This window comes from Euphorbia lathyris, chromosome 8 (genome assembly GCF_963576675.1).
Source record: "Euphorbia lathyris chromosome 8, ddEupLath1.1, whole genome shotgun sequence".
In the NCBI taxonomy this organism is placed as follows: domain Eukaryota; kingdom Viridiplantae; phylum Streptophyta; class Magnoliopsida; order Malpighiales; family Euphorbiaceae; genus Euphorbia; species Euphorbia lathyris.
In genome coordinates this window covers 6,383,969-6,456,057 of record NC_088917.1, presented here as the reverse complement: position 1 = coordinate 6,456,057, position 72,089 = coordinate 6,383,969, and the positions used below count along the sequence as shown (strand labels likewise).

Genomic DNA, 72,089 nt, shown 5'->3' with positions numbered 1-72,089 from the left:
TTTTGAAGTTCACAAACCATAATGAAAAAAAGTGCAAAGTTCAGGAGCCATAGGTGTAATTTACCAGATGAAATTCATATATGATCCATGTTTTTAAATCTCATTTCCAAAATTTCCATATACGTTTTTAACTGGCATAAAATGCTGTATTGAGATTATGTTTATGTAATGCAGGGAAGAAATTGGAAAGAAAGAAGAAAGTGAAAACTAAATTAAAAGCAAAAGCTAGCTCCTCTGTTGATGAACTTCCTAATTGTGTAATTAAGCTCTCACCTGACAGCATCAAGAAATCTAGATTGGTAACTATTCACTACTTATATATCTGCATTACAGAATATTGTTTTCAAAGCACCTAATCTTTGTGTTGAATCAATCAGTATATTCCCCGGAACTTTGCAAGAAAACTCGGTCTACACTGTCAATCTTGTTCGATGATTCTTAAGGATGAAGAGGAAAAAAGTTGGCCTGCAACACTATTATACAGAACTTTAGATAGACACTTTTTTGTTGGAGGTGGTTGGGGTGATTTCCGTGGTGCTCATAAGCTTAAGCTAGGAGATTCATTGTTTATTCAGCTTATTCAAAATGGGGAGACGCCTGTTATGAAAATACAAAGTAAGTTTTCCTCCTCAAAATGAATTGGGAATAACGTTTGAGTCAAATCAATGATTTTGTGAGAAATTAAGGTTGTGTTTAATTGTAGGCAAGATGGCTCTTGATCTTTCACTTTTTGGTTCATTAAGTTTTTAATCATTTATTTGGACACATTAAATTCTTAATTATTTGTTTTTTGATTACTAATTAGTTAGTTGTGAACATACAATTATTTATGTCATCTGTTATACTGAAATAAGGTTTTTACAGTTTCCTATACATCAAAAACTGCTTTTAAACTGTGAAGAATAAAAATTTAAAAGGCATGTAAAATGAATAATATGTTAACCGAGTTTTATGTTCAAAGCTGACTTTTTTTTGGCTATGAGAGGCTTCATGTGAGCAAAAATAAATGGTTAGGGACTTAATGTGTCCAAATAAAAAATTAAGAACTTAATAAACTAAAAAATGAAAGTTCAAGTTCCTCGTGATATTTTTTGCCAAAGATGAACTTGTCACTTGGAGTTGGTTTGCTCAATGGTGGTGATATATTTATAATTTGTTATCTACATTGAGTAGTGTTCACATTAACATGAATCTGACTGATCAGATGAATTTGGTCAATCACAGTTAGATCTAGCCTAGCCTTGTTGAAATCCTAGGCTGGAAATTTATATTATGTTGCTTTCGTGTTAATGTGTTAACAGGTCATGTGTACTATTTCTAATAAAATGTAAAAATACAAGAGGCTCGAGTCGTGCGTGAGTGACTGGCCAAATGAAGATACAGTAGTGTTCACATGGACCTTGACGGACCAAATGAGAACACTACCCTATAAGGAGATTAGGATTTGTTAAATAGATTTCCGTCTAACTTTTAGACGGTCATAGTTAACCTACTAATATAAGTAATACTATATCCTCTTATATCTTTAAGGGATAAAAGGTACCAAAAAAAGCCCTCGATGGTTTTGGAAACGTGCCAATTTAACCCCCAACGTACAAAATAACACAATTTTAGCCACAACAATTGTGAAATGTACCAAACATCTCAACATTAGTGAGATGGTATTAATTTAACCCCAAGTTCCGTTACCTAGGGCTAAATTGATATTACCTAGGGCTAAATTGATACCATTTCACAAATCGTTGAAGTTAAAATAGTGCTATTTTATAGATTGGGGTTAAATTGACACCTCCCTGCAAACTTTGACCTCGTTTTGGTACCTTATCCCTATTTTTAAATGCCACCATTAACAGAGGTTATAAAATTGCATGTGATTCGTGAACGCGATACGAAAATACACTAATCCGATAAGGTTAACACAATTATGAAAAGAAATTTTTAGATTGGGTTAGTGTTGACTTATTTGACACTAATCTGAAAATAGACGCAACATAAACACAACATATTTACATGAATTGTCACCCCTACTTGCATGTTCTTTCTGATCAATGATTTCCATGAAGGACTACTAGAACATCCGGAGGTTACAGGGGATCGCAGATTTCAGAACAATGCAGAAGCTGGTTCTTCGTCACTCAGGAATCTTCCTGCCAATACGAAGGCTTCCGAGGTTAGAAAATCTCAGCTGGTGAGTACCGAATCAATGGTTAGTAATTTCGTTAATGCTTGTGGATTATCATTCATAAACAGACATCAATTGCAGGAAATTCCTCAAGTAGCAAAAGAATCTGATTCTGACTCTGGTAAGTTCATTTCTTTTGTTGTATTATGCATGTTTGAGTTAAACTGTACATTTGTTTTAAAGTAAAATACATCTAAGGCCCCTGAATTGTAACGCTATTAATTGCATGTGACTCACGAACACGACATGAAAAATTACACTAATATGATTAGGTTAACACGATTATGTGAGTTGGGTTAGTGTTGACTCATTTGATACTAAGTCCAACCAAAAAAAAAATCCAAATTGGCTCGTAATTCTGAAAATTGTTGTGTTTGTATTCAATCAGGCATGAAAATGTTATTTTCTCATTCGTTTTCGATCCTGTTGAGTTTCTTCTAGTACGTGTGTGTTTCCCAAGCTTGTCTTTAATGTACAAACTCAAAATGTTTTGTGTTCTAACACAATGGTTTGTCCCGAAATAAATTTATATTTTCAGGGAAAGAGTGTAAGCAAGCCGACACTGCATCAGAAGCAAAAGCTTGTTCTTCTTCTGTTATTCAGAAAAGATTCTTTGTGGCGAATGTATTAGCTTCGGTAACATCAAAACTGGTTCGTACTTCATGCTCTATGATTTTAATTTGAGGAATATGTATGGGTTGTAGTTCCTTTGTCAGATGGCTGTTTTTTTCTCATAGAGAACACCTTAAGAAGACGAGATAATGTACAAAAATGCCCCTATCGTTGTTAGCCAAGTGTAGTTTACCCGCTAGATGGTACAATTGAGGTTTCTAAAGTTGGTAAGTTGGGTATATTTAAAGGATAGGTTTTTCACAATTAAAGAATAGGTTTGGGGATGGAACAATTGAGGTTTTTTTAATATTTGGGTTGTTTAGAGTGTAAGGGGCAAATAGAACGTTTTCAGAGTGTAGAGGGGCAGTTAACTTTTATGGACAAGTACAACGGCTAGAGATGTATTAAGTGCGCGTTTCACATTGCTTTCTCAGCAAAACGCATGGTTTGGTAGATGCAAAATTGTTTTCCTTAAGAGTTGGGAAATCTCCTTTTAGGAAAAACTAGAATTTGTAGCTTTTGGGGAAAACATCTTACGAGGAAAACTGGTATTAAATTTTTATTGACAAAAACAGCTCTAACTTTCAATTTAATTTCAAAAATAGCCTTATTTTTCAAGGTTTATCATGTATTTACCACACACTAGTCAACTTTTTTTCATAGCACTTCCCCCCACAATAGATTCTGTTAGTCACATCAATGCCAAACTCGCCCTAATCCTACTTCCAATGTCAAAATTGTAGCTTAATATGTTGTCTTATTTAACAATATTTGTTCATATCCTTTGTTTCCGAGCAGTACATACCCTTGAAATTCTCAAGGCTGCACTTGGAGAACAGAAAGTCTGCCAAGGTGATTCTTCTAGACAAAGAGAAAAGATCATGGCCAGCCCATTTATGCAGCAAAGGTTCAGATGAACCCATTTATATAGAAGACGGTTGGAATGAGTTCCGGCTTGGTAATAATCTTAAGCCTGGGGATTCTTTCGTTTTCGAGCTTATTGAAAATGCGGAAAGAACTATATTTAAAATGTGTGGTAAGAAGTTATGACCTTGTTAAGAAGTTCTCATGAAACAAACTTGCTTTTTTTCACCAATAACTATACCAGAAAATGTTGTTGTTATGTTGCAGGGATCAAAGGCCTGTGTTCATCGATGGAGAATCCCTATTTTTATGCCACTTTGCAAGCATCTCACTTTAGAAACTCTCAAATGGTGAGTACTACTTAACCCAAATCTGAAGTTCATCACCATATATAGATATAGCACTTGTGATTTTGCAATTTGGCAAGCCGAGGAGTGTGAAACTTTTTTGTAATAAAATGATACATGTGGTTTTCGATTGCAATAGTCATGTCATATGTAATAGTCAGTCCAATTTGGCTATCACGTAACTAATTCAGTGATTTGTCCGTTGGAAATGGCCAAAATGATTTTGTTGCAACGAAAAGAAAGTTAAATAACTTTATTGAAACAAATAAAGTTTCGTAATCTCTTTGAAACTGATTTCATACTTCAGTAACAATCAGTTCAATTTCCGAGTCTCCTAATTCCCAAATTATCCTTTATTTCCATTACTATATTCTCTATCATAGTGGATATAAAGATTGCATTTGTAGTTGACTTGTTGTGTTAAAATTTTGCAGAAAGTTCCAACAAGATTTGCAAGGAGCAGTGGGCTTACTACCAGCAAATGTTCAGCAGTGAGCATTAGAAATGAAATGGGAAATTCATGGATAGTGACACTAAGGCTGGATAAAAACAATAAACTTTATATGACATATGGATGCTTTGATTTTGTCAAAGAGAATGGCTTAGAAGAAGGAGATGTGTTCATCTTAGAACTTGTCAAGGGAGGGATCGATCCTGAGATGATTTATCATGGTAAATTCTCTAATCCTGCTAACTACTTGTTCATATGTGATTTTTGAGGATTTTATTGGGAAATTGCATCGACCATCACTAAGTTTCGGGGTCTATTTTTATAAAGATCGTTGATTTTTTTAGGCTTAATACTTCATTTTCCGCATGAATTTGTCCAAAAAGCTTGATTTCCCTGAACTTTCAAAGTATTCCAATAGCTCCCTCACTTACATAAAATGTTCAGTAAGCCCCTGAACTTTTGTAAAATATAATCAATTAATCATTCGATTGCAAAAAAAAGAAAGATAAGTTGCATGCGTAAGATGTGTTGTATACATCTTAGAATTTTAGTACATAATTCACAAATTAAAAATGAAGTTCTTACGTGTTCAACTATAAAACTTGTCTTCTTTTGGTCATTTAACTTTTTTCAAGACACCTGCAATATATCTCCCGCATTTAACTTACTCTTTTGCAACTGAGTGATTAATTGATTATATTTTATGCAAGTTCGGGGGCTTAGCTGGACATTTTATGCAAATTGAGGGGCTATCGAAACACTTTTAAAGTACAGGGGCCAATCAACCTTTTTGGACAAGGTCAGGGGGAATGATATATTAAGCTTTTTTTTAGGGTAAATAATTTGTTAGTCCCTACATTTTTTACCTAATACACTGTTTAGTTCTCGTATTTTAATAATACATTATTCAGTTTTAACTTTTGTTCTACTCAACAGTTTGGTCACTTAAATATTTGAATTATTAAACAGTTTAATCTCTTTATAAAAGTCTAAACTGTTGAATGGAATAAAAGTTAAGAATTAATAATGTATTATTAAAATATGAGGCTAAATGATATGTTTGGTAAGAATGTACGGACTAATAAATTATTTACCCTTTCTTTTAAGAAAATAATTGAACTTCACATTCAATAAAGTCATTCGGATCAATTTGTGTATCAAACTCATTAGAATGTCATGATAGCACTAAGATACTTGGGGGTTGGGGGTGTTTGGTTGCACATTTTCCTCGTGTTTGCATTTTCATTTTAAAATATGGAGAGATTTAGGTGTTTGGTTAAACACCTTTTGTCTCGCTTTTTACAAAAGAAGAGAATTCTGCTTTTTTCAAACAGCAGTTCAACCAAACAAGCCCTTAATTACATGCCAACTAAGTGCTACACTAGACAAGAAAGTGCAAGAAAGTGATTTTTTAGGATAAATTGCAGTGATTGTTACTGAAGTTTGGAGCAGTTTTAAAAAGGCCATCGAACTTCAGTTTGTTTCAATAAAATCACTAAACTTTGTTTTTTATTTCAATACGATCCAACCAAATTGAGACAGAAAAAATTAATAGAGCAGTCATGACAATCACATTGGAAATGATTGATTTTCATGTATGACATGGTAGCCACAGGATACAGAAAAAAATATAAAAATTATATTTTTTTATTTAATTCAACTGCTTGGGCATCCAAAAAAATGTATTTTGAAACAAAATGAAATTCAAGCTCAGCGACCTATTTGAAATGGACTAGATTTCAGTGATCATTGATGTAATTTTACCCTTTTTTTGGCTTCTTGTGTGCCATGTCGTTACCACGTTATGTCACGTGTGTAGTTGGTGCAGTGGTGTTCACATGGACCCTGAATGATCAAATTTATTATAGATCTAGTAAGTATTAGTGAACCTTTTTTCCTTTCACACAAAATTAGTGAAAAATGACTTTATTTTAATCAAATTTAAAAGGATTAAACTCATATTTCTCTCGTGTGATATCCAAAATTTTGCTATTTACCCGTTATAGTATTATTTAGTAACATTTTCCCCTTAAAGTATTCTCATATAGGTGACATAATTCATTTTGGATAGAAAATTAGCCGATTGTTAAATTTTTTTTTTGCCACATTACATAATTTTTGACACATAATATATACACGTGACAATTGATTTAATTTTTTTTCTTATAAATTTAATGTATAAATAAATAAGGAATTATAGATAAAAATTGTGTTATTTAACAAAAAAAATAATAATTAATAAATCGATTAGTTTTCCATTCAAAATGGGTTAAATGTCACCTATGAGAAATATTATCAAGTAATATCACATGAGTCGATTGGCAAATTTTGGATACTTCAGGATAAGAGTTTAATCCAATATGTGGTGAAATTTTTAGCCTGTTGGTTGAGAGTTTAACTATGATCCTAGAGGTTATGAGTTCAAATCACATGAATGGGATGAATTGAGGGTTTTTCTTTGTTTTTAATATAAGTGCATTGCGCACAACTTAAAAAAAAAAGGTTTAATCCAATATGAAATTCAGGAACTTTTATTAGCCTAACTTTTTTGTTTTGTTTGTTTTTTTTTTTTGAAGCTATAGATTATGAACAGTAATCAAAAGGGGTTATAAGAAGATTTTGAAGAGGCAAAACTATATTTCTAGACTTGGACTTAGCCAAATTTTGAATTTCGGCCCTTGAACTTTGATTTAGTAAGATTTAATCTCTGAAACTTTTGAATTTTGGAAGCCCGGCTGAAATTGCGTGAAATTGTCACGCGCTATGAACTCGGTATCTAAAATGAAGAAAATCATAGTTCCGAAATACATATTTGTGGATAATTTTATTACTGATGTTGAAAAAGTGATTTTGTATTAATATTCGTGAGATATGTGAAGTATTGATGGCCTGTTAATAGATTATTGTTAGTTGTTCGTTGTTATTAGCTGATTACTAATTAATGTTTGGTAAAATTATGATGGACTATTGATAGTATTTAATATGAACATGTTTTAAATTAATTATAAAAATAAAAAAAATGTAATACAAAATTTTATAGAAAAAACCTATATAACTAAATAAATTTAAAAATAATAATTTATTAAACGAATAAATATAGGCCTAAGGTTTTTTTTGGGAAGTATCAATTTATAGGCTCAACGTTCAAAATAGCACCAATATAGATTTAACGCTTACAACATAATATCAATTTAGACTTAACGTTTACAATATAACATCAATTTAGGTCTCACGTATAAAATAACACTAATATAGACTTAACGTTGACAAAATAATACGAATTTAAGCTTAACGTTTATAAAATATATTCAATTTAAATTAAACGTCACAATTAAATTAATTATATTATATTTTTTTACTATTATAATACAATTATATTTAGTTTTATTTTCTTATATATTATAATACAATTATTTAGTATTCTTGTCTATTAAAACCTTATATTTGTTTTTTTCATCAACCATTCCATTACTACTAAATTTCATTGCTCATGTAATATATTCAAGCTAAAAGTAATTGAATATCCACAATAATTCGAACACTGTATTATAATAAATAAGAATATGAGACTAAATGAAAAGATAGCATATAAAGTTAATAGGGAAAGAATATAATATAATTAATTTAATTATGACGTTTAGCTTAAATTGTATATATTTTGTAAACGTTAAGGTTAAATTCGTATTATTTTGTAAACGTTAAACCCGTATTGGTGCTATTTTGTACGTGAGGCCTAAATTGATGTTATATTGTAAATGTTAAGCCTAAATTGATATTATGTTGTAAACGTTAAGGCTATATTAGTGCTATTTTGAACGTTGAGCCTAAATTGGTACTTCCCCAAAAATCTTAGACCTAAATTGGTACTTCCCTAATAACCTTCAATTTGTCTCACTAATATGTACGAACTTATAAGTGACCGCCCAATTTGGTATGCAGCATGTAAAAATGACCGGTTAACGTAAAGTCAACGTACCATGTCAGTAGTTTGACCGATCAAAAAGTCAAAATTTGACCATCCAATATAAAATTACTACTGTATCCTTATCCCCCCATCTTTTTTCCAGTATTTCTTTCTCTCCCTTCAAATTTCTTTCTCTCTAATCTCTTTCTCTCTCTAACTTCTTTATATCTCTTCTTCCTCCTTTAATAATAGCAAAAGGCCAAAAGCTTTTACTTCAGGCACCCTTCTCTATTTTTGTGCGTTAAAACTCATTAAAACAGCCAAAACTCACCATCTTCCCAATTCCCCAAAAATCCCAAACCCAATTTGTCGTAATGCCTTGAATCAGTATATCCCGTTTCCTATTCGGAGTAGGATTGGGTTTCGGATTCCTAGTTGGATTGGGATCATGGATTCCTAGTTGGATTGGGATCATGTGTTCCTAGTGGGATTAGGTTAGATTGGGTATTATAAATACCCCATTATGTAACCTAATCATTGTATTCTGATTTTCGCCTCCTAATAATACCATTCTCCTTCTGCCCGTGGACTAGCCAACACAACGTTGGTGAACCACGTAAATCTGTGTTTTTCGATTGTTTATTATTTTATCTTTCATTAATTCCGCACAACAAACTGGTATCAGAGCTTTCGGTTTCCGATCGGGGTTTTGTTTTCTTGAGAGAAAGATGTCTGCGATGAACGTGAAAATCGAAAAGTTTACTGGGAGAAATAGTTTCAGTCTATGGCAGATCAAGATGCGGGCTTTGTTAAAACAACAAGGTCCGTGGACGCCGTTGAAGAAGGCAACGGGAGAAGTCACTGCTGAGATGACGATTCTGGAAGAAAAGGCACATTCAACAATTATGTTGTGCCTCGCAGATGACATCATCACTGAGGTCTCAGACGAAGAGACTGCCGCCGGTCTGTGGATGAAGTTAGAGAGCTTATACATGACGAAATCTCTAACGAACAAACTTCTTCTGAAACAACGGCTGTTTGGTCTGCGAATGCAGGAAGGTATGCAACTCAGGGATCATTTAGATCAATTGAACACATTATTATTAGAATTACGTAATATTGATGTGAAAATTGAAGATGAAGATGCTGCTTTGATTCTGTTGGTGTCTTTACCGCTTTCATATGAGAATTTTGTTCAATCATTTATTGTTGGTAAAGATTCTGTGACTCTGGAAGAAGTTAGGTCATCTCTTCATAGCAGGGAGTTGCGTCATAAGGCGAGCAATACAGGTACAGATAATCAGGCCTCTGGATTGGTTGCCAGCGGTAGTAAGGGAAAGGGAAACAGTGGAAAGAAGAAGTCTAAGAAGCCGTTCTCAAAGGTTCCCAAGCAAGACGACACCTGTAATTACTGTAAGGAGAAAGGACATTGGAAAACTGATTGTCCAAAGAAGAAGAAGAAATCAGAAAATCAACCAGGTTCTGCTGCTGTAGCAGATGGCGACAGCAGCTCTGAAAATGATATTGCTCTAGTTGCTGATGGACACACTCATCACTCTAATGTGTGGGTTCTTGATTCTGGAGCATCTTACCATATTTGTCTAAGGAGAGAGTGGTTTTCAACTTATAAGCAGGTAGATGGAGGTAGCATTTCAATGGCTAATAGTCATGTCTGCAAAGCAGTTGGAATAGGCTCGATCAAGTTGAGGACACATGATGGTAAGTTCTGCACGTTGAACGAAGTCAGGCATGTTCCATTGATGACGAAGAATCTGATATCTCTGAGTCTGTTATACAGCAGGGGTCTCAGCTGGTCAGGAAAAGATGGAGTTCTACATGTCTATAAAGGTTCTGATGTGATTCTGAAAGGTGTGAAGCATGGTACTTTGTATTTCTTGCAAGGTTCCACTGTTACAGGTTCAGCTAATGCTGCATCGTCAGAGATTGACCAGGAGGATATGACAAAGATATGGCATATGAGACTTGGTCATATGGGCGAAAGAGGGATGCAGATTCTATCAAAGGATGATCTTCTTAATGGTCATAAGGTCAAGAGTCTGGAGCTTTGTGAACACTGTGTCTTTGGGAAACTACATCGCAGTAAGTTTCCCAAAGCTATTCACATAACAAAAGACACACTTGATTACATCCACTCTGATTGTTGGGGTCCATCTCGAGTTGAGTCTTTGGGAGGTCACAGATATTTTATGTCTCTGATTGATGATTATTCAAGGATGACTTAGGTCATCATGATGAAGCATAAAAGTGAAGCTTTCAAGAATTTCAAGCATTGGAAAGCATTGGTGGAAAACCAAACAGGAAAGAAGATAAAGAGGCTGCGAACTTATAATGGTCTGGAATTCTGTTCGTCTGAGTTTGATCAGTTCTGTAAGGATGAAGGGATTGCTCGGCATCACACAGTCAGGAATACACCGCAACAGAATGGTGTAGCTGAACGAATGAACCAGACATTACTAGAGAGGGTGAGGTGCATGCTCTCTAACGCTGGGTTAGAAAGAAGATTCTGGGCTGAAGCGGTGAACACAACATGTTATTTGATTAACCGCGGACCACACACCGGCATACAACTTAAGACGCCTACAGAAATGTGGTCAGGAAAGGTTGCTGATTACTCAAATTTGAAAGCTTTTGGGTGCACAGTTTACTATCATGTTAATGAGGGTAAGCTAGAGCCAAGAGCCAAGAAGGGAGTGTTCGTAGGCTATGGAGATGGAGTTAAAGGCTTCAGGATCTGGTCTCCATCAGAGAAAAGGGTCATTTTGAGCAGAAATGTAGTCTTTGACGAAAAATCTGTGCTTAGACCCATTGTGAAGCCTACAACTGCAACAGAAACTGATAGCATTGATAAACAGGTGGAGTTTCAGGTCATACAGAGTGAGAGTGGCTTGAAGGAACAAGAGTTAGAAGCAGAAATAGAGCTACCAGAATCTACACCATCAGTTTCTCAACCATCTGAAGCTACACATCGTAGCTTAGCTCAAGATCGACCAAGGAGGGTTGGAGTTAGGCCACCTAAGAGGTATGAGGACATGGTGGGCTATGCACTACAGGTTGCTGAAGAGGTGGACACTCGTGAACCATCAACTTACCAAGAAGCTGTTTCAGGCACCGATTCTGAGAAATGGCTTGCTGCTATGGGAGATGAGATGGAATCCCTTCATAAGAATCAAACATGGGATTTAGTCATACCACCTCCAGGGAGAAAGATTATTACTTGCAAGTGGGTTCTCAAGATGAAGGAAGGGATATCACCTGCAGAGGGAGTCAAGTATAAGGCTAGAGTTGTTGCTAGAGGTTTCAATCAAAGAGAGGGAGTGGATTATAATGAGATATTCTCACCAGTAGTCAGACACACCTCTATTAGAGTGTTGCTAGCTATAGTTGCACATCAAGATTTGGAGCTTGAGCAACTTGATGTAAAGACAGCTTTTCTGCATGGAGATTTGGAGGAAGAGATCTACATGACCCAACCAGATGGTTTCCAGATTCCTGGGAAGGAGAATTATGTTTGCAAGTTGAAGAAGTCCTTGTATGGACTTAAGCAGTCTCCTAGGCAGTGGTATAAGAGGTTTGACAGCTACATGATGCAGCTGGGCTACACCAGGAGCCCATATGATTGTTGTGTCTATTACAATAAATTGGAAGATGAGTCTTTTATCTATCTGGTGTTGTATGTAGATGACATGTTGATAGCTGCAAGAAAGAAGCACGACATTCAGAAGTTGAAGGGTCTTCTCAGCGCAGAGTTCGAGATGAAGGATTTGGGTGCAGCTCGGAAAATTCTAGGAATAGAGATTTACAGGGATAGAAGCAAAAGGAAACTTTTTCTGTCACAGAAGGGCTATATTCAGAAGATCTTGTCAAGATTTGGCATATCTACCGCAAAGCCCATAAATACTCCTAGTGCTGCAAGTGCACATATGTCTATTGCTTTTGCACCTAAGTCTGCTGAAGAGAAGGAGTACATGTCTCGAGTTCCCTATGCTAGTGCAGTAGGAAGCTTGATGTATGCAATGGTCTGCACTAGACCTGATCTTGCACAGTCTGTTAGTGTTGTTACCAGGTTTATGGGTGAACCTGGCAAGGAGCATTGGCAAGCTGTGAAGAGGATCTTTCGGTACCTAAAAGGTACATCTGACGTTGGTCTCATTTATGGAGGTGATACAGAGTGTTTGGTGACAGGTTTTTCAGACTCTGATTATGCTGGAGATGTTGACAGTAGAAGATCTATGACTGGTTATGTTTTCACTCTTGGCAGTTCAATTGTCAGTTGGAAAGCTACTTTGCAGCCTACAGTGACTTTGTCTACTACAGAAGCAGAGTATATGGCACTGACTGAAGCTGCTAAGGAGGGGATTTGGCTTAAAGGACTGGTTAGTGATCTTGGTCTACATCATGATCAGGCTACAGTGTATTGTGACAGCTTGAGTGCAATCTGTTTAGCCAAAGATCAAGTTCATCATGAGAGGACCAAGCATATAGATGTGAGGTATCATTTTCTGAGAAGTGAAAAGAGGGTCAAGGTGAAGAAGGTAGGCACTGCTGACAATCCGGCTGACATGTTTACCAAGCCTGTTCCACAGAGCAAGTTTCAACACTGTTTGGACTTGCTAAACGTCAGAGATTATTAGTTGCCCTATGGGGTTGACTCTGAGGCAGAGGGAGAAGTCTGTTCATCTGGCACTGTCATTGGTGCATCTGTTATGTTTTCAGGAGGATTCAAGTCAAGGTGGAGATTTGTCGTAATGCCTTGAATCAGTATATCTCGTTTCCTATTCGGAATAGGATTGGGTTTCGGATTCCTAGTTGGAGGATCATGGGTTCCTAGTTGGATTGGGATCATGGGTTCCTAGTTGGATTGAGATTGGGATCATGGGTTCCTAGTGGGATTAGGATCATGAGTTCCTAGTGGGATTAGGTTAGATTGGGTATTATAAATACCCCATTATGTAACCTAATCATTGTATTCTGATTTTCGCCTCCTAATAATACTATTCTCCTTCTGCCCGTGGACTAGCCAACACAACGTTGGTGAACCACGTAAATCTGTGTTTTTCGATTGTTTATTATTTTATCTTTCATTAATTCCGCACAACACAATTTGTATTCAATCCTGACTTTTAATGGCTTCTCTTCCTGAAATTCTTCACTCCCTCCTCACTAGCAGATGGTTCTTTGCAAGAGTAGTGGAGAAGATAACCATGAAGTCAAAGCTCACAAAAAAGAGCCGAGACATGGGTACAACATGAAACTCGTAACTTAATCGGTATTTGGCGAGAAATGGATGGTGTATTCAATACTTCTCAGCATTCGATTTTGAGGAATAGAATGTTTCGAATTCGGATTCTAATTTGGAAACAACCAGAAAATTCCATTAATCTCATCATTAAAGAGATAGAAAGAGGACAGAGATAGAGGAGTTAGAGAGAGAAAGAAATATAGGAAAAAAAATGAAGAAATCGAAGGGATAATGGTATATACGTAATTTTATATTAAGTGGATAAATTTTAACTTTTTTGACTGGTCAAACTGATTGACTGGTCATTTTTACCCACTGTACACCAAATTAGGAGGTCACCTAATTTTGGTGTACAACCTTCACTTTTGAACAATAAGAGATCTCCAACACTAACTAGCTATTTGACTCTCTAAAATAATATAAAATATTAGTTTAGCCAAATTTAACTAGCCAAATTTATGTTTTACTCCAACCATGCTAGCTATTTGACTCTATTTGATTATTTTATCATTAAAAGTGATTAAATTTAAAGAAAAAAAGAAAAAGTAGAAGAAAATACAAAGAGGAAAGAGAAAGAATGAATAAAAAATAGAAATAACTAGCCAAAGAGACTAGCCAAATTTAGCTAGTGAAAATGGATAGCTATTTATTTTAGAGAGCCATGTCACTTTGTTGGAGTGGTCACTCTCTAAATGGCTAGTTAAATTTGACAATTTAGAGAGTCATGTCACCCGATTGGAGATGCTCATATACACAATTTTATAGGTGACCTCCCACTAAAGTGTATATCTAGTAAAAATGATCGGCCAAGCCTGTTGAGCCTCCCAAGTAGAGTCCACCAATGACTAAATTACATTTATACCCTCTTATAATTTCCCTTTTTCACAGTGTTTTGAAAACCGGACCGGACCGGCCGGTCGAATCGCGAACCAGTCAAGTGTTCGGTCCGGTTTTAGCTATACAGGTTCAACTATATTAAACCGCATCAAACCAGGGTTGAACCGCGAACCGGTGTTGAACCGCGAACCGGTGTTGAACCAGTGAACCGAATTGACCCTGGTTTTTTGCCATTTTTTGAAAACATATTGAATTAAGGAAAAAATTTAAAAATTAGGTAGAGAACAACCTCTTTAATAATTGGTGTTAATTAATTTAATTTTAATCTTAATATTGTGTTAAACTATGAGTTTGATTTTAGATGTGTGAATTTTTAATTAATGTGTTAAATTAAGGATTGGTTACCGATGTGTGAATTTTTATATTATCTGTATGAATTTTTAATTTTTAATTAATATGTTAACTTAAGAATTGTTTATTATAGGTATGAAATTTTTAATTTTATGTTCAATGAAACATCATTTTATTTTTTATATATATATATTTTTTTTTTTTATCTGGTTGAACCATTCCGGTTGAACCGGTTGAACCTATTGAACCTTGAACCAGTTGTCTCACCGGTTCAACATCTGATCCGGTTTTCAAAACATTGCTTTTTCATCCTTCTCTTCATTCTCTTCCTTCTCCTTCATTTTTTTCTCTCACTCTCTCTTTCTTTCACTTCTTTATTCTCTCTATATGCAATTTAGAGAGAGAAATAAAATCAAAACAAGCAAAATCTATAAATGCAATACCATTTGATATCAATGCAATACACATATTGTATGCAGGACATTGTTAGACTGCCATTCTCCCACATGCTTAACATTATCATCCGCATGGACACCAAAATCACTTGTCAACTTATCAACATCAGTAGCATTGGCACCAAATTCACCTTTATAAGGATTGTCATGGAAAGACATTCCCCATCCAACGCGTTAAAACTTTAAAAATGTTATCATTTTTTAGAAACTATCATTGAAAGAAAATTAAACATGTTTACATTTTTTTAATGGTAAAGACATAATAAAAATGAATATTAAATATGTTTATATAATTATTAAAAAATAAAATTTTAAATAACTAAAAACTTAAAAAAAAAAAAAATAAGGTTAGAGGGAGTTGAACATAGGATCTCCTCAAATAGAAGTAAGCAATCTTCACCATCTCATCTATCTTTAAACATTAAAATAATACTACATAGAGTCAATATAATTCTTGCCAAAATATTATCACACACCATTATCAAATTTTTTTTTTCTCAATTCTCCGGCAGCTTGCCGGGGCTCGAACCCACCCCAACCCCCCCTTAATTCCGTCCTTGAACATACCCTTCCCACTTTCTCCTTTCCTTTATACTTCATAATGACAAGATGAACTTCTTTATCTTCTTTTGTCTATTCTACTGGGCCTCACATGATATATCTCTGGGTCAAATACATGAATATCATAATTAAGTATAAAATTACAACTAGGTCATATAACCAAATTTAATTATTAATATGTCATTATTCTCTATATATTATGATTTTATACCATAATTTAAAAAATTTAGACTCCAATTCATAAATCATAAACCCTAGAAAATATATTCTAGACTTCTAATTTATAAATTCTAATACTTGAAATATATTAAAACTACTGATTTTACTAGTTTGATGTAATCCAAAATTATGATTTGACATAATTGTAAATAATTTTTAAAAAATGAATTTCTGTGTAATTTTCCCTATATCTATCTCACCAGATCCTACACCAGCTAATACCATGTTTTGTCATTGTCCCGTTATAATGCAAAATAATATGGGCAAAAAGCATCATGAGGTCCCTGATCTTTCATTGTTTGGTGCATTAAGCCCTTGATCTTTTATTTAGACACATTAAGCCCCTGATCTTTCATCATTTGGTGCATTAAGCCCTCGATCTTTTATTTAGACACATTGAGCCCTTGATCTTTCATATATGGGTGTATTAGGCCCTTCCGTAAATCAATTAATATATAGGTTTATTAAGGACATGTTTGGTTAGGTTTATATAACTACAACGTTTCGCATTTTTTCTGGACACTGCAACATTTTGGAGCTTTTCACGAAAAGCTCTTTTCATGAACAGTTGTTTGTAGTTACTTGTTATTGATAAAATTACCCTTCTTATTTCCACAAAATGTGCTTTAATTTTAACATTGTTTTTATTTTTAGAACATAATTTCAAAAAACAATTGTGTTCAATAAATTTTTTATTTTTTATTTAAATTATTTTTATTAATTTGTATAATATATTTTTTATTTTAGAATTTGTTATTTTTAGAACATCATTTGTTGTCACCAAACATGCCCTTAATAAACCTATATATTAATTGATTTATGGAAGGATCTAATATTCCCATATATGAAAGATCAAGGGCTTAATGTGTCTAAATGAAAGATCGAGGGCTTAATGCATCAAATGGTGAAAGATCAAGGGCTCAATGTGTCTAAATAAAAAATCGAGGGCTTAATGCACCAAACAATGAAAGATCAGGGGCCTCAGGATGCTTTTTTTGCCAATAATATAAAAAGCAAGCTTCATGATCTATAAGATAAGACATGTAACAAATAGTTAAATGATTAAACTATATCTTTCATTAATACAAGGATAATTAACTAAAACATATCAATTACCTAACCAAAGCATATGAGCAAGGACTGTGGCGAATACAAGATTACTCGGTTGGGGGCCCGATTTTACACGTGCGTTTGGAGAAATTTTTTTTTTTTACTAAATTGAACTTGCTTATTTTTTTTTTTTGGTATATATGCGTGTTATAATTTGAATGGTCAAGATCCAATTTTAAGTATTAATGTACAATTTCTCAAAATTAAGCTAGATTTCGTTTAATAGTCCTAACATGTAAAAAAATTGGATTTAGGGATGGCTAAACATGTAAAAAAAATTTAAAAATTGATTTAAGGAGGCCTAAGAGGTAAAAAAAAAATAGAAATTTGGATTTAGAAATGCCTAACATGTCAAAAAAAATTAGAAATTTGGATCTATAGAGGCCTAACAGGCCTAAAAAAAATTAGAAATTTGGATTTAGGGAGTGTCTAATAGGTACAAAATATTGCAATTGAACTTGCTTGGGAGAAAAATTGATATCAGCTTTGGGTTGAGTCAGACTCCATGTACGTAGTTAATCTGCTTCGACATCGTTCCATGGATGTTCCTTAGAGTATCCGACATCGTTCCATGGATGAACATTCTTTTTACACACATCTTTAGGGAAGGAAATAGAGTTGCTGATGCACTGGCAAAGTTTGGAGTCTCTTCCTCAGTGATTAATTGGTGGCCTTCAGCTCCTGCTTTTTGCCACAGGTTTATCAATGATGACATTTGTAATATTTCTCACTTGCGTTTTTCTTGACCTTTCCTAAACTTTTCTCCTTCCCCATTCTTCTTGTTTGTTCTCCTTCCTCTTCTCTTGTTCAAACACTCACCTTTTCTTTTATTAATATATTGCGGGTTTGCCAGTTCTTGGGTGCTCACACCTCCCAAGTTCTGTCTCGTCCCAATTTCTATCAAAAAAAGAATTTTGGACAAGCCTAACACGTAATGAGATATATTTAAATTTTTTTATTAGTTCAATGCTAGTTTCTAAAAAATTATAATATTTTTAGCTTTAAATTTAAAAATTTAATTTAAAAATTAAGTTTAAATAAACAATTTCTAAAATAAATTGAGGTTGGAGGGAATTGAACCTAGGACCTTTAAAAAAAATAAGTGTTTTAACCATCTTATCTACATTTAAACAATGAAATATTGCTACATAGAACCTATATAGACTAAGGGGGCGTTTGGTTGCTCCTTTTCATGCTCTTTTTGCCTTTTCACTTCAAAAGGGAGAGTTTTAGGTGTTTGGTTAGTGACCTCCTGTTTGCCTTTTACAATTGAAAAGCAGCATTAGGTGTTTGGTTAATGGTCTCCTGTTTGCCTTTTACACCCGAAAAGCAGCATTTTACAAAAGCAGAGAATCTCTGCTTTTTGGAAAAGCAGCTTTTTTCCAACAGCAAACAGCAAACCGTAACAGCAACAGCAAACCGTAACAGTAAACAGAAACCGTAACAGTAAACATCAAACAGCAACAGTAAACAGTAGGTAAAACAAACGAGCCCTAATATTTGAGGGGCTCGAAACTATTCGTTACCATGGTGGTTCCGACGGCTGGAGGGGCCCGGACCCCAGGCCCACCCCAGGAAGGACAATAAAGCATGAAAAAACAACCATACGTACTCTACAAAGTCATGGCAACACAATAAATGCCCCCTACTACCCCTTAACTTGTGAAATAACTACAATTCATACATATATAATGTCATCACACATGGTCTATGCATGACAAAGTTCCTTTATGAAAGGTGGTTCAAAGAAATTAGGGTTAATTATAAAAAAATTACTCTGTGGTTTGGCCGATTTGCGATGTGGTATCTGTGGTATTTTTTTTGCAAACATAACTCTATGGTTGCAAAATTTTATATGCTTTGTTACTTTGCCAAATTGGGCGGATAACGACCTCAAAATGAAAATTTTCAAGTATTAAACTTGTTTGGTATCATATTTACTATGGAACCATATTCTTAATTTTTTAAAATCATCATTTTTGGAGTTTTCTCTCTCTAAACATTATCTTTCTCTCTCATAAAAAACAACACCTAAATGACCTCAAACCTAAAAAGTTGAAGAATTAAAGTTGCTTAAAATATCATTTAACTCTTAAAAATTTTCATTTCGAAGTCGTTATCGATCAAATTCTGACAAAGTGAACTCAAATGTAAAATTTTGCAAACCACAGGATTACGTTTGCAAAAAAAAAAAAAATACAACAGGTACCACATCGCAAACCGGCTAACCACATGGTACTTTTTTGTAATTAACCCTAGAAATTATATTCTCTCCCACTTCTATGAAAAATCTAGTGTAGGGTCCACTACAATTCAAAATCTAAAATATTCCATATATTATTTACATAATATTTTGTCTATAATCGTTTTATATAAACAAGTTAGAGATAGGAAAACATATAGAGAATAAATTATATGGAGAGAGAGAGAGAGTGTGAGGAACACATATGGAAGAAAAAATTACAAGCAAGCGTATATCTTTCTTCTTATTATTTTGGGTAATTAATTTATTAGTCCCTATATTTTGACAAAACACATTGTTTAGTCCCTGCATTTTTAAAAACACATGGTAATGTTCTTAACCTTTTTCTCAATAAACTGTTTAGTCATTCCGTCTGTTTGTTAGATTTTTTTCCGTTTATGACTTCGGAAATGACTAAATTACCCTTTACTATTTACCTTCAAACTTTAGAAGAGGAAATCTAATTTAAAAGAAGAAGCTATTTGTATGGAGAACAAGAAAAAGAAAAGACCCAATGCTTACGAATTTGAACGATTAAGAAGAAAATCAAGAAGAAGAACACTCAAAGTTGATTTCAGATGCATTAGAGTTTAAAGGAAAGGAAAAGAAGAACGCAAATCCAAATTGACTAACAAAATCTTTATGAGAGTCTTACGGCAGGGACTAAACAGTTCACCGAGAAAAAATTTAGAGACTAAACAGTTCATCGAGAAAAAGGTTAGGGACTTTATCATATATTTTTAAAAATACAGGGATTAAACAGTGTGTTTCGCCAAAATATAGGGACTAATAAATTAATTACCCTATTATTTTTAGGGTTTCAATTTCGAAAAGCGGAGCTTCTTCTCACATGGTATCAGGTCTTCTTGGATCAAATGGTCGAGAGTTCGAGTCCTGACAATCTTATTAATTTATGGGAATTAAAAACACATGATGAGATGAACTTGTGTTGTAAACGCCGTCGCCTATAGTTTAATTGGTTCCATGACACATAAGTAATTTATCCGTTATTTTGAGTATTTTAACCTTTTAGTTTTTTTTTTTGAATGAAAGAATGCTTTATTGGCTGATATCAGCAGAAAGAATTGAAGACAAAAAAGGCGGGGAATGATACCATTCTCCACGAACAGATAGAGAATTGACTGCTCTAGCCAGGCTATGAGCTGCGCAATTCGCTGATCGTTTAACAAATGAGATAGTTATATTATCTAACTCTTGAACTAAACCTATATAATCACTAATAATATCGGACAAATAAGAGTTGTTTAGTGTTTGCTGGTTTATTGCTTGGACTACCAGTAAGCAGTCCGATCTGATTTCGATGTTCCTATAACCTCCTTCCTTGATCCATGTAAGTGCCTCTTTGACAGCTATTGCCTCCACAACAACAGGTTCGAAGAATCCTTCAGTTGACCCATGTCTTGCAAATAGGCATAGACCAGAGTTGTCTCGAGTCAAAAAGCCAAACGAGCAGTATCCCTCCTCACTGAAGATGCCAGCGTCAACGTTGCAGGCCACAAAACCAGCTCTAGGGCGTCTCCAGCCTACTGCCATTCTAACCTCAGACGTTACAGCAGACAATCGAAGTAATTGAGCTGCTCTCCAATCTGATGCCTCTTTATCAGCAATATTTATCAGTTCCTGCGGTGTGTTACTGATATTATTCCATACATGACTGTTTCTATATTTCCAGATCCACCAAATCATAAAGCAAATTCTACATTGGAGCTGCTGGTCATTAAGGTTTATTATCATCGTAATCCATTCCATAATTCCTGCAACGTCTTCCATTCTATTATCCTTAAAGAATATCAGCCACACTTGTTTCACATGGATGCACCTAATTAACGCATGATCCGCATCTTCGTTCACCTGATCGCACAGAGGACATATTGGGGAAAGGTTACTATGTCGTGCTTGAAGATTACTCATAACCGGTAGGCATCCGAAAGCTAGTCTCCAAAGGAAGTTCCGGATTTTTGGGGGAGCCTGCACTTTCCATATTAGCTTCCATGATCTTGTTGAATCATTTTGCAGAGCTTCCTCTCTCCAAGTTAGCGCCCTATAGCCCGACCTGACGGAGTATCGACCGGTTTTGTCAAGTCCCCAGTGCCAAGTATCTTCAATGTCAGGATCTCGCCTAGGAATAGAAAGAATTAACTTCAAATCCCTTTCATTGAAAGTATTAACCAACAATTGCCGATTCCAGCGTCCGTCTACCTGCAGCAGATCCTGGACTTTCCCAGTAGGTAGTGTAATATCCTGAGGGCTGGTTATATAGGGGTTCGATATCTCAGGCAGCCACGCATTTCCCCATATCAGTGTTACCTGACCGTTACCTATTTTCTGTCTCAATCCTTGATTAATGAGAGCTTGACAAGATCGAATACTTCTCCATACGTAAGAGGGGTTATGGCCAATATCTGCATCCAGGAAGTCTTTATTAGGGAAATATCGAGCTTTGAGGATCTTTGCAACCAGTGAAGAAGGTTGTGTGACAATGCGCCATGCCTGTTTGGACAGTAGAGCTGTGTTGAATTCACTTATGCGTCGGAATCCTAATCCTCCTAGAAACTTTGGTTCACACAATTTTTTATAGTTCATCCAGTGTATGCCTTTCCCTGAGTTGCTATCCGCTTTCCACCAAAATCGGTTTAGCATCCGTTGTACATCTTCACAGAACTGAGCTGGTAAAAGAAAAATACTCATAATATATGTAGGTATGGCTTGTAGTATTGATTTGATGAGAATTTCTTTTCCTGCTCTTGATAGAAACTTTTCCTTCCAGTTGTTTAACCTGTTCCGGATCCTTTCTTTGATAAATGCAAAGGTTTGCATTTTATTGCATCCAATCATCGTCGGGACACCTAGATAAAAACCAAGATCATGGACCTCCTGAACTCCCAGTATACTACTCGCCCTTCCCCTGTCATCCGAGCTTGTGTTCGAACTGAAAAATAAAGCCGATTTATCAAAGTTTATGCGCTGACCTGAGGCTTTCTCGTAAGTTAGGAGACATTGCTGGACAGTAGTAGTTTCTGATAAAGAGGCTCTGAAGAAGATGTAGCTATCGTCTGCAAAGAATAGGTGGGAAATCTGGGGTGCCGTTCTTGCTATCTGACAACCATGAATAAGCCATGCTCGTTCCTTCAGTTGTAATAGGGATGACAGGCCTTCTGCACAAATGAGAAATAGGAACGGGCTGAGCGGATCCCCTTGTCTAAGGCCCCTCGACGGAATAATTGGTCCCAGCTCTCTACCGTCCTGGATGATCTTGTAAGTTACAGATTCCACACACATTTTTACCCATGTAATCCATTTGTCTGAGAATCCCAACTTATGTAACATTGCCCATAAAAATGCCCATTCCACTCGGTCATACGCTTTACTCATATCGAGTTTAAGCACTGCAGAACCTTCCTTGCCTTGCCTTTTGTTTTTCAGATGATGGATGACCTCGTAAGCCACGATAACATTATCTGATATTAATCTTTCACTGAGAAATGCACTCTGGTTTACCCAAATCACATCCGGTAGAATCTTCTTCAGATGAGTGGCCACCATTTTTGAAATGATCTTGAATAGAACGTTACACAGAGCTATCGGCCTAAGATCAGTTACCTTTTCCACGTTTACCTTCTTTGGAATGAGAATGAGAAGGGTATCATTCAATTGGTCTAGAAGTAGCGAATTGTCGAAAGCAGTCAAGCAGCTTGAAGTGATATCAGAGCCGATGATTCCCCAAAATCGCTGGAAGAACGCCGGGTTCAAGCCATCAGGACCCGGACTTTTATCTGGATGCATTGAGAAGCACGCGACACGGACTTCATCTGCAGTAAATCTCTGAGTTAGAAATTCATCCTGGGCTGAAGTTATTCTCTGTTGGATTGCATTGATGATTTCTGAGGCTTCACTCCCGTTACTTGTAAAGATCCCCTGGAAGTAGTCAATAAAAATTTCCTCCAGTCCATTACCCCAAGAGCACCAATTTTCATTCCCGTCTCGCAATTCAGTGATGGAGTTATTGCGCTTTCTCACGGTTGCATAAGCATGAAAGTACCGAGAGTTTGAGTCTCCCTCCTGTAACCAATGCAACTTGGCTCGTTGCTTCCAGAAGTCCTCTTGTTGTTGTAAAGACTTTAGATATGCAGCTCTAGTGTGCAGAAATAATTCAGCCCCCCCTCGATCAGTTCGAAGACGGTATTCATTCATCTGTTTATGTAAGTCTGATATCCGCAATTGTAAGTTACTGTCGATCGATTTACTCCACCTCTGTAATGCAGCCGTACAATCAGATATTTTACTCAATATTGGTTTCCCTGCACTTGTCGACCATGCCGTTCGAACCACAGATTGACAGTTTCCATCCCGTAACCATTGATTCTCAAATTTGAACCTCTTCACTTTTGGGGCTGATATCCACGCTTTAAACTGCAGCACTAGAACAAAATGATCAGAACAAGCAGCTACTTGGTTTATGAGAACAGATTGGCCGAAATGTTGTTGCCATGCCGGGTTTACCACCACTCGGTCGAGTCTCTCCTCCGTCCATCTATCTGAACCCCTACCAACTTCCCAAGTGTACTGATGACCTTTCATTGGTAAGCTTTGCAATTCACAGTCATCTAAAGCTGATTGGAACCCCTCCAATAACCAATTTGCTCGGTTTGGTCCTCCTCGTTTCTCTTCCGGGCAAGTTATATCGTTAAAGTCGCCAACACATCACCATGCCTGCCCCCCTTCCAAAAATAGTGATCTAAGCATCTGCCACGATTCCCTCCTCCGGCTTCTCTCCGGATATCCATAGAAACAAGTTAATCTCCATGGCTGTATAGCTCTAATTGAAACTTGAGCATCAATAAAATTAGTGGAGGCGGACAATATATCAATCGTGACTCCACTACGCCATAGTAGGGCAATTCCCCCTCCATGACCTCTCCCATCAACAATACAATGATTCTCGAACCCCAACTTCCTACAAACCGTTAACACTTTAGCCTCTTTTATCATTGTTTCCATGAGGAATCTGATCAAAGGCTTATGGGCACGAACAAGGTCCCGTAGGACATTAACTGTACGGGGATTGCCCAAACCCCGACAGTTCCAACTGATGAGACTCATAGTCCTAGGCGGACCTGGCTCCCAGGTCTCGCCCCTCCTCCGATTTTAAGCTGATCGGATAAACTGTTTTCTTCCTCCATCTGATTCTCATCTAAACGCTGCCTCTTCGGATCTATAATAAGTGTATGGTCAACATTCATTGCCACATGAGATGGTATTTCAGATGAAGAACTTAGGTTGACACCGCTTGAGGATTTTACCTTGCCAGTCTCTCCTCTTTCATCGTTAACTTCCCCTTTATTTGTAATCATAGAAACTGACCTTTCCGGTGTTAACTTCTCAAAGCGAATGGTATCAGCTTCTGCTGAAGGGTCACGGAGCCACTCTTTGCCTCTCTGGATGCCAGTCTTGCGCAATGACGCTCTGAGCCAACTTCCAAACTTCCTCTGGCTGGTATCCTCTTTACAATCAAATAGAGTAGGGCAGAATTTATCAGCATGCCCGATGATTCCATAAAAAAACAGAACGGAGGAAGACGTTCATATCTAACATTCACCCAAAGCCATTCCCCACCACTCCTCTTTAGTTTCTGCCCAGTTTTCAGTGGTCTGCGAACATCAATGGTGACCTTAATCCTCAGGTAGCTTCGTCGGAGTCCTGAAAAGTTTTTTGGATCTGCTTCCACATAGTGACCTAATTGGTTACCAATTGCTTTACATACAGCCTCTGTTTGGAAGCCCATAGGTAAGTCTGAAATTTGAACCCATATAATCAGGTCCGTCAATGTGGGCATCAGGGGCTGTTCATTGATTCCTAGCTGTTTCACGATTAGTAGGTTCTAATTGAAAGTCCAGGGACCATTATTGAGTACTCGCAGCATATCAAGTTCGTGGAAGAATTGGAATAAGTACCGACCTTCCATATCAGTTTCTGTGATTGTTACACCTTTGACAGGTTGCCAAATTGCTGTTAGGGTTGTTTTCATCGACTCGAAGTGTGTCGCCTTGATAGCAAGGAATTGTCCGACCACAAAATAGGTTTTTTGATGTTCTTCGCTTTGCAGGGCATCTTTAGTGATAACTAGACCTTCATCAACACTACTGAGGCAGAGTAGCGCATATTCCTCGGCCAGACCTTTATTTTTTTCCATTGGATCAAATTGCAGTTCACCAGAATTAGTAAAACGATAGAGTCCGGTTTGTGAATGGGATGAATCAAGTTGCTGCGGTTGCTAGGTTTAAGTGTTGTTGAAAGGGTGGGTTTAGGTATTGGTTTTGATCGGCGGAGACAGCATAGGGGAAAAGGATTATCGGATATGCTTATCAGGGTTAACTGGAGTAAGGGAAAATTGAGGTTTAATCGACGAGGGTAGCGAGGTGGGGGTTTGGTAAGACGTTAGGTTTATCAATGAAGGATTTGGTTATCGGTAAGGCCATCAGGGTTTAGTTTAGGTTATTCAATGGGATTATCGGGGGGAGATTAGGGTCTTGATCGGTTTACGGAGAAGATATGGGTTTTGGGAGGGGGATTAGGTTAAACATCTCAGATGAGAAGACACAAACACTCCAAGAGGAGAGACATTTTTAACCTTTTAGTTAAATAATTGCAATTACGATTAAGTGTTGTCTGTAATTCATGATTATTTTAGTTTTTTAATCAACTGATAATTACAGCTGTAACTCACTATGATCATCGTAAATTCAATACTCTGTGTTTTAAACACCGAATTAGAAAGCAAAGAACCAGATAATTACAACCTTTATTTTTTTTTAAAACACATTAAACTATTGATTTTTTATTTTTAGTCTCAATAAATCCTTCATAACAAAAAAAGTCGAATTTGAAATAAAACTCGGTTAACATAATATTATTCATTTTATATGCATTATAAATTTATAGTTTTAACAGTTCGAAGCAGTTTTTAATATATATAATGTGGTTATATGAAAGTATAACACAGATAAAAGAAATAATATTTTTTTGGATTAATTATAAAAAAGTACCATGTGGTTTGGCCGATTTACGATATGGTAGCTGTGGTATTTTTTTTGCAAACACAACTCTATGGTTGCAAAATTTTACATATTTTTTTTTATTTTGCCAAATTTGACCGATAACGACCTCTAAATGAATATACTTTTGGCAAGAATCTATGATTTAATTGTGGTAAATTATATAAATGGTCACTTAAATTTGAGTCAGTTTCAAAAAGATTACTAACTCAATAAAATCATTAATTTTTTTTTTACCGAATTCCTTTCAACTAATTCAGACAAAAAAAAAACTCTTATATCAGTTGCCTCTTGAACTTATCCAAAAAGATTGTTTGGCTTCTTCAACTTATATTATATCTCATTAACTCCTTAAACTTGTTTAAACTACCATGGTTAAGTTCCTTAATCTAGAAAAACACCATAAAAATATACAAAATAAAAAGTTAATTTATTTTACAAACTTAAAATCATGAATTAAGCCGTTACTTTTTAAATTTTGATTTTTTTTTTACGAATTTAGACAAATTGCAATATATGTCACTTTAAACAAATTCAAGGAGAAAATGGATCATTGTAAGGAAGTTGAGGGTCAATAGATTATTTTAAACAAATCCAGGTGGCCAATAGATTATTTTAAACAAGTTGAAGAGGCTAACGAGACATTATATAAGTTTAGGAGACCAATCAACATTTTTTATAAATTCAAGAGACTTTTCATGCATTAAGCAAAAAAAAATCAATTGAATAGATATTTGGCAAAAAGCATCATTAGATCCTTAATCTTTTATTTTTTTTAGTTCATTAAACCATTGATCTTTTATTTAAATACATTAAACCCCTGATCGTTTATTTTTTTATCTCATTAAGTCATTGATGACCAAATTAGTAAGTTGTGAACATCTAATTCTGTTAAAATTAAATTGAGGAAAGGAAAATTACATTGAAGAGAAAGAAAAACGCTCAACCCACCACACCCTATGTGATTCGAACCCATAACCTCTAGAGTCATAGGTAAACTCTCAACCAACAAGCTAAGAGCTTCACCACAATTTTTATAGTTTGAATTAAGGTTTGTACAATTTTTCTATAAACACATTACACATTCAAAACTACTTTCAAACAATTAAAAAATATAAATTCCAAATGCAGGTACAATGAATAACAGTCAGTTAATCAAATTTTATGTTCAAAAATATTTTTTTTCATCATCAAAGGCTTAGGGGTGTTTGGATGCTCATTTTCATGCTTCTGTTAGCCTTTTCAGTTCGAAATGGAGAGTTTTAGTTGTTTGGTTAGTGACATTCCTGTTTGTCTTTTACACTTGAAAAGCAGCCTTAGGTGTTTGCTTAGCGACCTCCTGTTTATAATTTACATCTGAAAAGTAGCCTTTTATAAAAGCAGAGAATCTCTGTTTTTTGGAAAAGCAGCGTTTTCCAACAGCAAACAACAACTAGCAACAGAAACAGCAAACCGTAACAGCAAACAACAAACGACAACAGCAAACAGTAGGTAAAACAAACAGACCCTTAATAAAATAAAAAAAATGACCAAAAGCTTAATGTATCTAAATAAAAAATTAAAAGTATAATGAAATGAAATATTAGGTACCTAATGAACTTCAATCAACGCCATAAATAATTCAGTTTTACCTCTAATACGACAATCATGTGGAAACTATGTAAAAAAAAATATTTTTTAGTTGCTACGTGTCAAGCAATTGAAGGGTCAATTATACTCATAACTATTAAACTTCATTTATTTTCATCATATAACCACTAACTTCAAAATGTAATATAAAAGTCACTCAATTTTATATTTTCTAACATTATGGGCATTAAACTTTAACTAACATCTCAAAATAACATTTAACGATCTAAAAATGGAAATGTTCAAGAATTAAAATTGTTTGATATCATATTTTTTATTTTCCAAAATCACAATTTCTGAATTTTTCTTTCTCTAAAAATTCACTTTCTATCTTCTATCCAAACGACCTCAAAACGAAAATTTGAAAAAAATAAACTTGTTTAGAATATCATCAATTCTTGAAATTTTTTATTTTGAAGTTATCAATGATCATTTTGAGGCGTTGATTGAAGTTCAGTGACAATGATGTTAGAAAGTATAAAGTTGAGTGAATTTTATATTAAGTTTTGAAATTTAGTGGTCATACCGTAAAAATGAAAATTCAATGATCACGAGTGTAATTTACCTAACAATTAATTAAGTAAATAAAAATTAGAATTTTATTTTGTCATGTTGATATAGTGCAAAAAGTACTCCTCGCAACCCTAACGTCTAAAATAATGCAATTATACCTCTAATATTGATAAATTGAGTCAATTTCAGATATCTTTATAAAATACAGATGTTTTACTACTTATTCTGCACTTCTAAAAAAATTTCACATTTTTCTTTATGATTTAGTAATAGAATTGGAGATCAATATTTTTAAATTTGATAAAATATTTGAATTTTTCTGTCCAACCCGTATAAAATACATTTTATAATTTTATAATTTTTCAACTTTTTAAATTTATTTTCCACGTCTATTCACGTGCTTGTGATATGTTATTAATGAGTAATAAAATGACACAATTTTCCAACGTTAAGAGTGTCACACCCGATCCTAAATGACCTCAATCGGCATCGGGCGTGAAATAGAAAGATAATAATCAATACTTAGGAGTCTCCCATTTATCCATTACAATTGAAATACTAAAGTTCTAATAATAGTTCTAACAATAAGTAACAACTTCCAATCATCGCCTAATCGGTCGGTAATCTTCTCTATACTTGTACTTTCTCACCTAAAAACATTAAAACATTTAAAAACGTGAGACAGAAATCTCAGTAAGAAACTATCAGAGATAAAAACCAACTTTACTTAACATAGCTACAAATATACCTTTATAAAGGGATTTAATCAAAACCTTCTCAAATATACTCAAAACTTAACGTTTCATCAAACCATTTCATAATCAAATAAATCTTTTATCAAACCAACTTGTAATCAAATAAATGTTTTATCAAACCAACTCGTAATCAATCAAACGTAAAACCTTATATCAAAATCAATCATAACCGAAAACATAATCCAAATGAACTTAAAACATTGTATCCATCCTCGAGTTTCTCCCCTTAAGTATCAATCCATAACCACATATATATAGTCGAGACGTCTCTTAACATTGCCTATCCCATATGGTCTTACCCAACACTTCGCTGCCATACCCAATAGGTCTTCAGACTGTGTACACAGGCCATATCCCTCACTGAACATGGTCTTCAAATATAAAACCACCGATCCGGATAACTCTCGATGGATATAAAATCATAAAATCATAACGTGCTCAAATTTCCTTTCACAATCAAATTCCAAACTATTTCATCACCATAAATCATTTGGCTTCAATTAGCCCTTTTGTAAAAATAACCACAGTTCTTCAAAATATCAATCCTTAATTAATAAAAATTCCAAAGGTAATCAATCAAATTAAGCTTTAAATCAACATAATCAAGTAAAATCTGAAATTCACATAGAAGTATATGTTGAAATACCTTTCCACGTAATTTTGATTTGACAAAATTGTTTAAATATAAATTATAACACATATCCTAAACACACTAAGTTTAAATGCTTTGATTTATTCTACTAATGTGTTTGTTCAATGTTAAGTATAAATGTTATAAGTCATAAGGATTGGAAGGCCCAAGCCCAATACGGAAACCAAGGCCCAAGTTAAACAACTCAGTACACTCGGCCCGCGTATGTCAAGACGCTGCCGTTTTTGTTCAAAACGCAACTCAACAATCGGAAGGATCTAGAAGACCTTCGGGAACAACTTCAAGATGAAGCTGCTGAGTAGTCTCGACAAAGCGTACAAGACAGCAGCTGGCAAAGAAAAACTTCTAGACAAAGTGTTTCCTCTTTTGGCAAAGTTCAGACGACACAGTATGCTGTCCAGTTGACTTTACCATAAAAGGAGAGACCATCTGCTGTGCTGACCGAGGACAGAAGATACACGATTATGATTGGCCGAGAGCTCTGTGCAAGTCAGGATGACAACGACATATAGCCGTTTCCCTCCAACGGTTATTTCGAAATTCGAAATGACCGAATGACCAGACGTCTCTATAAATAGTGCCATCACAAGCTTCACAACACACAGAACTTGATCAAGCCATTACGCTGACCAAATCTCTACAAGTTCTGCAAGCAAGAAGCAAAGCAAATTTCTTACACTACATTTTCATATTTGTGTAAAAGTCTAGAGTGATTGTAAATCGTCTAAAGTGTCTTAGCACATCTTTGTATTAGGACAAAAACACTTATCATTTCTAGAAATAGAAAGGAGAGGCTGAGTACTCGGTTTTAAGTACTCAGCGGAGAGATTAGGATTGAGTAGAAGTATAGAGGAAGGTACTCTTGTCATACTCAATTGCTGATATTGTAAAAGGTTTGAGGCTCTACCTTTAAAGAGCTCAGTAGAGGATTCGAAATCTCGGAAGTGTTCCGGGGACAAGACGTAGGCTTAGAAGAAGCCGAACCTGGATAAATCTGCTGAGTGAAGTATTTCTAAACCTTAACTCCTAATTTATATTGCTTGCTTTAAATAATCAAAACTGACCAAGTAAAGATGTCAAGTTGAGTTGTGCGTGTTGAACGTCTGAGTTCAGGAATAGACTCCAAGTGCTATCTCCTGACTCAAGCTGAGGAACTGACCTAGTCACCTGTTGACTAAGCCAGTATCTTGCTGTTTACTCAGCGCCGCTGTTGAAACCTTTTTCTTTAGAAAAAGAAGTCTGCCTAAATTGCGAAAAAAGTTTAAATAGTTCCTAACCCCCCTTGGAACTATACTTGCAACTAAACAAGGGACCAACAGTATAGTCAATAGCTTCATTTGAAGCATAATTTCACAATAAAAAGCAAAATCGTGAAAAACCCGAATTTTACAAAATACCCGTATAAATCCTGAAATATCAATTTCTGAAAATTCTTTGATTAGATATATATCTATATACATAAAACTCAAAATATAGTTGATAGTTACTTACCTTGGTCACTAATTGAAAAAAACACATCCGATCCATTCGCCGCTAAAATCTGTCTAAGACGTTTCCCTCCAATCACTTCCGAAACTCAAAAACTCTTCGGTTAGGACTTAGAACTATGTATAAGGATGCTATGGTTTCAATTTCGAGTAATTCGGACAGTCGAATCACCGTAAATCAAAAAAACGGTGGAAAAACGGTCCAGAGAAAATTGATAATAAAGAAAAAGAAAAGAAAAAGGATAATGATCACCGTTTGGTGCGATTTGAGATATATATCTCAAATATGTAAAATATCAGGATTGATCATCTATCTTTATATAATCTTTTAAAAATTATCTTAAATTTTTAATTGACACCTAAAACCATCGAATTAACTCCACACTTTTCTTATATCACCAAATTAATATCATATACCCAATCATTTTAATATATACTAATATCAAGATATAAATTTTAGAAATTTAGACACGGACGTGACAAAGAGAAAATAATTGCATCATTTTAGACGTTAGAGATAAAATTGCTAAAACGTTAGGGGTAAAATTGCACTTTATTCCTGATATTAGAAAACATTATTGAAAGAAACTGAAGTTTAGTCACCTTTTTGGAACTTATCCCAACTTCAGTGTTCATCCTTGTAATTTACCAAAAAAAAAAAAGTAAGAAAGAAAGTGTTGGTGGTTCCACTCCAAATCCCACCATTGTTAAACAGAAATTTGGTTGATGACTTTTAACAAACACCATGTCTACAGTCCTCACTAAACCACAATTCTTCAAGCCACTGATTTCAGGTTTTGAGGATGACTTTGTAAGCTTTATCTTTCTCTTTTTCCATATCTGATTCTCTCATTAGCTTCGGCAAATAATAATTATCTATCTTTTGCAGTCAATTCCTGTTTCCTTCTTCAAGTACTTGAAAGGAGAAGAATGTGACAGAGCTAAGCTGAGGAGCCAAGGTGGAAAGCTTTGGCCTATTAAGATCAATGGAAGACGATTTGAAGATGGGTGGAAACACTTTGTGGAAGATCACGACTTACAAATTGGGGATTTCCTGGTTTTCAGACATGAAGGAGATATGGTGTTTGATGTTCTGGTGTTTGATCGAACTACTTGTCAGAGGGAATATCTTCCAATTATTGATATAAAAGAGGAGGAATTTGAAATTCATGATCAAAATCGTCCAAAATATACTAGTACTGGTGAAGTTCTTTTCTCTCTATTCTCTATTCATCTGGGTTTGATTCTTATTTTCTAGCTCTACATTTTTTCCCCAATTTTGAGATTTAGTTTCACATTTCGTGTGTAGCACATGTCAATCTAACTTTCATTTCCCAATTCCATAATATGATTGATCATCTGGGTCTAATTTGTTAGATATCACACAATGCTTAATTAGGGAGCTATATGACTCCTTATAGACAATAATCCTCATGTTCGAAATACCTTTTGAAGTGAGTTAAACCTCTGAAGGAATGAGAGTGCGTTCGATATCCCACATTGTTTAATATACTAGTACTGGTGAAGTTCTTTTTTTTTTCTTTCTATTCTCCATTCATCTGCGTTTGATTCTTATTTTCTAGCTCTACATTTTTTCCCTAATTTGAGATTTAGTTTCACATTTCATGTGTAACACATGTCAATCTAACTTTCATTTCCCAATTCCATAATATGATTGATAATCTGGGTCTAATTTGTTAGAGATAACTTTTGAGGTGAGTTACACCTTCCTTCAAGTGCTTGTATTCAGTGTTGGATCACCCAAGAATTTTCGATTCATGCTGCAGACGATTCTGGGCATGAGGGTGTTTGTTAGATATCCACATTGCTTAATTAGGGAGCTAAGTGATCCGAACCTGCCCGGAGCCAGCCTCCCAATGCGGGTTCTTATACGTGTTCCCTTGAGGTACTAAAGCTTTTGGAGTGAGTTAAGCCTCGTTTACATAATTCTTATTTTGGAGCGCGTTAGGCCTAGTTTACATAATTCTTATTTTCCCCCATTCCATATTTCATATGTAGACATGTCAATTTAACTTCCATTTTCCAATTCCATAATATGGTTGATCATTTGGGTCTAATTCTTATTTCCAGCTTTACATTTCCCCCCACTTTAAGTTTAGTTTCATATTTCATATATAAGCCATGTTAATTTGACTTTCAGTTACTAATCCCATATTATATAGATCATCGGGTGTAATTCTTATTTTCCAACCCTTTATTGTCCCCATTTTAAGATTTTAACGTATATCTAGACTCCTATTTTGGTTTTCCGAATTAGAATCGGAATTAAAAAACTTCCCCCAATCCTATTAGAATAAGGATTATACTTCTAGGCCGAGTTGTTTGCTGTTATTTATTTGCATTAAGAGTTTTGGAGTTTATGTTCTCGGATTATGCATGTGTAAGAGTTTGGGTGAAATCGGGTCCATGTGATTTGAGAGTTGGAAACTTGAGTAAAGGATGGGATTTGCTTACTGTTGTACCAATTTGCTTATTACTAATGAATTATGCGCTCCTCCTTGCCCGTGGATATAGCCAAAATTAGCAGGATCATGTAATTTCTTGTTCTTGTGGTTGTATGTCTAATTTCTCGTTCTGTATGTCAATCTTGAAATAGTTAACATCGATCCAATTCCTAACATAAGATTAATTTCATATATAGGCCATTGTCGGGATTAATGCTTAGTTACGGCATAAAATGCAGTGCTAAGAATCTAAGATTATGTTTCTGTAATGCAGGGAAGAAATTGGAAAAAGAGAAGAAAGTTAAAACTGGATTAAAAGAAACAGATAGCTCCTCTGCTCATGAACATCCTTATTGTGTAATCAAGCTCTCACCAGACAGCATCAGGAAGTCTAGATTGGTAACTACTCAGTACTTATGCTTGGGAATATATCTGCATTACAGAATTTTCTTTCAAACTCGGTAATTTTTGTGTTGAATCAGTATATTCCCCGGAATTTCGCAACATTATGCGGTCTATATGGTCGATCTTGTTCGATGATTCTTAAGGATGAAGAGGAAAAGTGTTGGCCAGTAAAACTATTGTACAGAACGCTAGAGAGTAAATTTTTTATTGGAGCTGGTTGGGGTGCCTTCCATGATTTTCATAAGCTTAAGGAAGGAGATGCATTGATTATTGAGCTTATTAAAAATGGGGAGACGCCTGTAATGAAAATTTTTAGTAAGTTTTCCTCAAATATGAAATGAGAATAAAGTTTGAGTGAAACCCTTGTACTTGCCTAAATAATCTGATTGGCTCCCTGAATTTTGGAGATATCTCATTAGCTCCCTGAGCTGAACTTGATTAAAGCTATGTTGCACATAAACTCTTCTTCACTAGCGTTTCGTGTCCGTTTCTGTTTCCATTTCTTTTCCGTTTCGTAGCTAAATTTTCTTTGAAATAACGTTTCCCGGTTTCCGTTTCCGTGGAACATAGGCTTAAAGTGATATGATTAACTTGGCAGAGTAAGTGGAAATTTGGGAAAGTTGAAGCACATATCACTTTAAGCAATTTCACGAGGTAAGTAGATCATTTTAAGCAAGTTCACGGGTCAATATGTCGCTTTAAGGAGCAAGTTCAAAGGCCTAGTAGGTCACTTTAATCAAATTAGGGGCTAATGAGACATCTCCAAAGTTTAATTGGATTATTTGGCCAATTACAGGGCGCTCTTGATATGTTAAGCCTATTTACGGTTTGGCCTAATACATTCCTAGCCCCTCCAAATTGGCCATAAAAGCATATTGATCCCTCCAAACCCCTTGATGTTGCTTAAAGTGACATGGCTAACTCCCTGAGTACTAGGTGACAGAGCAGAGTAGAGGGTTGTACAAGTTGAAGTCGTGTCACTTTAAGCAAGTTCAAGGGGCTAATGCGACATGTCTCCAAAGTACAGGGGAGCAATTGGGACGCTTGATGTATTAAGCCCTGTACTTTTTTTAATTTCTTGATTAATGATGCCATGAAGGACTACAAGAACATCCAGAGGTTACAAGGGAGCACACAATTCAGATTAATGAACCAGCTTGCTCTGGTAAGTTCATTTCTTTCTTGTATTATGCATTGTTTGAGTTAAACTGTATATGTACATCTATGACACCTGAATTATAGCGGTACTAACATTATGACACCGGAACCTGAACTTCATGAACTTTACATTATTTAACATTAAAGTCCAAATCAAAGAAAACCCGTTAAAAATTAACGAAGTGATAACGTAGAAATAAGTATTTGACCATAATTTAATAGAACATGGACCCACTAAATTCATGTCGAGTTCTCTAGTTTGTTCAACTTGTGTTGGTGATATATTTATATTTTTGGCCTAATACATTCCTAGCTAGCTCTTTGTACTTGTTCAGAAAAGTCAACCGTCTCCTTATACTTTGGAATCATCCTATTTGCCCCTCAACTTGCTTAAAGTGATTTATTGACCCTTTAAGTACAGGTGGTAGAGCAATGGGAGAATTTGGCTAGTTGAAGTGTGTATCACTTTAAGCAAGTTCAAGGGTCCAATAGGCCAATAGATCACTGTAAGCTAGTTCAAGGGACCAATAGGGAACTTTAAGGAAGTTCAGAGAGTCAAAGGTCACCTTCATCAAGTTCAGGGGTGAATAGAATGTTTCCATAGTATAAGGAGACATTTGACTTTTCTGGACAAGTAGAGAGCTAAGGGTGTATGGGATAAGAGCCAAATTTGGCCCTAACATTTTTGGTGAAGTGCAAATTTGGCCCCGATGTACGAAATGATTTAAATTTAACCCTAACGTTTTTAAGCAAGATCAGTTTTAGCTCTACGTTACCGAAAATTTGAAAAGACTTGTTCAACTGTTATTTAATTGTGACATTGGACCTTCCAAACATCAATTACATTTAAGTCATATAATATGTCACTACTAATAGAGTTACAAAAAACTTGTTAAAATGCTAACAACTAAGTCAGTCACATACAAGTTAATAACAAATTTTTTTGTCAATGTGTTTAAAATGTTTACTCTGTTACTAATATAGTTAGAAATAATCAACAAAAAATGTACGGAAGTGCTTCAGTTTATCGTAAAACTTGTTTGGAAGGACTGATGTGACAGTTAAATAATAGTCAATCCAACCTTTTCAAATTTTTGGTAACCTAGGGCTAAAATTGTTCTTGCTTGGAAACGTTAGATTTAAATTTGCACAATTTCATACTTTAGGGCTGTCAGATATTGATATGAAGTGGACCTTTAACTATCAGCATGAGCTTTTAGTTCAAACAGTTCCATGACATGGTATCAGAACCAACCAGATTGACCAAGTGGTCATGGAACCGTTTGAACTAAAAGCTCAAGTTGATTGTTAAAGGTTCACTTCATATTAATACCTGACACACCCCATACACGAATGCCTCTGCACTTCTTCAAAAATGTCTGGGTCAAATTTGATCATTATCTCGGGATGTATTAAGCTTTATATTTTTGTGATTTACTTGGATGTTCTTTCTGATCACTGATGCCATGAAGGACTGCAAGAACATACGGAGGTTAGAAGGGAGCTCAAATTTCAGAGTAATGCACAAGCTGGTTCTCCATCACTCGAACATCTTCATGCCAATTCTAAAGCTTCGAAGCTTAGAAAATCTCAGTTGGTGAGTACCGACCCAATGCTTAGTAGTTTCGTTAATGCTTGTGGATGATCATTCTTATAGAGACATCAATTGCAGGAAACTCCTGAAGTAGCAAAAGAATCCGACGCTGGTAAGTTTATTTCTTTTGTTGTATTATGCATGTTTGAGTTTGTTACTTTGGAAGAAAACTACTCCAATTCTTTTATTAAAGGCTAAATATATCAGGGCCACCCTGAACTTGGACTCGAAAGCCGATTGACTCTCTAAACTTTAAGGATATCTAATTAGCCCTTGAACTCACTTAAGTTACTTGATTGACCCCCCTAGTGCTACGTGGCAGAGTAAGAGGCAATTTCGTGTGTGTCACTTTAAGCAAGTTGAGGGGCTAATACTTCACATTAAGTAAGTTTAGGAGGCTAATAACTTGTCCGAAGTTCAAGGAGCCAATCGGTTTTCTGGACCAAATATAGGGGTCCCTCAATGTATTTAGCCTTTATTGCAAGATAAAGAGTTTGTATACAAGAATGAGAATAGGAAGTGGACAGATATACTAATTCATATAGTTAGGCTCTGTTCTTTATTACTGAAAAAAACTGAACTGAACTGAACTGAATGCTACTGAACTGAACTGAATGATACTGAATACTGAACTGAACTGAATTTAACTGAATGCTACTGAACTTAACTGAATTAAATATCAAATAAAATCTAGGCTCGATAAAATCCTATGACATTAAATAAAAATGAGTCTAATTTAAATTAAAAATATAAATTACATACAAACACAAATTTATATATAATTTAAAGCCTATGAAATTAAATACAAATTTTTATATGAATACACACTCTTAACTTTTTATTACAATTAAGTATTAAGGTACAAAAATACCTTTAACGTTTTGGGTCCGGGGTTATTTTACTCCTAACGTCTAAATATGAATTTTCATATGAATACAAAATCTTGACTCAATTTATCAATGTTAAGGGTAAAATTGCTATTGGCTTCTAATATTAGGGATAAAATTGCACTATTTGAGATATTAAGGTAGTTGAGCCAGTTAATTTTTTAGAGCATTGTAATGTAAACGTATTAATATAATATTTATTTACTTTTCGCAAAATTTGCAAATAAGTTGCACCAAATAATTATAATTATAATAAATAATGATAATATATATAATGACAAAGCATAAATTATATATAAATATAATTATAATGAAAATAGATAAATTAATATATAATAAATTATAATAATTTATTGGGCCCTTAAAATCCCTTATCGAATTAGGAGTTTTTTGTGGTTAGGAGTTAAAGACAGGCTGCTCACCAATGTGGATAGGCAGAGGAGGCACTTGACTGAATCAGGAACCTGTAGTAGATGCAGGGGTCATATGGAGACACTTTGCCATGCTCTGAGGGATTGCCTTAATAGTCAGAAGATTTGGGAGGGGGTTCTTCCTGCCCATACCCTTCCTCCCTTCATGGCTCATTCTGCAATTGACTGGTTCTCTGAGGGCGCTAAGGGGAAGTTATTGGCCAATATGGAGCACGGCGACATTTTCTTTGCTCTTATCTGTCACCATATTTGGAAATGGAGGAATGATGAGTTATTTGCTAAGAAAACTACCTTTATTCCTGATTTATTAAACTTCTTTTCCAAAAAACTTTCGGTTATTTTGCAAAGTTCTAAAGGGGAGCCCCTGGGTAATCCCTCCCCGGCTAAGGTGGTCCACTTGGTTGGTTGGAGTAAGCCTATTGAAGGGGTAGTGAAGTTGAATACGGATGGCTCCTGCCTTAGCAATGGCAGAATTGCTGCTGGAGGAGTTCTTCGGGATGCTGGTGGAGCTTGGCTGGCTGGGTTTACCCATAACTTGGGATTGGGCTCGGCCTTTTCTGCAGAGCTCTGGGGGATTCTGTCAGGTATTAAGCTTGCCATTCGCATGGGAATTAAGAAGCTGGTGGTGGAATCTGACAATTTGGAGGCTATCAATAGGATTTCTGCTTCCCAAGTTTCTTATCTCTCTTGCCAGAACCTTATCAAAGCCATTTTGAGGCTTCGTCCTGCTTTTGAGGTTATTAGGTTCTCCCATATTTTTAGGGAGCAAAACCGTGTGGCGGATTGCTTGGCTGCGGCTGGGCATGGGGGATGTTAGGTGTTTCTACCCTTTCTATTCCTCCTTCTTCTATTTTGTCCCTTCTGCTTGAGGATAGGGTTGGGGTCAGCCACCCTAGGCTGATCCCGGGTTAGGCTTTCGTTTTGTTTGTTTTTTTTTTTTTTTTTTTCCTTGTCCTACCAAAAAAAAAAAATAAATTGCTGAAATTATAAATAAATAATGATAATAATAATAAATTATATATAAATAATAATAATATATAATAATTATAATAAATAATGATAAATTATTGAATAATGAATACTGAAACTGAATACTGAACTGAACTGATTACTACTGAACTGATTATTACTGAAATTAAGTAATAAAGAACAGGGCCTTACTCCCTAAAATTCGTCTATTACAGCTAGCTTTATTCATATATGTTCTATAACACTTCCCTCAAGCTGCAGCGTACATAACAATCATGCCTAGCTTGTTACATATCAGATATAGGTAACTTGAAAAGGCTTTAGTAAAGACATCAATTAGTTGGTAGGTGAGATGAGACCAAATGAAGTGACATGAGATTATCACTGGAAATGCAGGGATGATACCGAAATTGACTGAAGGCTAAGATGTGGTCAGACAAAACACCATCTCTATAAAAAGGTGGTGTTTGCGTGGCCGCTCTCTAGGGTAGACCTTAAACTATCAGATGTGGTCAGACAAAACACCATCTCTATAAAAAGGTGGTGTTTGCGTGGCCGCTCTCTAGGGTAGACCTTGAACTAGCTACACAATGTGGCTGCTTTCTGTGGTAGACCTGAATATGGCTGCTCTCTGTGCCAGACCCAAACGTGGCTGCTATGTGGAAGGCACGGCAAAAAAAAAAAAGAATAGGAAAAGAACCATATTTAATCCGAGAAACTCTAAGACATCTAAAACATGGAGTAATTTGGCCAGTCACTGTTAGATTTAAGCTTGTTAGATCTAAGCTTTAGGGTGATTTTAATCTCCACCCTAGGATTCTAACAAACTTAAATCTAACGATGGCTGACCAAAACATGAACCGAAACCTAGAAGCTCAACTAGGCTGTGATACCATGTTACTTTGGGAGAAAAATACGCCGATTCATTTACTGAAACATAAATATTGTTTATACAAGAATGAAGATAGGAAGTGGACAAATATACCAACATAAGATTAATTTCATACATAGGCCATGTCCGGATTAATGCTTAGTTATGGCATAAAATGCAGTGTTAAGATTATGTTTCTGTAATGCAGGAAAGAATTTGGAAAAAGAGAACAAAGTGATAACTAGATTAGAAAGAAAAGCTAGCTCCTCTGTTCCTGAACATCCGTATTGTATAATTAAGCTCTCACCAGACAGCCTCAAGAAATCTAGATTGGTAACTACTCAGTACTTGTGCTTGGAAAATATATCTGCATTACAGAATTTTCTTTTCAAACTCGGTAATTTTTGTGTTGAGGCAGTATATTCCCCGGAATTTTGCAAGATTATGCGGTCTATATGGTCGATCTTGTTCGATGATTCTTAAGGATGAAGAGGAAAAGTGTTGGCCAGCAAAACTATTGTACAGAACTATAGATAATAAATTTATTATTGGAGCTGGTTGGGGTGCCTTCCATGAGGTTCATAAGCTTAAGGCAGGAGATACATTGATTATTGAGCTTATTAAAGATGGGGAGACCCCTGTTATGAAAATTTGTAGTAAGTTTTCCTCCTCAAATATGAAATGAGAGTAAATTTTCAGTCAAATAAACAATGGCGTAATACAGGCCCCCTAAACAATCTGATTGGCTCCCTGTACTTTGGAGATATCTCATTAGCTGGGTTTAATGCACCATTGGTTACTGAACTTTCATGGTTGTCTCAAAATGGTCACTCAATTTCAATTGGTCTCAATAAAATGATTCAACTTTGAATTTTGTCTAAATAAATTCCGACGAATTCAAGAGCAAAAAGACACCGGAAATATGACGTGGCTTCCACATCAGCACTAGTCAATTTTCACCTGAAGTTGCAGCCACATCACTTTTCCAGTGTATTTTTGCTCTTAAAGTTGCCGGAATGACTTTATTGAGAAAAATTGAAATTGAGTGACCATATTGAGACAACCATGAAATCAATGACCAACGGTGCATTTAACTTCTCATTAGCTCTCTGAACTTGATTAAAGTGATATGATTAACTTCCTAAGTTCAGAATAAGCGGAGATTTGAGAAATTGGAAGCGCGTATCACTTTAAGCATTTTCACGGGGTCCATAGATCATTTTAAGCAAATTCACGGGTCAATATGTCACTTTAAGCAAGTTCACAGGACCCATACGTTATTTTAAGCAAGTTCAAATGGTAATTAGGTCACGCTAAACAAATTTGGGGCTAATGAGACATTTCCGAAGTTCAGAGGGTCAATTAGATTATTAGGCCAAAGTACAGAGGGCTCTTGATGTGTTAAGCCTATTTATATTTTGGCCTAATAATACATCCCTAGCCCCTCCAAATTGGCAGTAAAATCATATTGGTCCCTTGAACTTTGAAAATGACCGGTTAGTCCCCTTGATGTTGCTTAAAGTGACATGATTAACCCCCTAAGTACTAGGTGACAGAGCAAAGTGGAGGGTCGGGCAAGTTGAAGTGTGTCACTTTAAGCAAGTTTAAGGGGCCAGAATTAGATCACTTAAAGCAAGTTAAGGAGGCTAATGCGACATCTCCAAAGTACAGGGGAGCAATCAGGTTATTTGACGAAATATAGGGAGGTTTGATGTATTAAGCCTTATACTTTTGTTAATTACTTGATCAATGATGCCATGAAGGAGTAAAAGAACATCCAGAGGTTACAACGGAGCAGACATTTCATAATAATGGACCAGCTTGCTCTGGTAAGTTCATTTCTTTTCTTGTATTATGCATTCTTTGAGTTAAACTGTATATCTGTTTTCTAAGTAAAATACATCCATGGCCCTGAATTAAAGCGCTACTTACTAACTTTTTGACCCCTGAAGTTCATTTTATGACATAAAAATCCTTCAACTTTTACATTGTTTAACATTAAAGTCCAAATCAAAGAAAACCGGTTAAAAATTAACGAAATGATAACCTAGAAATACGTATTTGACCATAATTTAATAAAACATTGACCCACTAAATTCATGTCGTGTAGACAAAACCTCTAGTTTCCTCAACTTGTGTTGATGATATATTTATATTTTGGCCTAATACATTCCTACCTCTTTTTACTTATCCAGAAAAGCCAACGGTCTCCCTATACTTTGGAATCATCCTATTTACCTCCTGAACTTGCTTAAAGTGACCTATTGACCCTTAATTCCACGTGGTAGAGCAATGGGAGACTTTGGCAAGTTGAAGTGCTTATCACTTTAAGCAAGTTCAAAGGGCCAATTGACCAATAGATCACTGTAATCTAGTTCAAGGGACCAATAGGGCACTTTAAGAAAGTTCAGGGAGTCAAAGGTCACACAGCAAGTTTAGGGGTGAATAGTATGTTTCTGAAGTATAAGGAGACAGTTGACTGTTCTGGACAAGTACAGAGCTAAGGATATTAACCATTATATTTTGGCTTAATACATTTGTTGCCCCTTCTACTTGGCTCAAAACTTCAACTGGCCTTCTGAACTTTCAAAAGTTCCAAATGACCCATTTTATTGAACAATTGCATTTAATAGACCCCTATTATTGTCAAATGCATTCAATAACCCCTATTCTTGTTCAATTGCATTTAATAACCCCCCATTCTTGTCCAATTGTATCCAATAGGTCCAAAACTTCAACAGTGAACTTTCAAAGTTTCTAATTATTTGTCTATTTTGCATTTTCTTTTTGACACGCGACAGAACGTGTATCCCATTTTCTGCATTCAACAAATTCTATTAAAAAATAATGGGTTATTGGATGCAATTGGATAAGAATATGAGTCATTTAGAACTTTTGAAAGTTTAGGGGGCATTTGTAGTTTTGGGCCAATTACAGGGAGAAACATATGTATTAGGCCATTTTTGTTATTTACTTACAAGTTACATGTTCTTTCTAATCAATGATGCCATGAAGGACTACAAGAACATCCGGAGGTTAGAAGGGAGAGTAATGCACAAGCTGGTTCTCCGGCACTAAGACATCTTCATTCCAATACTAAGGCTTTGGAGCTTAGAAAATCTCAGCTGGTGAGTACCGACTCAATGCTTAGTAATTTTGTTAATGCTCGTGGATGATCATTCATATAGAGACATCAATTGCAGGAAACTCCTGAAGTAGCAAAAGAATCTTGCTCTGGTAAGGTTACTTCTTTTGGTGTATTATGCATGTTTGAGTTTGTTAATTTGAGAGTAAACTACTCCAATTCATTTATTAAAGGCTAAATATATCAGGCCTCCTTGAACTTGGCCCAGAAAACCGATTGGCTCCCTAAACTTTAAGATATCTTGTTAGCCGCTGAACTTACTTAAGTTACTTGATTAACCCCCTAGTGCTACGTGGCTGAGTAAGAGGCGATTTCGGAAAGTCGAAGCGTGTGTCACTTTAAGCAAGTTCAGGGGTAATAGTTCACTTTAAGTAAGTTTAAGAGGCTAATGACATCTCCTAAGTGCAGGGAGCCAATTGGTTTTTTGGACCAACTATAAGGGGGCCTTGACTTATTTAGCCTTTATTGAGATAAATTGCACTAATGGTCACTGAGGTTTGGGATCAGTTTCGAAAAAGCCACTGAACTTAATTTTGTTTCAATAAAGTCACTAAACTGGAGGGCGAGCCTTGGCGCAACGGTAAACGTTGTTGTCGTGTGACCAAGAGGTCACGGGTTCGAGTCTTAGGAGCGGCTTCTTGCCAAATAAATTGGCAGGGGAAGGCTTGCCCCCAGTACACCCTTGTGGTGGGACCCCTCCCCGGACCCTCGCTTAGCGGGGACGCGTAGTGCGACCGGGCCGCCCTAAAGTCACTAAACTTTGCTTTTTATTTCAATAAAGTCATTCCAACCAATTAATACATAAAAAGTCAATTGGAATAGTGACGCGATAACCAAGTTGGACATGACTGACTCTTATGTATGACATGATATGACATGCGACACATGATGGGACAAAAATATAAAAATTATATTTTTTTACTTAATTCAATTGCTTGAAACTGTTATCTAGCATCCAAAAAATCTATTTTTATTTTTTATTTTTTTGCTGTCTCGTGACATACACATGGTTACTGAGTGATTGTCATGTTATATATAAAAGTAAACTCTTTGCAATGTGGTTGTCACCTCACTTCAGTGACTCTTTTTCTGTCTGAATCGGTTGGGATGATTTTATTGAAATAAAAAGTAAAGTTCAGTGACTTTTTTGAATCAAAATGAATTTCGGTGACCTTTTTGAAATTGACCCGAGATTTCAGTGACCATTGATGCAAGTTACCCACCTTTATTGCAAGATAAAGAGTTTATCTACAAGAATGAGGATACAAAGTAGACAAATATACTAACCCCTATGGTTACTCCCTAAAATTAATCTATTACAACTAGCTTTGTTCACATATGCTCTATAACACTCCCTGCAAGCTGGAGCATAGATAACAACAATCATGCCTAGCTTGTTGTTACAGAGCAGATATAGGTAACCCGACAAAGCTTTAATAAAGACATCAATTGGGTGTTAGGTGTGATGAGACCAAATGTAGTGATATGAGATTATCACTGGAAATGCAAGGACGATACCAGAAGCGACCTAAGGCTAAGATGTGGTGAGACAAAACACCGTCTCTATAAAAGGGTGGTGTTTGCGTGCCGCCCTCTAGGGAAGACCTTAAACTAGCCACAAGAATGTGGTTGCTTTCTGTGGTAGACCTGATTATGGCTGCTCGCTGTGCAAGAACCAAAAGTGGCTGCTCTCTGTGGACGACACGGCAAAAAAAGTATAGGAAAAGAACCATATTTACTCTGAGAAACTCTAAGACATCCAAAACATGAACCGAAATCTAGAAGCACAACTAGGCTCATTTACCGAAACATAATGATTGTTTATACAAGAATGAAGATACGAAGTGGACAAATATACCAATCCCTATAATTGCTCACTAAAATTCTTCTATTACAACTAGCTTTGTTCAGATTTGTTCCTACTATAGTCTATAACAGAGTTTAACTGTATATTTGTTTTACTATTTGAAGTTCAAACTTACTGATTGGAATAAATTGAAAACATCTTTAGAATATTCTTAGCATTTTTATATAATGAAAAAAGATTGGTAGTTATATTTTTGAAGGATAAATCTTAAACGTGTTTTGATGATTCAGGGAAGCCGAAAAAGTATAAGCAACACGAGAATGCATCAAAAGCAAAAGCTAGTTCTTCTTCTGTCACTCCAAATAGCTTCTTCGTGGCAAGAATAACAGATTACACTTGCAAAAGATCAAAACTGGTACTTACTTCCTGCTCTATCCTTTTGAAGAATGGGTAAACAGTACAGACATTCATTGAAGTTTGGAGTCTTTTTCACGAAGATCACCGAATTTCAATTTCTACCAATAAAATCACTGAACTTCCACATTTGATTTCAATAAAGTTATTCCAGCCAATTAGTATATAAAGACTCACCGGAATGTTGGCGTGGCATAAAAAAGGGTTGACTATATACCAACTAAGCACCACGTTGGACTAGGATGTGCCATGTCAGCCATAGAAATCACACATGCATGTCATGATGCTTAGTTGGCATATAGTCAACTGTCTTTGTATGTCACATCAACATTCTAGTGAGTGAAGTACACAAATTGATCGGAATGACTTTATTGAAATCAAATGTGATGTAAAGTGATTTTATAGAAAGAAAATGAAATTTACTTTTTTGAAACAAGCTCCAAACTTCAATGATCATACTCTAGGGAGCACCGACTTCTAGGAGGTTAACGTACGAGTGTCGGACACACACCCAACACTCCAAAATAAGTGTCCCCTCGTTTTCTTTTCTTTTTTAATGGGGACACTTCTGAGATACGGATTCTAAGTTAATTAGTAGAATATAGGGGTATTATTTTTAATATTTTACAAAAAAGAGGGGTTGATATATGCAAAAATAAATTAAAAACATAATAAAAAAAGAAATCAAAATCTAATGAAAAGAATATAGGAGCCATTCCTTTTTTGGTAGTTTAAATAGTTTGAAGCATTAAATGTTTCTTTTTGATGAATTAATGATTTATTATGGATGTTATTTAAGGTTTATAATGACTAATGAATGTTATTTATGGCGTGTTCCCTCCGTACTCATGTCTCATATTTTTTTAAAATGTTGTTTTCCGCACCTGTACCCATACGAGTACTGTGTCGGTGCTTCCTGCTGTATTTTACCCTTTTGAAAAATTTGTATGGGTTGTACTTCCTTTTATAAAATCTGGTATAATTTTTGTGTCCGAGCAGTACATACCTGTGAAATTTTCAAGGCTGCACTTTGAAAACAAAAAGTGTTGCAAGGTGATTCTTGTAGACCAAGAGGGAAGATCATGGCCAGCATATTCATGGCATAAAAGTTCAGTTGAAGAAGCTTATATTTCAGATGGTTGGAAAGAGTTCAGCGACGCTAATAAACTGAAGATGGGGGATTCTTTCGTTTTTGAGTTCGTTGGAACTCAGAAAAGGCCTGTACTCCAAATGCGCGGTAAGTTATGTTTTCCTATTGAACTACATTGCACGGAAACTTTGATTTTGTTAATTATCCCACTTTGATTAGCTGTAAAAGTAGGACTGTAATCGAGCCGAGCCGGTTTGAGCCAAGCTTTGGCTTCGGCTCATTAGAAAATTGAGGAGCTCGAGCTCAATATTATGTTCGTGAGCTGTTAATTCCGTTCAAGAACATCACTCGCAAACAACTAATTAATTATGTTCATTTGAAATTTTTTTAACACAAAACTACATAATTTTGAAACCTACAAAACTAAAGTTTACACAAAAGTACGTGGTTTTACATTCCCCTTTATAACCAAGCTTGTTCATGGACCTGTAATCGAGCCTGCTTTCGAGCCGAGTTTCTCCGTGCTCAAACTCGGTCGTTTAAAAAATCAAGCCGAGCACGGTCGAGTTTTTATCGAGCCGAACATCACCGCTCATAAGCGACTCGCCTCATTTACATCCCTATGTAAAAGTAATGAGTCATTTATAAGTTTGAGACAATACTCCACCTTAAAGGTGTATTTTGGGGTGAGTTATACCCAAGTTTAAGATGGTGACTGAGTTATAAGTGTAAGACAATCCTCCCCTTAAAAGTGCCTTTTGGGGGTGAGTTGTGCCGAGGTTTAAGAGATTTTAAAGCGTTTCACATTTCGAGAAATATTTTGGAAACTGAAACCCTTGGAAACTTGTACAAAATGTTTCATGTCACATTTCCGTAATTTAAGAAAATTGGAAACTCGTTTCCTGAGATTAATGTGTTTTCAGAAATAGATGAATGCCAATCATGTGTTTAATAAATTTCTAATATTTCCTAGATCATCTTCTACCAGATTTGAAAATGAAACAATTCTTTTTTCCATCTATTATGTGACTTGTTTAGGGCTGTAATCGAGCTACGCCAAGCCGAGCTTTGACCTGCTCTAGCTCGGCTCGCTATAAAATTAACGAGCTCGAGCCGAGCTTCGAGCTTGTTTCGAGCCCAAAATTCTCTTTGGACTTGGTTCATTAAGAAAATTATCTAACCATGAATTGTTTGTGAGTAAATCGTGAATTATATTTATGAAGTTTGCTCGCAAATAACTCTTTAATTGTGTACATAAACAAGCTAACAAGCGAAGTTCGTGAATAAATAAACAAGATGCTTGCAAATAGTTCGTCTATTACTCATTTATTATGTTTGTGAACGAACTCATCTAGTAGCAAATGAAATAATATTAAGTTTAAATATTTATGAACTAACACAAAACTAAAATTTGTTCATAAATGTTCTAGTCGAGCCTGCTCGCGAGCTTTGGCTTGCTCAAGCTCGGCTCGTTTACGAACCGAGCCAGTAAATCGTGCTCACGGCTCGGCTCATTTACATCCCTAGACTTGTTTGTAATTATATATATATATATATATATATATATATATCATTGTATTTGTATTATTTACATGTTTATGTTTACTTAAGTTTTTACAAATATCGTTTATTGGTTTCAGATTCTGTTTCCGTTTCCGTTTCCATGTAATATTGGTAGTCAATGATGTTATGTTGCAGGGTTCAAAGCAAACCACAAGGCCGGAAAGAATCAGGAAGCTGCATCTTCATCGATGGAGAAACCCTATACTTATGTCACTGTGCAAGCATCTCACGTTAAAATGAGTCAAATTGTGAGTACTACTTAATTCATCAATATATATGCATGTATACACTGACTGATCAAAGATTCACTGACAAGAGTGCTGTGGTGGTCTCTCGTTATTTATGGGTGCTAAATTGATATTTTTTGGGTGATTTTACTTGAAAAATTAAATCCCATAGGCAGTTTCCATAGAATTTTTGGCGTTTTCCAGCGACCAGTAATTGAAGATTATAGTTTGTTTGAGAAAGCTCTGGATTTCATTTTCTTTTAATGAAATCATTGAAATTCACAATTGATTTCAGTAAAGTCATTTCGGCCAATTTATGTATGCAAATTCACTGGAATGTTGACCTGACAGAGAAAACAATTGATTATATACCAACTAAGCACCATGTCGAAAATGTCTGACTTTGGAGGAATTATATTAAGCACTATGTCAAATGGAAATTGTTAATTGGACAACTGTTTGATACACATGTTAAAATGTGTATGGGAGTTTCTCCATTTGACATGGAGGACCCGGTCCCTAATATAATTTCTCCTGACTTTGTAATGTGGCAGAAACGTGGAAGCCACATGTGTGCCATGTGACACATTCTAAGTTACAACTTTCTTTTGATAAATCACATTTTTGTTTGTCGTGATGCTTAGTTGGTACATAGTGTAACTGTTTCTTGTGCTACGTCGATATTCTAGTGAATTTTTAGACACAAAGTGGTTAGAATGGCTTCACTGAAATCAAATGTACAGCTCAATGATTTTATTAAAAGAAAATGAAATTTAGTGACTTTTGTGAAACATATCCCAAACTCGTATGATCTCTATGCAATTTACCCGAACAAAAAACCATTCTAGAGATGAAGGAACAAAACATAAAGATTCTTCTTCTTTCTCCATTAACTCATAAGAACCTAGGCTGTAAATGAGGTGGGTCGCTAACTCGATTGTGTTTGGCTCGATATATAAAGGAGTCGAGTTTGAGCACAATATTGAGGCTCGATTCATAAACAAGGCGAGATTGAGCACGGCGAAACTCAGCTTAAAAGCTAATAATAGTATTTCTGTAAATGGGAAATGTAAAACTACGCAGTTCCGTAGATTTCAAAACTATGTAGTTTTGTGTTAAAAGAAATTTCAAATAAGATTGAAACCCTGTCTTAGAGTTCAATTCTTCATTCATCAATTTTTACCAGCTTTACTTGTGAGCGTGCTTATGAACATAATTAATGTGTTGTTAGCAAGCAAAGTTCATGAACGTAATTAACGAGCTGCTCGTAAACAAAGACCGTGAACAAACAAACAAGCTGCTCGCTAGCACAGAGCTCAAACTCGTCCATTTTTTGCCGAGCCGAGCATGAGCAAGCTCGGCTCGATTACAGTCCTATAAGAATCCAAACCATGTGTCTCCAAATTCCCCAATTTCCTTTATATATCATAGTGTGTATAAAATTATAATGATGTATCTATTGTTGACTTGTTGAGTTAAAAATTTGCAGAAAATTCCAGTAAGCTTTGCAAAAAGGTGTGGCCTTATTACTAACAAATGTTCAGCAGTGACCATTAAAAATGAAACGGGAAATTCATGGCTAGTGGCACTAAGGCTGGATAAAAATGATGAAGTTTATATGGCATATGGATGGCTTGATTTTGTCAAAGAAAATGGCATACAAGAGGGAGATGTTTTCATGTTAGAACTAGTCAAGGAAGGGATCAAACCTCAGTTGAAATATTATGGTAAATTTTCTAATCCTGATAATTAGTTTTTCATTTGTGAGTTTTGAGGCTTTTGCTGGGTAAATTGCACTTAAGGTCATTAAAGTTTAGGGTCTTTTTTATAAAAATTATTGAACTTCATGTTCGATTCAACAATAATGTCATTCCGATCAATTTGTGTTTAAAAACGGGTTAAATGCATTATTAGTCACTCAATTTTCATGGTTGTCTCAAAATGGTCACTCAACTTCGATTTGTATCAATAAAATCATTCAACTTTGAATTTTGTCTTAATTAAGTCACTTCGGCGACTTCAAGAGTAAAAAAGATACCAGAAAAGTGATTTGATTGCCAAATCAACAATAATTAACTTTCACTGCGGACCAAAACGACACGCGGCTGCCACCTAGATGACACGTGACTATCACCTAGCTGACCGAAACAACACGTGTCAGCTAGGTGGCAGCCGCATGTTGCTTTGGTTAGCTATTTGGCAGCCGCGTGTTGTTTCGGTTAGCGGTGAAAGTTGACTCGTGCTAACGTGGAAGCCACGCCACTTTTCTGGTGTCTTTTTTGCTTTTGAAGTTGCCAGAGGGACTTTATTGAGACAAAGTTTAAAGTTGAATGATTTTTTTTGAGACAAATTGAAGTTGAGTGACCAATTTGAGACAACCATGAAGGTCCAGTGACCAATGGTGCATTTAACCCATTCAAAAACTCACCGAAATGTTGTGACACATAAGACAATTAACTGTATACCAACTAAGAATTAAGTCGGACAAGTTGTGATTTTTTTAGATGTTCTTTTGGAGCTTAGAATGTGCCACGTGACACATATGTCCTTATTCAGGTCACTTTTTCTGTCTGAATTGACCATAACGACTTTATCGAAGTAAAATTGAAAGTTTACTGACTTTATTGAAAGTAGCCGAAGTTCAATGACCTTTATGAAACAGACTTCAAACTTCAATAACCTTCAATAACCATGGGTGCAATTAACCCCGTGGCCGTCACATTAGTCATAAAAGGTCAGACATGTTTGGAATGATGCTTGGTTGGTATTAGTCAACTGTACTTGTGACATTGCCAATATTCCAGTGAGCTTTTGTGTACATATTTGATGGAAATCAAACTTAAATCAGTGATTTTGTATATAAGTTTAATGATCTTTGTGAAATAAACTCTAAACATGAATGATGGTCCGGTGGTTTTACCCGGATTTTGCAAGCAGCATGACTAAGTTTTTTTCTCTTTGTTTTGGAAGCTTTAAAAGAAGAAATGGGAAGTAATCGGAAGGGCATATTGGAAGATTTTGAGGATGTTGAGCCAACCATATTAAGATCTTGAATTGTTCCACTTTTTCTCATGACTCTGTATTTCTAACTTTTTAATAATGTATATTTTGATTTGAAATAAATTGTAGATTTCTAGAAATAAATGGTAGATTTCTAGATTACTACGTTGCAGGAAACCTTCTCCCCAGTAGCGTTTACATGTTTCGTGTTTCGTGTTGGTTTCTATTTCCATTTTTTAGTTATATTTTTGTAAAAATAACGCTTTTCGGTGCCCATTTCGGTTTCCATGCAACTTAGTTGAATTCTCTTTCATTTTCTAGATCTGTCAAATTTTGACTTTAGGCCCTTCGATTTTGATTTAATGATTTAGGGTTTTTGGTTCATTACTGTTGTTTGTTGTTGCTAATATGTTGCTCATAAGTAGTGGATATCAATTGATTTTTCGATTCTACCAAACACTTTTTACCTCATGCTTTCTAAAAAATGGAACCAAATGGACATTTAGCCTCGGAATTTTGATTTTTGGTAGCCTTTAACCAAAGGGACACATGGCTGCCACCTACCTAACATGTTTTGTTTCGGTCGGCTTGGTGTCAGACATATCATCTAGGTGGTAGTCGCTTGTCATTAGTGACTATTGCTGATGTGACAATCACATCACTTTTCTGATGTCTTTTTGCTCTTGAAGTCGTTGGAATAACTTAATTGAGACACAATTCAAAGTGAAATGAGTTTATTAAGATAAATTGAAGTTGAGTGATTATTTTGAGACAATATGAAAGTTCAGTGACCAATGTTGCATTTAGACCGTATGAAGTTTGTGATTTTTTTTATTTTTTTGGGTGCTTAGGATGTGTCACGTGACACATATTTTTATTCTAATGATTTTTTGTGTTTAAATTGATCATTATGACTATTGAAATAAAAAAAGAAAGTTTACATTTTAGTATAAGTTGAGGGGGTTGTCAAAATAATTTAAATAAGTTTAGGAAGTTTTTTAGACAAGTTCATAATACATCATAATTTTTTTGGCTTAATGCATATTTACATCCTTAAATTTGGTAAGTTTTGCCTATTGGCACCTTGAACTTTTTAAATAACCTATCATACATCTATAGTTCGTTCTGTATGTCACTTTATATGTCAAAGACAGATCAGTGATTTTATATGCAGGAGATTCAAATGAGTCAACTATAGGTGTGTGATAGGTTATTTAAAAAATTCAGAATGCCAATGGGTAAAACTTGTCAAGTTTAAAGGTGTAAATATACATTAAGCCTTTTGAAAAACGGAGCATACCACAAGTATTTATTTGCTCGAAATCAAACCACATGCATTTATTTGTCAAAACTTGAAACCACAGAGGGTTATATTTGAAATTAACGCTTAATTTTATATTTTACTGTTTTTTTTGGTTATTGTTATAATTGACTCTTTAAGGAAAGAATCTTATTTAAAATTAATTAATTGATATTTTACACTTACCAATAAGCATTAAACATATTTTTTTTGGTTTAATGTATATTTACACCCTTAAACTTGGTAAGTTTTATTTATTGGCACCCTGAACTTTTTAAATAACATATCACACATATATAGTTGACATTAAAAACCTATCGCACACCTATAGTTGGTTTTAAAAACCTATCACACACCTAAAGTTGGCTCATTCGAATTTCCTGCACACAAAATTGTTGATCTGTCATCTTTGACGTATGAGGTGACATATATAACGAACTATTACACTTTTCTTTTTTCTATAGCACGCACAACGACCTCGTCTGTCAAAGATGACAAATCAACGACTTCGTGTGCAAGAGGTCTGAATGAGCCAACTTTAGGTGTGTACGATATGTTTTTAAAACCAATTATAGGTGTGTGATAGGCTTTTAATGCCAACTATAAGTGTGTGATAGGTTATTTAAAAAGGTCAGGGTGCCAATAGGCAAAACTTGTCAAGTTTAAGAGTGTAAATATGCATTAAGTCCGGAAAAAAATGTCATTCATATTGAAAGAGAGGGAGTAAAAATTACTATTTAACAGCTGAAAGTTGAAATTTGGTTAATTACAGGGGTCTAAATGTTATTTTCCTCACTTTAAGAATATTAAAAGCATATGAGAAAAAAAACGATAAATTACAAAACTGATCCAATTAGAAGTCTAATTATATATTATACTCCTTTCACCGTTACATATCTAGACTATTTCAATATGGATTTTCCTAAACATTTCAATATGGATTTTCCTAAACTAACCTCTAAATATATATATAACAAACTTAAAGAAAGAAAGAAATGGCTAAGTTTGTTTTATATATATGAAAGATATTTTGGAAAAATCTATATTAAAATAGTCTAGATATATAACGGGTGATTAAATGAGTATAAATATGTAAATAATTGGACTAGTTTTATAATTTACCTGCAAACAAAAATAATAATTAAGAAACAAATTGCTAAAATACAGAAAGTTAAAGGGTAAATAATTTATTAGTCCCCTAGTTTTTCCTAACACACTGTTTAGTCCCCCTATTTTGAAAAACACATTATAAGTGTTGAAACACCTTTCCACATAATTTTGATTTGACAAAATTGTTTAAGTATAAATTATAACACATATTCTAAACACACTAAGTTTAAATGCTTTGATTTATTCTACTAATGTGTTTGTTCAATATTGAGTATAAATGTTATAAGTCATAAGAATTGGAAGGCCCAAGCCCATTGAGGAAGCCAAGGCCCAAGTCAAACAACTCAGTACACTCGGCCCGCGTATGTCAAGACGTTGCCGTTTTGGACAAAAACGCAACTCAGCAAACGGAAGGATCTAGAAGACCTTCGGGAACAACTTCACAATGAAGCTGCTGAGTAGTCTCGACAAAGCGTACAAGACAACAGCTGGCAAAGGAAAACTTCCAGACAAAGTGTTTCCTCTTTTAGAAAAGTTCAGACGGCACAGTATGCTGTCCAGTTGACTTTACCATAAAAGGAGAGACCATCTGCTGAGCTGACCGAGGACAGAAGATACACGATTGTGATTGGCCGAGAGCTCTGTGCAAGTCAGGATGACAACGACACATAGCCGTTTCCCTCCAACGGTTATTTCGAAATTCGAAATGACCGAATGACCAGACGTCTCTATAAATAGTGCCATCACAAGCTTCACAACACACAGAACTTCATCAAGCCATTACGCTGTCCAAATCTCTACAAGTTCTGTAAGCAAGAAGCAAAGCAAAATTCTTACACTACATTTTTCATATCTGTGTAAAAGTCTAGAGTGATTGTAAATCGTCTAAAGTGTCTTAGCACATCTTTGTATTAGGACAAAAACACTTATCATTTCTAGAGATAGAAATGAGAGGCTGAGTACTCGGTTTTAAGTACTCAGCGGAGAGATTAGGATTGAGTAGAAGTATAGAGGAAGGTACTCTTGTCATACTCAATTGCTGATATTGTAAAAGGTTTGAGGCTCTACCTTTAAAGAGCTCAGTAGAGGATTCGAAATCTCGAAAGTGTTCCGGGGACAGGACGTAGGCTTAGAAGAAGCCGAACCTGGATAAATCTACTGAGTGAAGTATTTCTAAACCTTAACTCCTTATTTATATTGCTTGCTTTAAATAATCAAAACTGACCAAGTAAAGAGGTCAAGTTGAGTTGTGCGCGTTGAACGTCTGAGCTCAGGAATAGACTCTAAGTGCTATCTCCTGACTCAAGCTAAGAAACTGACTTAGTCACCTGTTGACTAAGCCAGTATCTTGTTGTTTACTCAGCGCCGCTGTTGAAACCTTTTTCTTTAGAAAAAGAAGTCTGCCTAAATTGCGAAAAAAAAGTTTAAATAGTTCCTAACCCCCCCTTGGAACTATACTTGCAACTAAACAAGGGACCAACAAGTGGTATCAGAGCTTAAAAGCTCACTGTAAAGGTCTAACAACCTTGAGCTGATCCCTACCATGGGCGAAAACAGCACTCGGTTTCTCCCTGGAAACCAAACAACTCAAATACTGCCTGAGGGGCTGTCCATTACTAGGCCTCCCCTATTCTTCGGGTCAAACTATACCTTCTGGAAGAATAGGATGAAAAACTTCATTCAGGCTACAAACATGAGTGCCTGGCTATCTATAGTCCAAGGGCTGTTTGTACCTGTCGAGGTTGTGGCTGGCCAAACAGTTATAAAAGCTGAGGCCAAATGGACAGAGGATGATCTTAAGAAGCTTCAAAACCATGCTTCGGCTATCAATATGCTTCACTGTGCGCTCGATGCTGCAGAATATAACAAAATCTCAGGTTGTGAGTCGGCACAAGAGATCTGGAAAAAGCTGGAAGTCACCTACGAGGGAACAAACAAAGTAAAAGAATCCAAGGTGAATCAGCAGATGAGACTGTACGAGCTGTTCGAGATGAACAATGATGAGGGCATTTCAGACATGAACGCAAGGTTCACCAACATCATTAATGAGCTCAAGAGACTTGGGAAAATCTTCACTGAGGAAGAACAAGTCAAAAAGATACTCAGGAGTCTTCCAAAAGACTGGCAAGCAAAGAAGACAACTGTTGAGGAAGCTCAGGATTTAACCACCTACAAATATGACGAACTCATCGGTTCATTGCTGACCCATGAGATATCTATGAAAAACTTTAAGGTGAAGGAAAAATTTGATGACAAGAAGCAGAAGTCACTTGTCATGAAAGCTGACTCCACTGACGGGAGTTCAACTGATGATGAGGAGATGGCCATGTTCACAAGAAAGATGAAGAGGCTGTTCAGGAAGAACGACAAATATTCTAAAAAGCCTTACAAAAAGTTTGATAAGTATAAGGCTGACTCAAGCGACAGCAAATACAGAAAGGACAGCTCAAAGCCCATTACATGCTTTGAGTGCCATCAAGCTGGCCATATTAAGTCAAACTGCCCCACGCTGAGGAAAGACAAGAAGAGTGGGATGAAGGCAATGGTGGCTACTTGGAGTGATAGTGATGAATCTTCATCAACCGAAACCGAGGCCACCGAGTCAGCAAAGATATGCTTTATGGCTGACGAACTTGCTGAGCCATGCGTCTCTGAGCATGCTGACCCATCCATCGCATCAGATGATGAAGAACAAGCAAATGAGGTAATTTCTCTTCCCCAGCTCAGAAACGATATGGTTAATGCCCTGAGTGATCTCTATACACTTGTTAAGAAGTGTAATAAAAAGGTTAGAGCACTCAGCAGGCGCTGTGACGAAGTGGAAGAGGTCAAACTGAGTGACCTCAGATACCTTCTTTAGGACAATTCGACTCTGCATGATAACATGAAGATCATGCATGAGTATGTCTCTGAAGTCCAGTCAGTTTCAAAGAAACTGAGGAAGGACGTCACAACTATCCAGAACCAACTAAAGGTTCCTAAGAAAAATAACATTCCTCTGAGAACTCAGTACCAAGGTACTCAGCAGAGATGGAATCCCCAGCGAAAAGTCCAGTGTGACTTTTGTGGGAAGTTAGGACACACTACTAAAGTGTGCTGGCACGCTCAGCACTGGGGTGCTGACAAGTCAGTAAAAAATCCTAAACAGAAGGTCAGTTGTGACTTCTGTGGAAAGAATGGCCATATTGTCCATGTATGTCGCCATAAAATAAAATATGATGTTATACCTGTTGCACCTAACAAGTCAGGACCCAAAAAGAATTGGGTACCTAAAAGTAACCAGTTACAATACAGGTAAGCCTGAGATGTGCCGAGAAGTCAAAGATGTGGTATATTGACAGCGCATGCTCAAGGCATATGACGGGTGATGAAACTCAGTTCATCACGTTTGAACATAAACGAGGAGGGAGTGTAAGTTTTGGAGACAACAAGAAGGGTAAGATAGTAGGCTCAGGAACCATCGGAGGTAACCCTACTATTGAATCTGTCTCCCTAGTCAGCGGACTCAAATATAACTTACTCAGCGTAGCTCAGCTATGTGACAATGGGAGAAAAGTTATATTTGATGCTACTGGATGTAAAATATACGAGGGTAAAACTAATGAGTTAATTTTAACTGCCCCTCGGATAGATAATGTCTTTATGCTAGACTTAGAGAAAAAGTTTTCAAAAACTGTGTGCTTAGTAACAAAGGAAGAAAATTCCTGGCTATGGCACAGGAGACTTGGTCATGTAAGCATGGACCTCCTGGCCAAACTAGCAAGAAAGCAATTGGTTGAGGGACTGCCTGAACTTAAATTTCAAACAGATCAATTATGCCACGCTTGCCAAGCTGGAAAACAAACCAAACAATCTTTTCACAGCAAAAACATTGTCTCAACTAAACGTCCGTTAGAATTACTACACTTGGATCTCTTTGGTCCAGTCCAGCCGCTGAGTCTGGGTGGAAGAAGATTTTCCTTGGTCATTGTAGATGATTTCTCTCGGTATACGTGGGTTATCTTGCTGACCAGCAAGGATGAGACCTTTGAGACATTTTCAAATTTGGTTAAAAAAATTGAAAATGAAAAAGACCTAAAATTAGCTCATATCCGTAGTGATAACGGTGGAGAATTCAAAAACCAAAAGTTTGTTGAATTCTGTGAAGCCAGCGGCATTGACCATAATTTTTCTGCTCCTAGAACACCTCAGCAAAATGGGGTTGTAGAAAGGAAGAACAGAACTCTTGTTGAAATAGCAAGGACAATGCTGGATGAGCATAGGCTTCCAAAGTATTTTTAGGGAGAGGCTGTTAACACAGCATGCTACATTCTTAATAGGGCTCTAGTTAGACCTATACTCAAGAAAACCCCCTATGAACTTTGGAAAGGACGAAAGCCCAATATTGGATACTTTCGTGCCTTTGGTTGTAGATGCTTTATTTTAAATACCAAAGATAGCTTAGCAAAGTTTGATTCAAAAGCTGATGAAGCTATCTTTTTGGGCTACTCAACAAACAGCAAAGCATACAGAGTTTTTAATAAGCGAACTCAAGTTTTAGAAGAGTCAATACATGTAGAGTTCGATGAAACTGACCCTGCAGGTAGATACCAGCCGCTGACCGAAGATGAACCAAACTCAGTAACCATCGCTGACTCAGAACCAGCTACTGAGTCATTCACGAAAAGGCTGACCAAGAGTAAGAGTGAACCTACGATTACTTTTACTGACCCATCTACTTCTGCAGAGATTGTTGAAACAGAAACAGCACAAGACATGAATCTACCCAAAGAAATAAGGATTCCAAGAGGGCACTTTGAAAGTGCAATCCTTGATTCTGCTGGGAATACCCTGATGACGAGGAATCAATTCAGGAAGTACCTCAGCAATGTTGCCTTCGTCTCAGTACAAGAACCGAAGAATTTCGCTAAAGCTGAGTACGATGAATTCTGGATGAACGCAATGCAAAAGGAGCTCGATCAATTTTGAAGAAATGATGTATGGGAGTTAGTGCCTCATCCAAAGAGTCAAAAGACCATCGGAACAAGATGGGTCTTCAGGAACAAGATGGACGAACAAGGAAACGTAGTCAGGAACAAAGCAAGGCTTGTAGCTCAGGGCTACAGTCAGCAAGAAGGTATAGACTACGGTGAGACCTTTGCCCCAGTGGCAAGGCTAGAGGCAATTAGAATACTGTGTGCATATGCATCTTACATGAACTTTAAATTATTCCAAATGGATGTCAAAAGTGCTTTTCTTAATGGAGTTATAAACGAGGAGGTTTATGTAAATCAACCTCCAGGTTTTGAGGACCCTAAGTTCCCAAACCATGTTTACAAACTCAAAAAGGCTCTGTACGGCCTCAAGCAAGCACCACGTGCTTGGTACGAGAGGCTGACCAGTTTCCTGCTGACTAGAAATTACGTCAGGGGCAAAGCTGATACAACCTTATTCATTAAGAAAAAGGGTAAAGATACCCTGCTGGCCCAAATTTATGTTGATGATATAATATTTGGTGCAACTAACGAATCAATGTGCAAGGAGTTTAGCAAACAAATGCAAACTGAGTTTGAAATGTCTATGATGGGAGAACTCAACTTCTTCCTCGGTCTTCAAATTAAACAAGGAAAGAATGACATCTTCATCAGTCAAGCCAAATATGCCAAGGAGATCTTAAAGAAATATGACTTGGAAAATTGCAAGCCAATATCCACTCCTATGGGCACTGACACTGTCCTCTGCGCTGATGAGAATGGTAAGTCAGTAGACAGCAAGTTATATCGAGGTATGATAGGCTCTCTACTTTACTTAACAGCCAGTAGACTGGACATTCAGTTTTCAGTATGCTACTGTGCTAGATATCAATCTAACCCTAAGGAATCTCATTACATTGCTGTAAAAAGAATCCTTAGATATTTGCAAAGCTCAGTGAACGCAGGGTTGTGGTATCCAAATACTCATGATTTTACACTCATCGGATACACTGACGCTGACTATGGACGAGATAAGCTGGAACGTAAAAGCACCTCTGGAGGATGCCACTTCTTAGGAAGCTGTCTTGTATCCTGGTTCAGCAAAAAGCAGGCGTCAGTAGCATTGTCTACCACTGAAGCTGAGTACATTGCTGCTGGTCACTGTGTTGCTCAAGTCCTATGGATCAAGCAACAACTTGAAGATTATGGTGTTCAAACGAAGACAATTGAAGTCAAATGTGACAACAAAAGTGCAATTGATCTTTCCAAGAACCCAATTCAACACAGCAGAATGAAGCATGTCAGCATCAGACATCACTTCATTAGAGACCATATACTCAAAGGTGAGATCAAGCTGACCTTTGTCCCAACGGACGAACAGCTGGCGGATATCTTCACGAAGCCACTGGCTCGTGAGCAGTTCAGCATACTGAGAGAAGCAATTGGTATGTTTAATCCTCTTCAGTAAATTCCTGTGCTAAATGAATATTGAATGCTGAGTGAATTACATGTTGAATGATTTATTGTTTGCTGAGTATCTCATTGAAACTGACTGAATATACAATACTGCGTATACTTGCACACTGAGTAAAATAGTTTAAGACTTAAACTTAAAATCATTCTTAGATATTGCACTGACCACTCAGAATATCAAACGCTTGACATTCTAAATACTGAGTGATTAATCCGTTAGCATACATACAAAGCACGCGTATAGCCTAGGATGACGTATTCGCCGTAATGTGTCATAAATGCCAGGATCCTTGTCGATACATGATCCCAAGGCAAAACTGACACATGGATTTGGTTAAGATCCACACCGTTCAACTCGTCTATAAATTATGGGCATTTCACCATCTTTTACTCTTTACGCTTAACAAATTCTTAAGGCTAAGAAATTGCTCAAATTTCTCTCTCTCAAATACCTCTATTCTCTCCATCTTAGAAGAATGACTAAGCTATCCTTCAACGTTTCCGGTGCCGGCCAAAATAAGTCCAGCTCCGATGAACCTTCACGAAACCCTTCCACCTCTAGCAAGGGTAAAACTGACCAAAACTCTGGAAAAGAGAAAGCTGTGAAGATACGGACCTACTCCAAAGTCTTCGAAAGTGTCCTCGAATGGAAAGTTGAGCCCTCCAGATGGGTTTCTGAGCACTTCGTCCAACATGAACAACCGTTTGCCGAATGGATTGCAAAGAACGAATGGACTGGGTTGTTCTCTGTCAGAGATGAGACGTATCCTGACCTGGTAAGGGAGTTTTACCACAATCTCATGGTTGCCAGTGACTCCCCTGACTATCTAAGCACTAAAGTAAGAGGAAAGACGATCTTCATCAACCCTCTGTACATCGGAAACCTCCTCCAGCTCAAAACTGAGGGAGTCAGGCTGAGGAAGTCTGGAGATCAGGACAAGACCGACTACGTCCATACCTTCTGCAAACCTGAGGGTCACTCAGGCGAGATCTCAGCATCCTCAATGGGTCAGCACCAAAAGATGGCTCACTACCTGCTGAGCTACTTCATTTACCCTAAGATAAACTGCACGACCTCAGCAACGAACTTTGAACAGTGCTTCATATGGCACATGCTCACATACACCCCCATCAACATGCAATTATTCTTGGTTGCTGGGTTTCTACGCAGCACGGGTACGCTGAGGCTTGGGTCAATCATCACGCGCATTCTTATTGACCACAAGATTGACCTCGAAGGTGAGGAATCTTTCAGAGGAACCGAAATCACAGCTGCCTCGCTGAGGGCACTGAAATATGGGCAACCTTTGAAGAAAGGAAAAGCTGCTGCTGCTGCCGCTGGCCAAGCTGATCAGACTGAGGAGACTATTGCTGAGCTTAAGAAAGGGCGAAGAACTAAGGCCCCAGCTTCTCGCAAGAGAAAATCTGCTGAGACACCTAATGCTGTGTCTCCAGCAAAGAGGCAGAGGTCAGCTGGAAAGTCAGCTGAGAAGAGAAGCAGGCAAGATGAGCCTGAAACTGAGGAAGCTGGTGAACTACCTCAGAAGAAGCAAAAGCCTTCAACACTGGCACCTCTGGACGTCATACCAACCGACTTTATAGTACCGGGTGATTCTCACTTCACTCAATGCCAAGGTACTGATGCTGAGGGAACTGAGGTCCAGTTAGATGACCACTTTATCTCCCAAGTTGAGGAAGAGCTTGATGGAGACAGCACTGCTGAAGAAGAAGAAGTTAAAGCCAGCGGTCAGGATGACGCTGATGACTCTGAGGAATATGACAGTGAAATAGAAGCTGAGGATGCTAACACTGGGTTAGCTGGTGGTGCTGTGCAGACTGACACCGAGTTAGCTGCTGGAGTTGAGCAAGTTGAGCAAGCTGACCAGACTCATACTGAGCAAAAGGAAACTTCTCCTACTCACCCAGAAGAACCTGCTCATCATACCACTCCACCACGTAGAAGGCGAAAACTGGTTAAGGCCAGTGAGGTAATAGTCAGTGAACCTCCTGTGCAACCACCATCCATTCCTGAACTTGTCCTCTCCAAGAAAATAAAGGATCCTTCTACCGTCCAATTAAAATTTTTCAAACGGCCCTCAACTTCCTCTACTACAACGCCGTTGGAAAAACAAGCCTCTGTTTCTTCTCAACAGGAACATACCGAGTATAACACTTCAACCACTTCAACAAGTCAGGTTGAACCAAACACTGCCCATGCTGTTTCCTCAAGCATGGTGCTGACTCCTCATCCTTCTGCCGTCAGCACAGACAGTGTTCGGGTTATGACTTCCATCAACAACCTCTCTGCTGATCAATCAAACTTACCTCCAACTCAAGTGCAGATTGAGCCAAGTCATACAGTCACTGACTAGGGTACTCCTTTCACTCCACATTCTTCTGGTCATACTGATGTATATAAGGATGCCACTGAGTCCGGAAAGAAGCTCATCGACTCAATGCAAGCTCTCATCCAAGATCTTCACCAGTCTGCTTCACCTGCTGCTGGATCCTCATTCCCAGAGGCAACTCAGCTCTCCCAAGTCACTCTACTTCTAAACAAAGTCAAGGGACTCAAGGACCTGCTGAATGTCATCTTGACATTTCAAGCCCAGCAAGCAAAGCAAGACTCACTTGCCAAGTTGGCAGAGATTCAACTGTCCACAATCCAACATCTGAACTCGCTACATCAGCAAGTCCAGAAGTTATCTGCTGTGAACACTGACTACGCCACTTCCTCAGAACTGAAGATGCTTTTTGCTCAGCTGCATACTGAGCAACTCAAGACAAATGAGCAAATGGTGTCCTATAGTCAGTGCTCAGTTGAGCAAATCAGTGAGGCTGTCAGGCTACTGAACCTGAACAAACAAGAAATGGATACTGACGCGTTGAAGCAGAACGAATTGCTGTCCCTCGCACAACAATCCTTCAACCATATCCATCATAATAATATCCAACGTCATCATTATGACTCAGCACTCTTGAAAACCTTCCACCAAGTCTTTACTGGTCTCACTGAAGCTCTCATTTGGCAAGCCAAAGCACAAGCTTTCAGCGTAAATATGCTCAGTGCTGCTGATCTTCATATCCCAGTAGAAGTATCAGCTGATGGAGTTGCCATTTTTGATGGGGTCAATGAAAGTGCTGACAAACTCAAAGAGCTTTCACAAGAACTGACTCGAGCTGTCTTAACCGATGCGTTTAAGCTCCCTGAAGTTGACAAAACGGGGGAGAAAGCGCAAGCTGCTAGAGCTCAGCATGAGCAACGTCAGTACGAGCGAAGTCAGTCACAGGGAAAGAAAAAGAAATAGATAGGCTAGGTCCTAACATTTGTAATCTATGTGTTATTTCCTTTTGCTGTGTAACTGCTGACCTCTTTCAATGACCTCTTTCAATATATATCATACTTACTTTTCTTATTCAAATACTGAGTTATGATATATGCTATTAAGTACTGAGTTATTATGTAGTTATTATGTATCTTCGTTTATATCAGCTATGTTTAACACTTATAATATTTATTGACTAAATGATATGCTGATAACATGTTTGACATCATACTATGATCTTATGAAACATTCTGATAAAGAACTCATTGAACAATAATTTGCTCAGCGCGCTCTGTATATCTAAAACTTCCGCTTAACACTGAGTAAATAGAATATGTAATATAGCTGACCTTCACCTAAAAACTGACCTTAGACTCGCTCATTTAACTTCTTAAATGTTGCAATTAAAACTAAGTCAGTAGTGCAACCCTTACGGGGGAGTTTGCTAAATGATATAAGGTCAACTATCATGGGGGAGCTCATACTGAGTTCCTTGCTGAATAGTTTTGCCAACATCAAAATGGGGGAGTTTGTTGAAACACCTTTCCACATAATTTTGATTTGACAAAATTGTTTAAGTATAAATTATAACACATATTCTAAACACACTAAGTTTAAATGCTTTGATTTATTCTACTAATGTGTTTGTTCAATATTGAGTATAAATGTTATAAGTCATAAGAATTGGAAGGCCCAAGCCCATTGAGGAAGCCAAAGCCCAAGTCAAACAACTCAGTACACTCAGCCCGCGTATGTCAAGACGTTGCCGTTTTGGACAAAAACGCAACTCAGCAAACGGAAGGATCTAGAAGACCTTCGGGAACAACTTCACAATGAAGCTGCTGAGTAGTCTCGACAAAGCGTACAAGACAGCAGCTGGCAAAGGAAAACTTCCAGACAAAGTGTTTCCTCTTTTAGAAAAGTTCAGACGACACAGTATGCTGTCCAGTTGACTTTACCATAAAAGGAGAGACCATCTGCTGAGCTGACCGAGGACAGAAGATACACGATTGTGATTGGCCGAGAGCTCTGTGCAAGTCAGGATGACAACGACACATAGCCGTTTTCCTCCAACGGTTATTTCGAAATTCGAAATGACCGAATGACCAGACGTCTCTATAAATAGTGCCATCACAAGCTTCACAACACACAGAACTTCATCAAGCCATTACGCTGTCCAAATCTCTACAAGTTCTGTAAGCAAGAAGCAAAGCAAAATTCTTACACTACATTTTTCATATCTGTGTAAAATTCTAGAGTGATTGTAAATCGTCTAAAGTGTCTTAGCACATCTTTGTATTAGGACAAAAACACTTATCATTTCTAGAGATAGAAATGAGAGGCTGAGTACTCGGTTTTAAGTACTCAGCGGAGAGATTAGGATTGAGTAGAAGTATAGAGGAAGGTACTCTTGTCATACTCAATTGCTGATATTGTAAAAGGTTTGAGGCTCTACCTTTAAAGAGCTCAGTAGAGGATTCGAAATCTCGGAAGTGTTCCGGGGACAGGACGTAGGCTTAGAAGAAACCGAACCTGGATAAATCTGCTGAGTGAAGTATTTCTAAACCTTAACTCCTTATTTATATTGCTTGCTTTAAATAATCAAAACTGACCAAGTAAAGAGGTCAAGTTGAGTTGTGCGCGTTGAACGTCTGAGCTCAGGAATAGACTCTAAGTGCTATCTCCTGACTCAAGCTAAGAAACTGACTTAGTCACCTGTTGACTAAGCCAGTATCTTGCTGTTTACTCAGCGCCGCTGTTGAAACCTTTTTCTTTAGAAAAAGAAGTCTGCCTAAATTGCGAAAAAAAAGTTTAAATAGTTCCTAACCCCCCCCTTGGAACTATACTTGCAACTAAACAAGGGACCAACAATAAGGTCCCTAGCTTTTATCAATATTAACACTTTGGTCCTTTTGTCTAATTTTTTTAGACCTGTAACCATTATATTTTAGCATAAATAGACATATATAAAATAATAGAGTAACATGGTCAACTTGTATTGTACCGTGGTTGTCCTAAAAGCTAAGATATGTTCGGTTAAAAATCTAAAAAAATAGATAAAAGGATCACAGAGTTAATATTGGTAAAAGATAGGGACCTTAAAATGTGTTTTTCAAAATAGGGAGACTAAACAGTGTGTTAGGTAAAAACTAGGGGACTAATAAATTATTTACCCAAAATTAAATAGTGTAGAGTTTTTGTTTCTTTTGTTCAATAATATTTAATTTTAATTTTAGGGTAAATTCTAGGATAAAATAACTAGTCCTCTCATTTTTACTTAATATTGTCTCTATTTTGGAAAATATATTATAAAGTTGTTATTCTTTTTAAATGTTAAACTTTTGGTCCTTCAGTATTTTTTTAAAAAATTTAACCATTATTTCCGCATAAACAGATAGACAGAAAATAACAAAGCAACATGGTCATTTTGTGTCTCACTATAGCTATCCTGCAAGTTAAGATATTTTTGGTTTAAATCTAAAAAAAATAGATAAAAGGATTAAAAGATTAACGGTAACAAAATATATAAATCTAATACTTCCTCTATTCCTTTTTATAAGTCATTAGCAATTGATTTTTTTTTTTTCAAAATATAAGTCTTTCTAATTTTTCAAGAACTCTTAGTTTAGTTTTCCGGTCTAAGTATTAAATTTTTTGTCTTGTTCCATATGTTTTTCAAAATTATAAGACTTATTCACCAACCATTACATGAGAGAGAATTTTTTTGTAGTTAATTAATATAAATTTATTAATTTCACTCTATATTAATTGTATTTCTTGATCTGTGTAAAACAACCTAGAATGACTTATATTTTGGAATTGAGGGAGTAATTTGTTTTTTTAAAGGACTAAACAATATGTCATGTAAAAAATTGGAGACTAATAAATTATTTGTTCTAAATTCTATAACACTAGAGTCTCATAAATGAGAATAAATCTGTTTATGAGTTTAGATGTTGTCGGATTCGTTGAGACCTACTTTGTAAAAGCTCAATTTATATATACATTTTATATGTTACATTCACTTGGGTTTGAATCCGATCATTATATTGATCGATCATTATATCGATCGAGCTTAGATTATGCTTGATCATATTTGAGTCCAATAATAATAAAAAGAAATATGAATTATCGGATCTAATATATTTTTAATTTCATGTATTTGTAAAAAAGGAAGTTAATTGCATGGTATATTTTTGAAAAGTTACACTTTACTCCCTCAACTTATTTAAATTTACATATGAATTATTTTTCTTAAATTCTAATATTTAATACTAATATTAGTGCAAATTCTATAATAGTAGTCTCATAAATGAGAACAGATTTGTTGATAGGTCTAGATGCTATCCAATTCCTCGAGACCTGCTTTCTAAAAACTCAATGTAAATATAGGTTTAATACCCTTCCAGCCCTTTCAAGTTGGTCAACACTATCTGTACTTACATTTTTAATAAGTAACCCCCTCAACTTGTTTATTTAGAACAAATAACCTCTCCAATTGCTCAATTGGAACAAATAACTCCTCAAGTTAGCTTATTTAGAACAAATAACACCTGAACCCAAAAAAACATTCAACATAATATTACATCAGAAATAAAAGATTTCAAATTATCGGTTGCTACATCTAACTAATCTAGTGATACATTAAGTAAAGGGCAAAAAAAAAAAAAACTCCCGAAAGAACCTATTTGAGGGGTTATTTGCTAGAAATAAGCAAGTTGGGGGGAGGGGGTTACTTGTTGATGTAGCGTGAAATCGACTGGAGGTTTTAATCGTAAACCAACAAAGAATGCAATCTTCTCTAGCTTAACTAGAAGGTTGGATTAACCCACAAGGATGAACCTTGGTGCTCCAATGGAGGCTTCTTAATTCAATATATCAAAAGTTGGAGAACATTACAAAGAGAAGGGTTTAAATACCTTCCAACAAAACAAGGGTAAAGACCAAAAGCCCATGAATAGGGTTTTGGGGTAAAGCTTGTGCATAAGGGTAAAGTGGGGAAGGGAAGAGTTCATGGCAATCTAGTAATAATGGTTGAGTGGCAAAACAGTAATTAAGTATCAGCAGAAATGGTCCCCTCTTAGTAACAACTTGGAGGAGAAGTATTGTCCAGGCAGGTTACGCCCCGCGTAATTTGGGTACTGGACTTTTGGACATCTTCGAAAGGATCGTACACGTGGCGTTCCTGGAGTCACGCTCCACGTATTGTAGCTTCTGGTCATGATGTTCCTTCCGGTTGGACTTTACGCGTGGCGTACCCTCCGCTGCGCTCCGCGTGCTCTTCCTCCTGGGCACTCTTCGCTCCGGACTCTGTTCTTACGTCACGCGTGCTAGGAGATACGCCCCGCGTGACTTGGGTGCTGGGCAATTGTTCGGTAATGGAGTCCTCTACGCCTCGCACTTTAATGAGCACGCCTCGCGTGCTCCGTTGTGTGGCCTGACTCTCGTTATTCTCATCTCTTGGTGCCGGGCTCGGGCTTAGGGATGGGATGCCCTCATCATTCTCCCCTTCTTTGAAAGAGTCGGACTTCGCCTCCGACGCCTTGGTTGGCAACGTTCCCTCCGGTTTCCACAAGCTAAGGTCCTGCACATTAAAAGAAGAAGACATCTTCTCAAGCCAATTGGGAAGGGTTAGTTGGTAGGCATTAGCACTAATCTTCTTGGTGATCCGGTAAGGGCCATATTTCCTCGGCCTCAATTTACTACTAGGAGCATGCATTAGTCGCTCTTTTCCCAAATATACCATCACCTCATCCCCCACCTCAAACTGCACATCTCTTCGGTGTTCGTCGACCTTGGCCTTGTTCTTACTATTTTTCTCCTCAATGCGATGCCGAACTTCTTGGTGCATTTGGTGGTAGTCATTGGCCAAGTTCTGAGCCGCAACACTCTTCTTCTCTCCCTTCGGAACTTCCCCCAAATCAAGCGAATGGTTCGGAGCTTTGGTGTACACAACTTCGAAGGGTGACTTCCCGGTGGTTGAACTCACGGCGGAGTTATAGGCGAAATCGGCTTGGGAAAGCACATAATCCTATATCTTAGGTTTGTCCCGACACTTGCTCCTTAATAAGTTACCCAAGGTCCGGTTGACCGCTTCAGTTTGCCCATCCGTTTGAGGGTGAGCTGTGGTACTAAACTTCAATGTGGTCCCGAGAATAGCCCAAAGAGTTCGCCAAAAGTGGCTAACAAATTTTGTGTCCCGATCCGACATTATGCTCTTCGGAACCCCATGTAATCTCACTACCTCACGGAAGAAAAGTTTAGCAGTGGTGGTGGCATCATTAGTCTTCCGACACGGTATGAAATGAGCCATCTTCGAGAACCTATCAACCACCACAAAGATGGAGTCCATACCCCGTTGAGTCCTTGGTAACCCCAACACAAAATCCATTGAGAGATCCTCCCAAATGGTTTCCGGAACCAGTAAGTGCATCCGTAATCCTGCGTTAGTAGTATGCCCCTTGTAGGTTTGACAATTCTCACATCGCTCTACAATATACACCACATATTTCCTCATCCTAGGCCAAAAGTATCGAGAGCTAACCGCTTCCAAGGTCTTATCTCGACCGAAGTGGCCTCCTAACACCCATCCATGTAGTTCTCAGATCACTCTTTCTCGTATGGACGTACTTGGTAGGCACAATTGGCTTCCCCTCATGAGAAACCCATCCACTAACTGATACGCACTCTCTTCGGCACCTCTCCAAAACTTCTCCCACTCTAGCCCAAAGTCCGGATCCTCCTCATACTCTCATTTGATGTGCTCAAAATCCACCAAGTCCAAGGCTACTGTTTTCAAGAGGGCTACCCTTCGGCTCAAAGCATCCGCCACTTTGTTCTGTTGCCCCGCTTTGTGCAGAAGTTTATAAGGGAACTTGTCCACAAAAGCGGACCATCGAGCGTGCATGGAGCTCCGAAGTTGCTTTTGGCTCCCTAAGTACTTAAGGGCTTGGTGGTCGGTATACAACATAAATTCTTTTCCAATGAGATAGCGCTCCCACGTCTTGAGCGCCCGCACCACCGCATAGAACTCCTTATCGTACGTGGCCCACTTCTATCTTGAATCACACAACTTCTCACTGAAGTATGCTATGGGCCTCTTCTCTTGCATTAAAACTCCCCCAACTCCTACTCCACTTGCATCACACTCAACCTCAAAGAGTTTGTCAAAATCTGGAAATGCTAAAACCGGAGCGGTACTTAGCTTTTCCTTTATCAAGGCGAAACTGTTCTCTTGTTCATCTCCCCACTTGAAACCCCTACCCTTCTTCAAGCACTCGGTCATAGGAGCCACAATAGCACTGAAATTTCGGATGAACCGCCTATAGAAGGTTGCCAACCCGTGAAAGCTCCTAATATCCCCAACGGTCTTCGGAGTCGGCCACTCCCGAACAGCCCTAACTTTCTCTTCATCCACCTTGATACCACTCCCACTGACCATATACCCGAGAAATACCAAGCTCTCCATGACAAAGTCCCACTTCTTAGTGTTGGCAAAGTGTTGGTTCTCCCGGAGCAATGCTAGCACGGCCCTCAAATGCCCCACATGCTCTTCCAACATCTTACTATGGATGAGAATGTCGTCAAAGTAGACCACCACAAACTTCCCAATCACCGGCCGTAAGACTTGGTTCATTAGCCTCATGAAAGTTCTAGGTGCATTGGTCATCCCGAATGGCATCACTAACCACTCATATAGTCCGTCACGCGTCTTAAACGCCGTCTTCCACTCATCTCCCGCCTTGATCCGGATTTGGTGGTACCCACTCCTCAAATCGATCTTCGAAAAGACCTTGGAACCACCCAATTGATCAAGCATATCATCAAGTCGGGGAATCGGGAATTTGTACCGAATGGTAATCTTGTTGATGGCTCGACTATCCACACACATCCTCCATGACCCATCCTTCTTGGGCGTCAACAAAGCCGGCACCGCACATGGACTCATGCTCTCCCTAACATATCCCATTCTTATCAATTCATCCACCTTCTCCTTCATCACTTCACTCTCCTTGGGACTCATCCGGTAGTGAGGAAGACTAGGCAAGCTAGCTCCCGGCACTAAGTCAATGTGGTGTTGGATGTCCCGTAGAGGTGGCAACCCATATGGTAACTCTTCTAGAAAGACGTCACGGAACTCATTGAGCAATCTTCCTACATCTTCCGGAACTTCTCCAGCTTCGCTTCCTACCCCATCCGTCGGTGTGCTCGACTTCACCATCACTACATAGACTGTTTGGCTTTCCTCACACTCGTTAATAAACGCTTTGTGAGTTGGGCAAACGATCAAGGTAGACTTCCCTTTGTCTTTGGTCTCTCCCAATAGAGGTGTTAGCACGTACCGAATGTCGTCCTTCATAAACCGATAAGTGTTCTTCCTTCCGGCATGGGTAGCATCCCTATCAAATTGCCACGGGCGTCCCAACAGTAGGTGGCAAGCATCCATCTCCACAACGTCACAATAAACTTCATCCCGGTACTCCCCTATCTCAAGAGGAACCCTACACCTTTGAGTGACTTTCAGCTCTCCGACGTTCTTGATCCACCCCACACTATACGGATTAGGGTGCGCTTCAATCTCTAACCCAAACCTCTTGGCTGCGGTATCGCTGATAATATTCTCTTGGCTCCCACTATCAATGATCACATTGCACTTCACCCCTTGCACTAGACATCGGGTTCGGAACAATTGATGTCGTTGATCCGATTCCACTTTACTTGAAACCAATAGTCTCCTCACAACATGTATGGCTTGCCCCCCATCATACTCTCCCTCGTACTCATCATCAACGGAGTCACAACAAACATCCCCTTCGTCATCATACTCATAATCATCTTCGTACCTCTCCACCATGTTGGCACTTCTCCTCTTGGGACACTCATTGGAACGGTGACCCGGCTCATTGCATCGGAAACATTTGAATGGAGCCGGTCTAGCATAGGGGTTGCTTCCCCTAGGGGGTTGTGTCGCCTTAAAAGGCCTCACATCACCACTAAGTGTCCTTCCCGCACTTGGCGCCTTGGGATCGCTTGAACTTGCGATTCCTTTACCCTTGTCAATGCCCTTAGGAGCTCCTCTTCCTCCATAAGTATTCTCAACCTCGGCTCTCCTATAGCCTTCACGTCCCCTCAAGCTCAACTGTGCCTTGGCCTTCAATGCTAAATTACGGGCATCTTGCACCCGAATCACCATTTGCGTTCCAATCCGGTCTTGGATGTTGTATCTCAGCCCTTCAAGATACCTTGAAGTCTTTTGGCTTTCGGTTTCCGATAAGTTAGCCCTTGCCGAAAGCCGCAAGAACTCCGAGGTGTACTCGTGCACACTCTTAGCACCTTGGGAACAATTCCAATAGGAACTATAAATGTACTGCTCATAGTCGGGTGGTAGAAACCTCTC

General features: G+C 37.0%; 2 protein-coding genes across 12 annotated transcripts in view; both read left to right on the top strand.

Moving 5' to 3' along the window:
• Positions 1 to 7,379, top strand: part of LOC136202012 (putative B3 domain-containing protein REM15) — an 11,975-nt gene extending 4,596 nt beyond the window's left edge. For 5 of the 9 annotated variants that reach the window (XM_065992445.1, XM_065992444.1, XM_065992439.1 and 2 more), the window contains 10 exons: positions 175 to 299; positions 378 to 615; positions 2,064 to 2,188; positions 2,264 to 2,303; positions 2,721 to 2,833; positions 3,593 to 3,830; positions 3,926 to 4,008; positions 4,440 to 4,677; positions 6,276 to 6,329; positions 7,033 to 7,379. In XM_065992445.1, coding sequence (XP_065848517.1) covers positions 175 to 299; positions 378 to 615; positions 2,064 to 2,188; positions 2,264 to 2,303; positions 2,721 to 2,833; positions 3,593 to 3,830; positions 3,926 to 4,008; positions 4,440 to 4,677; positions 6,276 to 6,329; positions 7,033 to 7,052 — 1,274 coding nt within the window. In that variant the 3' untranslated portion in view covers positions 7,053 to 7,379. The other 4 variants (XM_065992440.1, XM_065992441.1, XM_065992443.1 and 1 more) reach the window with 4 other exon arrangements.
• A 24,786-nt stretch (positions 7,380 to 32,165) lies between these two features.
• Positions 32,166 to 51,912, top strand: LOC136202011 (B3 domain-containing protein REM13-like). Of its 3 annotated transcripts, none has more exons than XM_065992436.1 (18): positions 32,166 to 32,315; positions 32,394 to 32,706; positions 34,244 to 34,368; positions 34,452 to 34,689; positions 35,474 to 35,539; positions 37,014 to 37,129; positions 37,205 to 37,238; positions 38,414 to 39,028; positions 40,493 to 40,617; positions 40,703 to 40,940; positions 42,048 to 42,113; positions 43,300 to 43,412; positions 43,488 to 43,521; positions 45,527 to 45,651; positions 46,650 to 46,887; positions 48,439 to 48,551; positions 50,020 to 50,257; positions 51,501 to 51,912. In XM_065992436.1, the coding sequence occupies exons 1-18, from the start codon at positions 32,250 to 32,252 to the stop codon at positions 51,581 to 51,583; spliced, it is 2,946 nt and encodes a 981-aa protein (XP_065848508.1). In that variant the 5' UTR covers positions 32,166 to 32,249; the 3' UTR covers positions 51,584 to 51,912. The 3 variants fall into 3 exon arrangements, with proteins under 3 accessions (XP_065848508.1, XP_065848507.1, XP_065848509.1); XM_065992435.1 differs by having other exon boundaries at positions 37,005 to 37,129; XM_065992437.1 differs by lacking the exon at positions 38,414 to 39,028 and having other exon boundaries at positions 37,005 to 37,129.
• Positions 51,913 to 72,089: the final 20,177 nt, after the last annotated feature.

Bases quoted from the DNA above. Each gene is read 5' to 3' on its own strand.
- LOC136202011 (XM_065992435.1), top strand. From the start codon at position 32,250: ATGTCTACAGTCCTCACTAAACCACAATTCTTCAAGCCACTGATTTCA. The intron at 35,540-37,004 runs GTAAGTTCATTT...GATGCCATGAAG, and splicing joins TAATGAACCAGCTTGCTCTG to GACTGCAAGAACATACGGAG. The intron at 40,618-40,702 runs GTAACTACTCAG...GTGTTGAGGCAG, and splicing joins GCCTCAAGAAATCTAGATTG to TATATTCCCCGGAATTTTGC.